At 43.2% G+C, this 60,948-nt stretch overlaps 1 long non-coding RNA gene across 1 annotated transcript; it reads left to right on the forward strand.

Annotated features, from left to right (window-relative positions):
- Positions 1 to 11,383: 11,383 nt before the first annotated feature.
- LOC125631440 (uncharacterized) lies at positions 11,384 to 52,347 on the forward strand. Its single transcript, XR_007354946.2, has 3 exons — positions 11,384 to 11,681; positions 22,160 to 22,283; positions 50,423 to 52,347. It is a non-coding gene; the product is annotated as an uncharacterized LOC125631440 (long non-coding RNA).
- The last annotated feature ends 8,601 nt before the right edge of the window (positions 52,348 to 60,948 follow it).

Below are 60,948 nucleotides of genomic sequence, written 5' to 3' on the forward strand. Positions count from 1 at the left end.
TGACTAGCCAGTACCAAAGGATTAAATTATTATTCCTCATTGTTTGGTGTATTAAATCTTTCTTATGCCTCTGTGAAGATATGAGAGAAAAGTATGTGATTACTACTTCAGACAGAGACATTAATTTGTGTGTATTAATGAGTTTTCCAAGAATTTTAGCATACCTGGAATTTGGGGGCCTGAGTCTCCTTTCACCAACATCAGTGAAAATCAGAAAGAACTCCATGGAAGTCAATGGTGTTACTCCCAATTTACACTGATGTAAGGGCATTCAGAATTAGTCCCAAGGACTCTAAGTGGAAGTATTACCTAAAAAATGGTTATTATTTAAGTTAGCACCTGTGAGCCCCATCAGCAGACCAGGACGGACCCCACAGGGCTAGAAGCAGTTCAAAAAGACAGACCCTGTCCCAAAGACCTTACAATCTAAGTGAAATGCAGGTGGACTATTGTACATTTGGTGTTTAAATCGGTGAAAAAAGCAAAACATCACTTTAGATATAAGGTGCCATATTAGTCTACTATATAAAATAGACTTTGGAAGAAACCTCACCATCTATTTTTATACCTCAACACTCTGCAGTTAGTCTCCCAATGAGGACACCCCACCAGATTTTTTTAGGCAAATTTACTGCTAGAGATCAGTCCAAGCCCCAAACCAAAACACTCTGAATTTTAGGAAACTTTGGGTTGGGATCTGGATCTGAACTTTATTGGCTGGGCCGCTCTCTACTTAACTGCCATATTAACTTTTTCCCTTTTAAAATCTTTACAGAGGAAATATACTTGATGACCAATAGTCAATAACTAAACACTTTAGTCAGAAATACCCCAAAGTATAATACCTCTACAAGACTGGATAGTTCATGTAAAGAGAGAAGAGGCCAGAACCTTCCCTCTGTGTGTTTGTGTGTTTATATAAATAAAAGGATCTGGCTCTTCTCACTTTATCTGAGCTGATTAATATTTATATAAAATGATTGAGTGAATCAAGTTCTCTGGATCTCATACTCAGTCTTTGGAATCTATTGGTGGAATACAGTACTTTTTTGCCAAGTCCCTTTTTAAACTCTCCGGGCAGCCTGTGGCTTCCCCCTTTAGCCATGTCCCAAAACATTCAAGCTGCAGAGACATTTAACTAAGGCTTGCTCCGCTCTGGGCTTTGATAGTGCAGACTGTGGGATATGTGCAGAAGCCACAAAGTGTCTGGAAGTGACGAGTGACCATACCTTGTATGCACTTGTGGGTTACTGACTGTGTACTTGACAACTTGGCAAGCTGAAAGTGTGACAATATCTGGGGGGGACAGGAGGGCTTGCAGTCTGTCCTTCATCTGTGCTGCCCACTCTGCCCCATAAAATAGCTGCAGATCAGAATATCACCTCCCTGTGGACAGTGCTAGGAATCATCAAATCTGAGTTTATGCAATACTTTGAACATATAGCTCAAAATGTATCATTTTAATTGTGATGGCAGTGGCCTTTTTCATAATTTTAGTCTTGTTCCTTTGATAAATGTGTGACTGAAAATGCATGCCATATGGAGAACATTTAAAAATTGCAAATCAGCAACCTTTCCAAAGGGTTAAAATTAGGGAGGGGGAGGGGCTAAAGAACCTCATATTTTTGCAGTTTGAGGGTGGAAAAAGCAGCCTAATATCCAGAGATTAACCAGTATAGCCGAATGCTAGCTGAGTGACCATTTTTTCCTCTTCAAGTTTGCTGAATGTTTTGAAACGTCACAAACTGTTTGGGTTGAATTTGCTTGCTTTAGCTGATTGGTTTTTATAGAGCTCGGAACTGGGATTCAGCAGACTTGGGTTCTATTCCTGACTCTGCCACTGGCCTGCTGGGTGATTTAGGCAAGTCACATCACCTCTCTATTACTCAGTTTTCCCATCTGTAAAATGGGGATAATGATGCTGACTTTCTTCATGAAGCACCTGGAGATCCACTGATAAAAACTGCTATATAAGAGTAAGTTTTTATTTATTATTATTATTCCTGACAATATGGTGAACTTTTTATACATATTTAGTAAGATCAAAATGGTACAGAAAGCATGGTGCCCCTTGGCTGTCAGGAACATTGTACCTGGTCTTTACCTAGGGCTGTAACCTTATCACAACAGAGAAGCTCAGCAAGGCTCACTTCCCCTCCCATGTTGCTTGCACGGAAACCCCACGTAAAGGCTCACCAGAGGACACAGAGTATCACAGCCAGGAAGGGGTGATCAGAGCTTGTCTGTGAGGGTGAAAGCAAAGAGGTTCCAAGCAGCCAGGAGTTGGCAAGTGGAGCCATTGGGGTGGGGTGAACATGGGTAGGGACGGATCATCAACAAAAGCTAGGGCCTTATGAAAACTCATTGCAAGTACTTGTTTTTCATGAAGCATGACTTATGATAACATAACGGGGTCGTCTTCATTCTGTTCCATTTTAGACTCCTCCCATTTCGAAGACCTTTTTATATTATATTATATTATATTATATTATATTATATTATATTACATTCCAATTAGTTTGTTTCATGATGATGATTCTGAATTCACTAAAGGGGGTGGGGAAATGTCTGATCATGCATCAGATGGCTACAGACAGAATTCAGCCTCCTGTTGAAAAGTCAGTTCCATCTGCAGTATAAAAGTAGCTGTCTACATGTGTCATCTTATTCTTCTTCTATTCTTGTGGGCCAGGTGTAATTACCAGGACCATTTCTGTGGCTCCCAGACCAGAGAAAATTCAATTACAAGTAACTAACTAAATTTCAAGCTTGGTGAGCTTTGAACTGCCCATGTTCATGAAATAAACTTGTATAAACCTCATAGGACACAGCCACACACTTGGAATGTGAAGTGAGAGAATTCAAAATTAAATCCATAAATTAGAAGTAATTTAACTTGAATTAACAAGGTCTGTTGCAAGTGATACAACTTCTAAATGAACATTGTTTGCTGCATTGCTTGGTTTAATTAGATCCACCCTAAGGCACAGTATTTACTATCATAGCTGTTGGATGGCAAGGCTGAAACAACAAATGGTGTGGAAGTGAGGTTCACTTTAGGTACAAGATGCAATTTTTAATCCTTTTAGAATTTCATTCCAGAAAAGATTCCCTTTAGAAATTCCCCTGTTCCCTTTTAACATGCAGAATAGAACTCCTGATACCCTAAGCTCAAAGGGATGTTATTTTGAGTCCACTAATGCTCAAGGGGGATTGCCATTACATTTGATTGTATCTTACTAATATAGTATCTAATTTTAAAAAATGATTACAAATGAGTGAAAATGCATGAGCAGTTTTAATTGGTGATTAGCAGCATTTCTATGCCAGTGGGGAAAAAAAAAATCCAAACACAATATGCCAAAGGAAATGAAGCTTATCTGGCCTTTCCCCTTGCCTTACTTGTGAACTATAAATTAATAACCACTGACAACTTTATGAAATAGCATCATCTGGAATTACAGTTTGTGTCATTTTCATGACTAACATAATATTGGCTGGTATTCAAAGAAAAAAGGGGAAAGTAACAGGATTTCACAGGTCATCTCCAGCAATTACTAGCTAAAAAGCAAGCACACAGAGTGGGGCAAAGCACAACTAACATACTCATGCCAGCTTTCATTTCATAATCCAAGGCCTCCTGAGTTTGGAATGGAGAGTAAAATAATCAAGCCTTTTGCAAAGCAAGCTGCTTCCTGGTAATGTGCAGAGCATGCAGAAAAGTTTTCTCACAGTGCACCATGATCCTAGGGCTAGAGTGACCATATGTTGGGGTGGGTGCATGCTAGGGACCCTGGGATATGGTTACTTTGACTCAGGTATGTGCACTGCAATGTGGATGCCAGAGTCCTAGGTTTGAGCACAGGTTAGAAAAATGTTAACAAAGTTAAAATACAATGTAAAGTTAAAATACAATGTAGACGCTCAAGCCCACTAAACAGTTCCCTACACAGGTCAAGTCCCACTAAACCTGGGCTTACATTGCAATTAGCACATACCCTCAATTACAATGATTTGTTATTCTAAGGATACCTGAGGAGAACTGTAGCAAATGCTGAATTTTTAAATGGCAACCGCCATAGGTTTTCTTATGCCTAGAGCTATGCAAATAACAGACTTTTTAAATTAATTGGGCTATGCAAAATAAATAGCAAAAAAATCATATGGGGTTGACCCAAAACCACCAATTTTCAGCAAACTGAAAAGTAAAATATGATAATTTTCTTTGAGGTTTTTAGATTTTAAAAAAAAACAAAGAAAATTTTGAAGTGAAAAGTCATTTTGAATTGAAAAACTGAAACATTTTATTATGATCACGTGACAATGAAACATTTCAAATATTTTCTGATTTCCCCCCCCCAAATTTAAATACTTCAGCAAACTCAACCCAAATTTGCCAAATGTTTTAGTTGACCCAAATCTGCATTTCAGTGAAAATAACATTTCAACCAAAAATTTCCTGCAGCTCTACTCATGCTATTTCTTAGCAGTGGCCTTTGTGCCTATCCAGCTTCCATTGTGTGTGTGAAAATGCCCATGTAAATAGTCCTTGCCCTGAAAGTACTGTTCTACTCCTAAGAGTGAGTCTATAAAACATAGTTATCTCTCAATTATTTCCATATAAAATATGCTCAATTTCTCCTACGTGTTGGCCCTACAATCTCAAGCTGGATTCTAATTCTTTCCTTTTTGTATATCACTTGTAATAAAGGAGTTGCAGGTCAACTTAGACTCTTAATTACATCACAGGAATCCACTGTTCCCCAGTTGAATTGATGCATCTCTATTGCCTTCAAAAAGTTAATCCACCTGAAAGCAACTGGAACTTACTGTACAGTTCTATTGATGTTGTACAAGATGGAAGAAGGAGTAGGACTCTGTATCTTAACTGTGCCAGCTCTGTAGGACTAACTGAAGTAAGTACTGTAGTAGTGAAGGTTTAGTTTTGCTAGTAGAGTAAGCGGATAAAACTCTGAACACCTATAATAATCAGATCTGTTGAATAAGAAGTTTCCAGATTTATATAGTCACTGAACTTGAATTCAGTCACCTGGAATAGAATGCCATTAGAAAAATCAAGATCACATATACTTTATTTTCTTCATTTGCCAGGCTAACTACCTCAACATGCTGAAGTGATCTATGAAAATTAAATAATGATTTTGATGGATTGTGTGATGTGCTTGTCTAAAGAGATAATTATTTACCTCTATCTAGGTGGGCTATTTGACCTAAAATAGATTTTCAGAGCAATCCCATTAGAGATATTTGCACTGTCAAATTCCACAAAACTAGTTAAGCAAAATATTGGGAGCACATTTGAATATGAGGTATCGCATGGGTCACAGAGAGGAAGCACCTTACTATATAGTTCTTTTCACCAAGAGGATAAGCTAATGCTTTACAGATGTATATATCTATAGAAACTCAAGGATCACTCTCGCTCAGCCAACTCTGGGGTGGAACCCGCACAGAACTCTGACTTCAATGGGCCACGGTCTGCACAGCTCTACAGAGTTGTCCCTAACATAGAATCATAGAATATCAAGGTTGGAAGGGACCTCAGGAGGTCATCTAGTCCAACCCCTGCTCAAAGCAGGGCCAATCCCCAATTTTTGCCCCAGATCCCTAAATGGCCCCCTCAAGGATTGAACTCACAACCCTGGGTTTAGCAGGCCAATGCTCAAACCACTGAGCTATCCCTCCCCCCTCTGATTTTCATTAGCACTACTTTTCTCAGGACTCTTTTCACAAAGGCATAAGGCATAGCTTAAAGGAAGACACTTCAAAATGTTTTGAAAACCTACAGAAAACTGAAAACAACGGTAGTACAGCTAAACTGCCAAGTAACCACACCCAGCTGTCCATTACAGCTCCATCCAGCAAACGCTCTCTTGCTAGGACCACAGCTGAGTTGTTGGATCTGTGGGGAGAGGACGCTGTGCAGTCCCAGCTTCGCTCCAGCCATAGGAACTTCAATATCTGCAGGCAGATTTCTTGTGGCTTTTTTGGAAAAGGGCTATGAACAGGACACAATGCAGTGTCGTGTGAAGATAAAGGCACTGAGGCAGGCATACCAGAAGGCAAGGACGGCAAACCGTTGCTCTGGTGCTGTGCCAAAGACCTGCCACTTCTTTAAGGAGCTGGATGCCATCCTTGACAGCGACCCCACCTCCACTGCCACGAACCCCATGGATACTTTGGAGAGGCTGGAGGCAGCGGACAATGGAGCTAACGCCAAGGACAAAGTTGTGGACAAGGAGTTTGAGTTGAAGGACGATGTGGAGCACACAACAGGGCCATCTGGTGGCGTGGTAAGTCAGGACCTCTTTCCACTCTGGAGGGGTCTAGCCAGTCCCAGCAGTCTGTCTCTAACGCACATGATGCAGAAGAGGAGAGCCCTGGTAAGTGATCTTTTTGAGTTGATGCTGCTTGGTTATGTGTGATACAGCTGTCCTTTGATCTGTATATTGTAGAAGTGGGTGAAGGCATAGAAATGTGCAAGACTAACTGTGTTTGAGTGTTCTCCAAATTCCTCTCTGCAGCTATGCAGTATGGTGGAACAGTGTGTTAATGCACACCAAGATTTCACGGGAATCCTCCAGAGAGATCTCTAGGAAACTTTCCTGGGGGTACTCAGCAATCCTCTGCTGGAGGTTCCTTGGCAGAGCTGCTTTGTTTCTTCCCCCAATGTAGGAAACTTTCCTTCACAACTCAGCAATCACTTGTGTGGCACACAGGTGAGCAACACAGGGTCAGGGTCTGAAGCTGCACGCTTACCCTCAAGAATGAGGTATAGGCTTTAGTGACCTTCACCTATGGAAAATGGTGGCAGAATTTACAATATTGTCCAGAATCCCCTGCAATGATCCACTTAAAAATCAACTAGACCCTTTGCCCCATCTTGAATGCCCAACTCCCACCGGGGCCGAACTCACCATGTTTAGGGTGGTCACAGAGATGTGTGCTTGCTAAGAGACAGTGAGAAAGTGATTGGTATGTTACAAGAAGTGTATTTTACTATGATTCAATGCTATGTGTGAACTAACAATATTCTATGTATTGTTTCTTGTGCTTCTGCAGATGTGGCCTTCAGGGGAACCCCCTATACATCGGCAAAGTGCCTCTGCCAGATAAGGAAGCGACCAAAGTGAAGCAAAGAAGACATGTTCCAAGATGTGTTCCAAACCTCAGAAGCCAAAAAAAGAATGCAGGGAGTGGAGAGAGATCCCCAAGGAGAAATTTTAAAATAGAAAGGCAGGACAGAAAAGAGAGTGAGGACTGCATTTTAAAGGACCAGGAGCTGATGATAAAAGTGACGGAGGAGCAGAGATGTTGAAGTCCCTAATCACGCTCCAGGCAGAACATGCTTGCCCCCCTCCTCCTGCCCCGCAGCCGATACAGAACTGCTTTCTAAGCCCTCCCCAAACTCCTCTCACACACTCCTTGCAACTTCCCGGTACATCTCAGTACCCTGTTCAATCCACCCCTTCGGACAGCTTCCAAAATGATAGCTGGACTTACACACAGCTATGAGAGCCTACACTGCCCTTCACTGTTATTTCCCTTCCCACCAACCCTTATGTGTGTGTTGTTAATTGTTATTTAATAAAAACAAACTTTCTGAAAGATAACCAATCTTTATTTGTCTCCTGCACACAGTTGTTGCTGCTGGAGTTAATATACAGTGGCAATTTGATCATTTGCTGACTACAGGAATCATCAAAATTTTCATGCAAGGTGGCAAGTTAACAAAGCATGGCATAGTGCTGTATAGAAAGACACATTACTAGTGTTCATTGTCAAAATGCTGCCTCAAAACTGCGATTCACCTCCCTGCTCCATCCCAGGAGGAACTCTTCACCCTTAGCCTCACCAATATTATGGAGTGTACAGCAGGCTACTATGACCATGGGAATGCTTTCCTCATTTTGATCTAACCTGCCATTAGGGTTACCAGATAGCAAGTGTGAAAAATCAGAATGGGAGGTGGGGGATAATAGGCACCTATATAAGACAAAGCCTTGAATATTGGGACTGTTGTTATAAAATCGGGACATCTGGTCACCATACCTGCCATAAAGACAGCACCAGCATGCTTTTAATCTGCCAAAGGCATATTCCATGGTCATTTTGCACCTGCCCAGCCTATTGTTGAAGTGATTCTTGCTGCTGTCCCGGTTTCCTGTGTAAGGCTTCATGAGCCATGGGAGTAAGGGGTATACTGGGTCTCCCAAGATCACTATGGGCATTTCAACATCCCACACTGGATCTTTTGGTCTGGAAAGAAAGTGCCTGCTTGCAGCTTTCTATACAGGCTAGTGTTCTTGAAGATGCGTGCGTCATGCACCTTCGTAGACTACCCCACATTGATGCCAGTGAAACACCCACAGTGATCCACAAGTGCCTGCAATATCACAGAGAAGTACCCCTTTCTATTGGTGTATTCCATCACAAGATGGTCCCGAGCCAAAATTGGAATATGCGTGCCATCTATCACCCCTCCATATTTAGAGAATCCCATTACTGCAAAGCCAACCACTATTTCATGCACATTGCCAAGAGTCACAGTCCTTCGCAGCAGGATGCAATTAACGTGCTGCACACTTGCGTTAATGCTGCCCCAATGGTGAACTTCCAGATTCCAAACTGATTCACGATTGACCTGTAGCAGTTCAGAATTGCCAGCTTCCACACAGCGATCACCATGAGCTTCTCCACCAAGAGGGAAGCTCTCATTTTGGTGTCCTCATGCTGCAGTGCTGGGGCAAGCTCCACAGACAGTTCCAGGAAGGTTTGAAATTTGAAATTTCTGCAGCCACTGCTTGTCATCCCAGACCTGCATAACAATGTTATCCCACCACTCAGTGCTTGTTTCCTGAACCCAAAAGCGATGGTCCATGTTCAGCTGCTCCATGAATGCCAAAAGTAATCTGGTGTTGTTTCTTTCCATGGCACATAGAATTTCAGATTGGGAGCTCATGATATACTGCATGACCATACGTGTTGTGTTCATAACAGTGACCTCAAGAGTAGAGAGCGGGATCCATCCTTTCAGACAGAGATGGCGGGTGCACAGTAAACAAGGGCTGTTGAAAAATGCCACTAAACACAGTTGGAAGCTGATGGAATGCTGGGATGGAAAGAACTGCATCATGGGAAGTTGAGCCCACAACCATGATGCACCGCGATCCACTCCGCATTTCCACAAGTCCTAGCTGCAGAAGGTGGCAAGTAGCACAGTGGGATAGCTACCCACAGTGCACTGCTCTCAAGCATGGACGCACTCTGCCGACAGAAGGAGCATCATGTGAACATGCGCACATGATTTAATTATAGTGCTTTTTGATCCTCGGCATAACTTTTTCTGACAAAACTCTGTAGTAAAGACAAGACCTCACATACTGCTGTGTGTTCTCTGTTAGTTGATAGAAACTTTTAAATTATGACTGTTGTTCATGCTGCATTTTATTTCTTCGCTTAAGTAATAGGGTAATTTTTCCACTTTAACCAAAGACCAACTCAAAAGGAGAAGTGCCATGAAAGCAACAGCAAATTTGTCCTTTTATTAAAATACTGAACTATAATTTTGATAAATACCTCATTTGTTGCCATATGCCTAGCTATTAGAGGTGAAATCCTTTTAAATAGTTCTGTCAATCAAACATTTTTCAAGGTGGCATCTAAATATACCAGCCAAGTGAGTTGTGGCAGACTGAAACCTTGAAGATGGCATCCAGCAGAGCAACAGTCAAATGTATCACTTCAGCATGCAAAGAGATGCTAATAAAAGTTTTATTTTTAATTTCCTGACTTCCAAATACATGGTAGTGTGCCACTGGGAGCAAACCAGTGCAGGAGCACTCACAGCAGCTACTTCATACATATCCCTTTCTTAGCCCAACAGAATCTCAAAGCCGTTTCATTGCTGAAGTCACCATCTTTGACTCAAGCTGCTGAACATAACTTAACTTCCAATATTTTTTATACTGTATCTCTGATTGGATGTTTTTTTTTCTAAACGATATGGTCTAGTTCCAGCATAGGTATTAGACTTGAAGCAGAAATTAATACAGGGAAGGCCTATAGAGGTGTGTTAACCAGGAGGTCAGATTCGATTATCACAATGGTCCCTTCTAGCTTTATGAGCTACGAGACAGCAAGAGAAATAGCCAAACTATCCCTAAAACATTTTGTGGCATTACATTTGCCTAGATTATTGTAGTCTCAACGGACATTACAGAACCCAGCACTCCTAGTACAAAGATCTGAAATACTCCTCTTGGACTTCACAAAAGTGTGACATAGATTCTGCAGCACTTTGGTGAAGGAATCCCAGAACCTATGAAGTTTGAAAATGAGAAGTGGACTCAGGACACAACTAACAATTCTGGACCCCCTGGCAAGGTTGTGACAGGCTTTTCTCATATGGGTGGGGAATTGCAGGGAAATGGAAAGGGCTACTTGAAGAGGACTATGTGAATTGGAAAAAGAGAGAAGAAACTCATACCTCTAAACTGGGTTCTCTTTCTTGTCCTCTCTGTTGCAGGTCATGTGCACCCATGTGTGGCACTGGGCGGAAGCAACAGAAGCTCCCTAGAAGTGGGGGTCCACACCCTCCGCTCTGCCCCAAGGCCTGCCCCTGCTTGGCCTCCTTCCCAAGGCCCCGCCCCTAAGCCTGCTCCATCCCCTCCCCCAAGGCCCCCCGCCTCTAGCACCTCTTCGCTAGAGCCCTGCACGGATACAAAATTTATCTCCATGGATATAAGTCAGTATCTTCTGAGCCGCAGGGCTCTACCGGGAACCCCAGTGGGAAAAGCAGCAGCATTTCAGGCTGCTGCTTCCAGGAGCCAGCATCCCCCGCTGGCAGCTCCTCTGGCATGGCTGTACTGCCCCCAGCCCCACCCGCTGGGAGAGCTGCCAGTGAGCCTGGTGCCCACCCTAGTGGCTGGGGCCTGGGGCAGTACAGCCACGTTGGAGGAGCTGCCGGTCCAGGGGCGGGGGCACTGACTCCTGGGAGCGGTGGCCCGACATGCTGCTGCTTTCACCACTGCGGTTCCTGGTAGAGCCCTGCAGCTCCGCGGATACCGATTTATATCCACACAGGGCTCTGCTGTTCGCCCCCTTTCCCAAAGCCCCCCCTCAACCTACCCCTCTCTGCCCCTTCTCCTCAGGGTGGCTCCCCGCCGCTCACGCCTCTTCATGCCTTCCCCTGAGGTCCCTTCTGCCCGCCGGGGATGGAGAGGTGCGAGCAGTAGGAGGGGACTTTGGGGGGAGGGGAGGAGTGGGGATGGGAAGAGGGGGTGCGAGGTTGGGACCTCGGGGGAAAAGGCAGAGGAGGGGTGGGAAGGGAAGCAGTGTGGACAGAGCCACGGCCCGAGTGCCCTTTCAGCGGCAGCATTCTAAAGGCGGCCGGCCGGCATGCCTCCAAAGGGAAGTGCACCACATCCTGTTTGGGGAGGCTCAGTCTTCCCTGGCCTATTACACCCACCGCCCATGCTTGCACCATAGATTGCACCCAGACTGCCTTCCAACTGCAAAGTCATATTTTATATGCTAACGGGGGTTCTGAGCCATTCCTTCAATCACAGATATTGCACAATATCACAGATATCCAACAGAAGTGACTGACAGATACATTTAAGGTATATCTTGTGGATTCCCAATTTTTCTCGACTTTTGTAAGTATTTTTATCAGTTAATACTTCTCTGAAGGGAAAGGGTTGATTTGTATAGGCCTTCTGGAAGAAGTGTGTTTTAAGGAGGAGGATATTAGTAAAAAAAAAAACCCTGTAAGTGTTAATTTGTATAGCAAACTTCCACTACAGTATGGTGGAGAAAAATTAGAATTACTGTGAAAGCTCTGGGAGCTTGGTTCTCATGTGAACCTCTCAGTGTCGTTAGATGGCACCAGAGAGTAATTTTGATTTCAAGGAGTTTAAGGTCAGATGGGAACAGTACGATCGTCTGATGTCCTGCATAACACAGGATATAGATTTTCAACTAGCAATTCCTATGTCAATCCCAAAAATGGAACTTGAATGAGGACATTTTGCTTTATCCTAAGGAAAAAAATGTAACTCTTGTAATACTGCATAGTTACTTTGTTTTATATGATAATTGATAACTGAAGATAGCTTGGGTTTTAGTTCTTAATCTCTCTGTTTAACAATTTGTACAATTTAAACATATCTAATCTGAAAGTTGTTTTCTGTGTCACTTGAGACTTTTAACAAAAAGATCTGGGTTCTTTACTCAATAAGAGGCCAGTCATGCATGGAATATAGGATATCAATTTCTTCTCCACTATCTGAGAACACCGCCCCACTGCAGTGTCATTTTCAGAAAGAAGGGTTTGGCTTTTGCAAATGCTGATATTCTTGTGTTCCTGAACTTTTGCTTTCATGTCACTTGCATCATTTCTGCTTTTTACTGTCCTGCCTCCCAGATCAACTGTCACATTCTCCAGCCTGTTCTTTGTCTCTAGCAGCCTAGTTTCTACTGACTGCATAGAGGATTGCAGCATATCCATTTTTTAATCTAATTCCTCCAAGTGCCACTGCATGGAATGTCCTCAATTCTGACTGGCCTTTTAATGGCATCTGCTCTGTGTTTTCCACTGAGAGACCTGAGAAGCTGCAAACTATGAGATTAAGCAGGACTTTTTGCCTGTTTTATGATATTATGCTTTGGGCATTTTTCTGCTACTATGTGCTCACCTACTATCTCTCACTACATGAGTCACACTGGAGACACAGAGCTTCACAATGATGTGTCTTCTTTTCTCAGTGTTGAATTCTTTCCCGGTTATATGTTTTATAACTGTAGAAGCTTAATGAATTTAAGCTTTCACAGTAGAGCTATTGTCCAGGTTCCTTCCCCACTCTGAACTCTAGGGTACAAATGTGGGGACCTGCATGAAAGACCCCTTAAGCTTATTCTTACCAGCTTAGGTTAAAACTTCCCCAAGGTACAAACTTTTACCTTTTGTCCTCGGACCTTATGCTGCCACCACCAAGCGTGTTAAACAAAGAACAGGGAAACAGCCCACTTGGAGACATCTTCCCCCCAAAATATCCCCCCAAGCCCTACACCCCCTTTCCTGGGGAAGGCTTGATAAAAATCCTCACCAATTTGCATCGGTGAACACAGACCCAAACCCTTGGATCTTAAGAAGAATGAAAAAGCAATCAGGTTCTTAAAAGTGAATTTTAATTAAAGAAAAAGTAAAAGAAAAGCCTCTGTAAAATCAGGAAGGGAAATACCTTACAGAGTTGTCAGATTCAAAACATAGAGAATCCCTCTAGGCAAAACCTTAAGTTACAAAAAGACACAAAAACAGGAATATACATCCCATTCAGCACAACTTATTTTATCAGCCATTTAAACAAAACAGAATCTAACACATATCTAACTAGATTGCTTACTAACTCTTTACAGGAGTTCTGACCTGCATTCCTGCTCTGGTCCCGGCAAAAGCATCACACACACAAACTGAACCTTTGTCCCCTGCCCCTCCGGCTTTGAAAGTAACTTGTCTCCTCATTGGTCATTTCGGTCTGGTGCCAGTGAGGTTACCCTAGCTTCTTAACCCTTTACAGGTGAAAGGGTTTTGCCTCTGGCCAGGAGGGATTTTATAGTTCTGTATACAGAAAGGTGGTTACCCTTCCCTTTATATTTATGACAGTTATATAAGGACAAGATTTTTCATGTCAGGAGAAGCTGAGCTAGTTCAAAATCTCTTTCATTCTAAAACTGACAAAATAAATAAATATATTAAAAATTCAAAACGCTTTATGATCTGATTTTTTTTAAAGAAATGCTTTTTGGGTTAATCAAAAAGGTCATCAAAATTGGAACAATTTTGACTTTTTTGCTTCATCTTATTTTATACCACAACATTTTAAACACTGAAACAAACCTTCCATTCTGAAAATGTTTTGTCTTTATCAAGACACTTTTCACCCCAATTTCTATTTCAAAACACATTTTCATCAATGACATGTTACTGTGAAACATTTCGCTTGTGGTGAATCACCATATTCTGATGGAACACTTTTCCTTTAGACAATTTCCACCCAGCTCTATTTAGAGTATCTCTCTGTCTCATTTTATTCTGCCCTGTAGAGTGGAGACTGGGATGTTTTAAATTCAGATCTTGTTCTGAAGTGACCCGACTGAGTGGTAAGGCAGCCACTATGACTGACTCTTTGGTAATGTAACTTATTGATTTTGTCAGAAGCCTCTGGATGGGAAATCAGAGAGCTGAGAGGAATTATTTCTCCTGGAGTGGTCCTGAGTTCAGCAAGAGAAATCAAAATGTCTTGAGTTAGCCTTTTCATTTGTTCTTGTGAAATTTCCAGAGTCATACACTATTTTTATGTGAAATCCCTATGAGCATCAATGAGCTAAACAAGCACATATTCAGAACTGACTCATTGTAATGAGGTAAAGGGCAATCTTGTTCTGACGAGTTAGTGTTTATGATTGTGAGGAGAAAAAAGCTTGGATCATTTAAGCATCCCGACTAAGGGATGGCAAATACACAGACATGTACAAGTGAGAAATGGCTTGGAGACAAAACTGATATTATCCTCAATGGACTCACGAGGTGATTTGATAATAATTACGGAGCATCGTGGCTTCTATGAGTTCAGGAAAGGACTCCAGGAGAGGTCTTTCTGGGAGGGAAATAGGTTGACAAACAGAGGATACTAAATTCTTGGTCTAATTTACTGAAAGGTCTGAACAAGAGCTGGTCAAAAAAACTTGACTGAAAAATTGTTCATCAAAAATGCAGTTTCATCAAAATCAAACTGTTTCACAGGAACATGTGAATTTCAACGTTGTTTATGGGGAAAAGGCAAAACATTTTGTTTGATCATTATCATTTTGATTAATTTTGTTTCAACTTTTATATTGTTAAAATATTTTATTGTATTATATTAGATATTATATATAGAGAATACATATTTTAATATAACATAAAAGTAAAACTGAAGAGTTCATTTCAGCTATTAAGACCAATTTGGAATGAAACAGAATTTCAGAATGTCAGAAATTTCCCGTGGAACAGAAATTGTGGTTCTTGACACAGATCTAGTTTGTACATGTTTCAAAACAGATTACATCGCAAAAGAAAAACATAGCTTGTAACTCACAGACACAGCACAAACGCTTTCAAAACTCTGGTCAACAGTTCTGTATCCAAATTTGCATTGAGCATGTGTTTCTCCCATAAGCTGATCACTGTTGTGTTCTGTTTGTATGTGTTTATCACCCTCACAACCCCTGTGCATGGTGATTTTCAAAGGGGGAAGATCAGTCATGTAGCAGGGAATTTGAGCGCTCAGTTTAGATGCTTTTAAAAATAACAAATTGGAATGTGGAATGTGCAGAATTTCCCTTTGACACCAGTGGGCTTTGATGTAAGGCTTTGGACTCTACCATTTGGCAGAAAGCTATGCATATTCTAGGTGAGGACCACAGGATAATGTGAAGAACCAATAGAGATTCAGAAAACCTATAAGGTATCTGAAATGCATATATCACTGGGCTAAGTTTGGATAATTCATTACATCTGTCATGAGGAAATATCTCAGAATAGGTGGAGGAGAAATATTGACGAATATGAATATACACTACATAAGGGAACAGTGCAGCATACTTTCACTAAAAATGATACAGTTCAATAAAAATGTAAGGAAGAGGAGTTTCAGGCATTGTGTGTCAACTCGGCAATGCAAAGTTCCCGAGGAGCATGGCACTGTAGGATACAAAATGCATTTCCCTCTACAGCTGGCCAACTCTGCCTCATTGTCCCACCTCCTGTATGCTTCTTCCTCCAAATAGGTATCCATGGGAGACTAGCCCTGAGCAGCATTTGTGCTTTGGAAATATTCAAGTGCTGCAGTTGTGGGCAGTCTCCTCACTCCTTTGTGCCTTGTCCACTATCTGATCCTAACTGTTTTGCCTCCAAATACCATTCTGTATGTTAAGGTGATCGCTTAGGGCAGAGGTTATCACAACAAAATTTTTGGTGGCCTCAGAGTGTGGCCACCAACACTTTCTGGTGGCCGCTTTGATAATATTTCCTAAAATACTTAATTAACTTTAGGAAAAACAAACACATATGCACATACACATATCCAAATCATTGTAATTTATTTATGTAGGATTTTTTTTTGCAGACTCAATAATAAAAATAATGCACAGTTGTCTCTATTCTTTACTGGACCTAAACAGAATAGAAATACAAATAAGGAGCTTTGCACATTCTTGTCTTTTTTCTTGTTGTTTCTTTTGCTTTTTTGGTTGCTTTTTTTTTTAGACTTGCTAAATAGTAAGTCTGTAAAAAGTGATATTAACAAACATACAAATATCACTTTTCACAGCAGACTTACTCGGCCCCAGCAAGCCCTGGATGTGGAGGTGGGTATAGAGGCAGCAGGGGTCAGGGGTGAAGGGACACGGGGAGGCAATGGGGGCCCGGGGTGATGGGGGCTGGTGAGCTCAGTGCCAGAGGCCAGTGAATGAAACCCAAAGCGCTGTGGCTGGAGCCCACCACCCACCACCCCAGGGCTGAAGCCCGACCCCACTGCCCTCAGGAAGATAGGGAACTCACTGGCCTCCTGTTCCTCCAGCTTTTGTGTCTCCAGAGGGAGACAGGGACCAACCACTGCTGGTGACTCTGGGGGAGGGGCTGTTGCTTTGCCCCCCCCCCCCCCCCCCAGTCACTGCCCAGAAGGGTATGGCCATGAGAAAAGCCTTTGGTGGCAGCATTTGAGAAATGCTGGCTTAGGGGCTATGTACACTACTAATTTTCACTGACCTAAATACATTTCCAACATTGAATGAATTCTCAAGGGTAGAATCAACCATCATTTAGAAAAAGTTCTACCTTGCCCATAGAAGTCAACACGGCTGTGTTTTTCTGTACATGTAACCTACACCTGCTCAGTGTGGCACTGTGTCCCCCTCTAGTTGTGGATAGGACAACTAGAGATTGATGAGCCTGCTACAGCCTTGCATAAGACAGGTGTGCTTGTTAGCTCAGACAAAATTGTGTGCCACTGTTGCAACAGTCAGCTCAGCCTGCAAATGACTAGTTTGCATGTGTACTTTAGCTAAAGGTGCAAGGACTTTGTAACCTCCCATCAGTTCTAATTCTGCCATTTTCCCTGGCAACAAATCCTTCTCCCGGATCAGGTCCTTCCTGACCACAGAAATTTCTGCCCCTGTATCTCTCAATCCAAGAAGCATTTTACAATTCAGTTTAACAGCATGCATATGCTCACTGCTTGGTTGTGTAGAAGCAAGCTTTACAAATCCAGTAGAGCTCAAGCATTTAGCTCAAGTGGTCCCTGGTTTAATCCCAGCTGCTGATAGCTGGGGTCTGTTGACATTACATGTGCAAAAAGTAACTGCATGGCCTTTGTTTTATACTGAGAACAAAAAAACAAGAAAAGAACTGTAGCGAGGTGGTGTGGCTCCCTGCCGCCCCGGAGAGGGTCGAGCTCCTCCAGACACCAGAGTGGGCGGAGCCAGGAAGCTCTGAGCCCGCCCCTCAGAGGGACAGGCGGCGACCCGGAAGTAGAAAGGCGCAACCCGGAAAGTATAAAGGCAGGCCCTCAATGCTCACTAGGGGACCAGCTGCTGGGGAGGCCAGACGTAGCTAGCCTAGCCCACGACTGGGAAAACCCTGTGGCCCCAGGTCCACGCCAAGATTGGCCAGACCTGCCCTGCGCCAGCTATCCGGAGGGGGAGGGTTGTCGGACCTGCCGCTTGTCCACTGCCCCGAGGAACCCATGGTGCTGGATCCCCCAGAGAACACCACTGTGATCAAGGTACCAGAAGGAGGGAAGTTAGGAAGTAGCCCGGGGACAGCTGACCCTAGTCTGGCTGTAACTATGCCAGAACCCATGTCAGTGTGTTGCAATCAGGATCTCCACTGACCCAACAGTGGGTCGCTTGCCGCTGCTAGGGCCCTGGGTCGGGATACAGTGGAGTGGGTGGACCTGCATCTCCCCCCCTGCCATCCAATTTGTGGGTGGCAGTCTCCCCCTCTTCCAGGTCCTTGGAGGCCTGGGCTAATTCACACATCCTATGTTGCTCAACCCCTGCCTGAGGACCTGAGCCATTGACTATTTGGTGCCGCCCTGACCCAGGGCCTGGCCTGCTAACATTGGGCTATTTGCTCAGCCCCTGCCTGAGGGCCTGAGCTACTGACTGTTTGGTGCCCTGCCCTGACTCAGGGCCCAGGACTACGGTTCTTGTTGTAGTTACCGCAAGGGCTGCTGAGGGAGACTCCGGTGGTCGGACAAATTCCCCCAAAGTCAACTGTATGTAGCGAGCCAGAGTGACTCCCTGCCACCCCGGAGAGAGTCGAGCCCCAGCCTAGCCCCTTTACAAGAACTAAAAAAATTTCCACAAGAGAGCACACGTTCTCCCTGGCACAGGCTGTACCGGAACAGAGCACAAAATGCCAGCTACGTCAAACAAACAGCAAATTCCTGGAAACATAATGCTGTAGTCCACTGAAAACAAAATCACAATATAGCTTATGACAGGTTTCAGAGTAGCAGCCGTGTTAGTCTGTATTCGCAAAAAGAAAAAGGAGTACTTGTGGCACCTTAGAGACGAACAAATTTATTTGAGCATAAGCTTTCGTGAGCTACAGCTCACTTCATCGGATGCAATCAGTGTATTTTCCACTGAATTCCTGAATTTCCTGCTTCTTACCTTCCTGCTTCTTACCTTCCTGCTATTAAGCTAAGCTTATATATTAATACAGTAAATATTCAAACGACAAGGTCAACATACAGTGTTCATTATTACAGAGCACCTCCATGTCTGCCTCAAGCAACACGTGCCATAAGCACCAGTAAGACCACCACTTTTACTCCAAAAAAACCCAAAACCCAGGAAAAAGGTTTTTAAGAACTGACCTTGCAAAATGCTTCAGGAGATAGAAAGATACATAGTGTGCCTGGGCCCTAGATTTTATTGATCTATTCATGAACTAGAAAAACAAAATTCAGATGCAAGGTCCTTAAAGACCTAGAGACAATGAGAAAAGTCAAGGATCCAAAAGAAAGACAGATGCAAAAGAAGTGCAGATAAAGAGAACACACACATAACCATCTCTCAGCATAACTGCATTTAAAAAACATCTTTAAATAGTTGAGATGGTCTTCTAACTTTTGATTTTTATTTTGTACGTCTGCAATATTGTGAACATGGAATTTTAAAAGCAGGCAAACTAGCTATAGTGAAAGAGCAAAGAAAATGTGAATAATGGAAGTTATGAATAGTTGTCAAACCTCCAATCTCACTAAATATTTAGGGACTGATCTGGATCCCAGTGAAATAAATGGGCGTCTTTCCATGATATTCAGTGGGCATTCAATCAGGCACTTTGAGATAGTTTGGAAATGAAAATCTAAAGCCCGTGTGTGTTTTTTAAAAACTATTTATTTGGGTTAATTCAATCCAGATGGCTGTTTTATTCATAATGTTCTGGTGGGGAATATGTGCTCTTTATTTGTTCTTTCTGTTACTCTGGAGAAAAATGTTTGCTTCGAGTATATGAAAACAACAATCAAAAATCCACCACAGGATTACACAGTGATATTTATAGTTAGCTCCTTTAGTTTAGTGCTTTTAATTCCTTAAGAAAAAGACAAGACCAGACAATGAAAGATCACTGACACTTCCACAGTACATTGCCCCTTGGCATTGATACCGTTTCTTTTTTCTGAGTCTGCTACTTTTCATTTCCGGAGTATTCATCCTCATAATCCCTGTACCATCTTTAAAGTCCTCTGAGAAATAGCCAACGTGCCATTTGCTGTGATTTATAATGTGATTCCATTCTGGTGGCATTGTGTGCACAACAGAGTAAATAGAATAGAAAAGGTTCTTGGTTTTTGCACAATCCATATACAAATTGTGATTCTGTTTAAATTATTTCCTGCTTCAGTTCTTGGATTTATTATTTGACAATTTTCCATTTATAAATCTATGTATTAGTCTTGTGCAGCCTCTAGTTTCCTAGATACTGCCTTCATTGTTCAGTTTTGTAGGGCAAAAAATGCCCACCATCAAGACAACTGATGAACTTAGACTGCTCATTTCTCAAATACCCTTATCTGCAATGAATTTAGTTGACAGCATCACAAACAGAGAATTCAGAATACACTGCACCACAGTAGTTCTCAGACTACGGATCATGGAGAAGAATTTAAGTCAGAGCCATTCCTCCAACCATATGCAACATCAGATTTACTTTCTGCTGATACATCTGTTATCATGAGATTACATCTCAGCCAATTAATAAACAGTTCATTATTTTGCAAACAATAGTTAATAGTTTAGTTAACAGTTAAGCTTTTGGTTAGTTTCTATGTCATTGGTGCAAAATGATTGTAAACGACATGACTTTTAGCTAACACTCTGAGTCAGATTTATATAGAAATTCCAAACAGCAGTTGTGATTGTAATAAAGATATTTGTCATTATTAAGAAGAAACACTCCTGTAAATAATAAAAATTATTTCCCTTTTTCGCATTTTAAATTGGTTTTAATATGTATAATGGTATAAACCCAAAAAGAAAAGGAGTACTTGTGGCACCTTAGAGACTAACCAATTTATTTGAGCATGAGCTTTCGTGAGCTACAGCTCACTTCATCAGTAGTAGCTCACGAAAGCTCATGCTCAAATAAATTGGTTAGTCTCTAAGGTGCCACAAGTACTCCTTTTCTTTTTGCGAATACAGACTAACACGGCTGTTCCTCTGATACCTGGTATAAACCCAGTGGTTTCTAAACTGTGGTTAATGGAGTGACCATTGTGACTGAAAGACTGAGGAATGAACCAGGGACTTCCAGAGCTAAAAAAGCATAAGCTGCTACAGTTTGAACTAATACAGCAATAAAATAAAGCTGAGGGCTGTAACAACTCAGATCATCTGTGGATCAGCACACAGTGGGAACTCACTATGAGTTGCAGGAGCTCTTGCTGGTGGCCCATGAAGAGCTGTTCACCTGGTCCTGTCTCTCTTTGTTTCCAGTTGCTTCTACTGCTGACCAGGCTCTTCACAACACTGAACAACCTGGACACCTATAAATGTAGTGAAAAGCAAAGACAAACCAACTTTGCTGCTAGTAACTAGACATCCCTCGAAGGAGAGGAAGCAGGAACTGGTCTCAGGGTCTGGAGCATCCAGCCTCCAGTAGGAGATGAATGTCCACGGCAGAGTGGAACAAAGAGGCCGGCAATATGTTCAGAAAACAGGAAGGAAGATGATTAGATGAGTGGGCAGTATGAACAGAAGGAAGGGGAACAAGCTGCAGAAATGTACATTGGGAAAGGCAAGGGAGAAGTATGTGCAGTGGGGGAAAACAAAGAAAAGGGATTGTAGGATAGATACAAGAGAGGAGCAGAACAAAGGGGCAAGAAGAACAAAAGAAGAGAATGCAATTTATTTTAAGGACAAGGCAACTTATTGCAGTAACAATAGTTAAATAACCAAATACTTTCCTGATGTTAGTTTTCCATGTGCATAAATTGCCATGGTTGTCAGAGGGATGTATGTGATAACAAACAGGAGTGCCGTGGGATGGCATGACTTGCTTAACCACAAATAGGAGGGAACATTGTCCACAAGACAATCTCTCTATCAGGATGTGGCCCATACCATGTACAAGTTTGACAATGTCCTCCAGTATAAACCCTGTTGCTTTCTTACCAGGTCAGTTTTAGCTCAGTTCTCATTCCCACAATGTATTATTATTTAGACATACAATGAGACTGACCACCTTGCAGTTTAATTGATCTAATCTGCACATTTAATTCTGAAGGAATTATTCATTGTAAATCTACTTCTCTGGGGCTTTTGGGCCAGTCCTTTTATTTTTTGAATATAAAATATGAATATAATTCCAATTTCCTCCTTCCTCAAGCTATTTAAATAGATTATGTACAGTTTTCAGTGCAAATGTGCTGTTACAAGCTGTTCTGAGTTACCAATTTGGAGAGCTAGGTGAATAATCCACAACAAATAATTTATCCTAAGAATATAATCCCTTGTTTTATTCACAAATTGTCTGGCACCAAGTTTCAATTTTCATTTATTAATTATTCCAAATTGTCCACAGAGTAATTTAGGTGAATAATTTTTCATCTAGAGTGAGCAGTTCACTGTAAATTTTCAAGAACTGAAATCTGAACTGTTGGGATTGGACATGCAGATCACATGGTATGCTTCGGTTCTCTGGTTGGGTAAGTGTCAAGTTTCTGCTATGGTCATGCTTAAAAATTCAAAGTGTGCTTTCCCTGCATATTCTCCAATAGTTACTTATTATTAGAGCGGGTTGTGAATTTTTCTGCAACATGATTTTTTTGTCAGAAAATGCTGATTCATTGTAATTGAAACTTTTCATGGAAATGTAGCAATTTTGACCAAGCACTTTCATTGGGAAGCTCTCTTAAGTCCAGGCTGGAATTCATGACCAGAGAGATGTCCCACACCTGTAAAACAGCAGGCAAATGAGGAATCAAGCATAGCAGGGACATAAACCTGGGTCCTCCCACATCCTAGCTGAGTGATCTAAGCACCTGTCACTCAAAGGTGTTTGTGGAGGGAAGGGGTGTTTCTCTCAGAGAATTTTTTCTGCATTGGAACAAAAACAAATTCTGAAATCAAAATTGTTTGTGAAATAGAATTCTTGTTTAGCCCTGCTAAATATGAGCTGTTTTTGTGAACATCCCTTCCAGCAACATTTGTTCCATACAACATTACCAGAAAGCAAACACATAAGTGATGAGAGCACAGAAGCAGCAAATTAATAACAAAAAATTGGCAGAACTGTTGCAGACATTTTTCATCCACTCCACAGCTTTGATTGATGACTCACCCAGCTCTTATGTGCTTTTAGCAGTTTGTCAAGGACATGTTCAAGTTCTGAATTCTCCTCTTATTTACACCTGTGCAAGTCCAAAGAAATTCCACTGGCTTCAGAAGAGTTACTTCATATTTACATCAGTGTAATGGAGTCCAGACTTTGTTCCGTTAGTATCTCTGATGGGTACTACCCTTACATAATAAAAGGACTCTCACAGGCACTCCAAAAACTATGAGGCTATTGGAACCATTAACGAATATGTCTGTGCTTTAAAAATAATTCTTCCCACTTTAGTGCACGTCATTTACAGAATCTGAATGTTTAGAAATCAGCTTAAAAGGTAATACTTGTAAATATGCCCATTCCATAATCAGTAAACTCGAAAAGTTTTCTTTTGCACATCCATCTACTAGGCCAGTAATCTCTTAGGGATCTATACAGATTTTGTACGGTTTGAGCCATGGAGAATTTGCAGACCTCTGAAGATGCAGGTGAATACTTTCTCTGTGATTCCCAGGCTGGGTACTGATTATGGAGCACTTTGAATTTTAGCACTTTTTTCCTTCTTTGCCTCTGTGATACAGGACCCATCTATGTTCTTTACATACATCTGTTTTGCTCTAATGATTAGGGCCCTCCCAAATTCACAGTCCATTTTGGTCAATTTCACAGTCATAGCATTTTAAAAATCGTAAATTCCATGATTTCAGCTATTTAAATTTGAAATTTCATGGTGGTGTAATTGTAGGGGTCCTGACCCAAAAAGGAGTTGTGGGCAGGTCACAAGGTTATTGAGGGGGGGGAGAGGTTGTGGTGCTGCTACCCTTACTTCTGCATTGCTACTGGCGGTGGCACGGCCTTCAGAGCTGGGCAGCTAGAGAGTGGCGGCTGCTGGCCAGGAGCCCAGCTCTGAAGGCAGAGCCGCTGCCAGCAGCAACGCAGGAGTACGAGTGGCATGGTATGCTATTGCCACCCTTACTTCTGCACTGTTGCTGGCAGGGCGCCCTGCCAACAGCCACTGCTCTCTGTCCGCCCAGCTCTGAAGGCAGCACAGAAGAAAGGGTTTCAATACCACAACCCCCCTAAAATAACTTCCTGACCCCCCGCCCCTCCAACTCCCTTTTGGGTCAGAACACCCAATTTGAGAAATACTGGTTGCTGGTTCCCCCCATTCCCCTTTTCCCCGCGTGAAATCTGTATAGTATAGGTTAAAAGCACACAAAAGACCAGATTTCACAGGGGGAGACCAGATTTCGCTGTCCATGACACGTTTTTCATGGCCGTGAATTTGGTAGGGCCCTACTAATGATGCTGACAAGTTTGTAATATGCATGTTCAGACATCTGAATGATGGGCACCTTGAACAGAGTGAAATTTAAAGGGACATGCAACTGAACAGTCTGGCCTGTTCAGAAGCTGGAATCACTAGGACTCTCATGAGGAAGACTGTTCTTATGAGGTTTACAGTCCAGTTTCCTAGAGGTCTGGATTTTTCAGACAAATTTCTGATAACTGAACTTGAACTAAAAAAAAGTTTGAGGTTCACTCATCACTAATAAACACATTTTATTTTTTAATCATTTTTCTTAGTTCTAAGCTTCTTATGTTCTCATGTCATTGTTTTAAGTGTCTGGTCAATTTCTGGTGTTTGCGTAATGAAGGCATGTTGCAAACACCATCTTATACCATTTGGACGTGTTTAAACCACTGTACACATTCTTTCCCTGAATGCTATGAAGATGGGATTCGTCTGGGCCTTTTATTTTGCTTACTTTGAAGGAAAGAAAATTTCCAGAATAGACTCCAAAGGAGCTATTTCTTTTACTGTTTTGTCACCACATAAAGGTTGTTGAATATTCAGTTATATGAAGTATAATATAAATACGATACAGATTTTATTTTCACCTATATGTCTCTCTATGATCTGATACTGATAAATGCATTCATATAACTAAACAGCCATCATTTTAATGGAAGATAGGGGCAGAGGTTTATGGGTTTTGTGATGAGTGATTCTTGCAATTTCTTATAAAGGGACCTCAGTCGTCATCATGTGTTCATAGATGTTCAGTATAAATATTAAAATACTATACAGATTTTTCAGGAGTCCTTATGGAGGCTTCCAAATTATTATTTCACTGCAGCTGGACCAAATAATATATCTGCCAGAAATGTGGCATGCTTCATGTCGGTAATGCTGAATGTTGATGAGATGGATTTTAATAATGAGTAGAAATGAATTTAAGGCAGTAAATAAACAAATTCACAGATGGTGCTGCCAGGCCCTGAGTGAGAGATTTAATCAGCAGAGATAGTAAGCGGCAATAGATTTTTGCAAGCACGAAAAGGACAAAAGTTTGTCACTCTTCATTAGCACAGTTGGAGATGGATCCTCAGATTGTCTCAAAATCCAAACCAAAGGTTTATGTAAAAGAAAGTCTAAGTTTGCAGTGTACTAACCTAAACTTTCATCAGAAGTCATGGCCCTTATTCTCCAAACACTTATGTACATGCCTAATTTTAAACATGTGCGCAGGCCCATTGAAGTCAAAGGCTTATAGTTAAGCACATGTGTGCTTGCAAGATTAGGATTTTTATCTGTTTCCAAAAAGTTTTATGGAAAATAAACTATGAAAGACCTTTGCAAGGTTAAGTGTTCTCCTAATTTGAGGATATCACAGCCAAAAAGCGGTAAATATATTCTCAGCATGAGACACCTTCTACATTTTCCTTTGGTCTCATACAGAAAAATTCTTTAGGCCAAAATTCAGATACAGCGTAACAGTGTGAGACACAGCTGAAGTGAATGAAATTGCCTCTGATTAAAGCAGCTCTGAATTTGGCCTCTAACTTCAAACTTCAGCTCTTTGGGACACCATCTGCAGGTCCCTTGAGAATTTTGGCAGATTTGTAGATTCCTCCAGATCTACAAGAGTTAAAACACATTCCAATTTGCTATCGCCTTTGTTTTTTCAGTCCCAAGCTTTCTCCCATATGTTGACTAATGAAAATAGCTCTAAACAAGATGATCTGTTGGCAATTCTCCTACTGATACAGCCCAATATGATGTTGGCCTTCTTGGCAACAAGGGCACACTGCTGACTCATATCCAGCTTTTCGTCCACTTTAATCTCCAGGTCCTTTTCTGCAGAACTGCTGCTTAGCCAGTTGGTCCACAGCCTGTACCGGTGCATGGGATTCTTCCTTCCTAAGTGCAGGACTCTGCACTTGTCCTTGTTGAACCTCATCAGATTTATTTTGGTCCAATCCCCCAATTTGTCTAGGTCACTCTGGACCCTATCTCTACCCTCCATCGAATCTACCTCTCCCCCAAGCTTAGTGTCATCCACGAACTTGCTGAGGGTGCAATCCATCCCATCATCCAGATGTTGCCGGCACCCAGTGCCAAGAGGCTGAACAACAGCTTGAGTTGGTTCGTTACCCGGTGTGCTACACCCAATAATCACAACGGGGTGGAGAAGCAGAAAAGTTTATTTGCAGCTGCAAAAAGGTACAGGGAGAATAAAATCTCAAATCCTGCACAACAGAGCAGGAAGTTACACAGGCTTTTATACATTTTTTTTTTTAGCATACTTATTTAATAGCAAGCTGCTTCAAGTATTTATATAGCCAGCCAATTTAGTTTTTAGCTAGTTTTTTGATTTTTTGTATTATTTGTTAAACTATACATAAAGCTGCTTTATTTAGCATTGTTTTTTAATATTTTTTTTGTTTGGCTTTGCTTAGTTTTAGGCAGTCTGACTCTGCAACATACTGTTGCAGATTCTTAGCATAACTGCTGTGTGTGCCTCCAGGCGGGGGGGCCAAGGACACTTGGGCCTAGCATGCAGAGCTGCTGTGAGTGCCTCCAGGCAGGAGGAGGGGGGCCAAGGACACTGGGGCCTAGTGCGAGGGGGCTTTATTGACACTCGTGGTCTTTCATCCCCTCGAGTTACCTAGTGGCCATGCCCCAGTGTTCCCAACAACTCCCCCCTTTGAGAATACTTAACAGCCTTGGCTCTGAGTTTTTTTATTTGGGCTATTTATTTTTTTACAATATGATTTTGCATAAGCACTTTGTGATAGCCTGAAGAGAAGGATTTATTAACTTTTGCAAAAGGGCCTTAACACATGATACTGCACAGCATAATACCAGTAATACAAGCAATACAGGAAAAAGAAATTTTAATAGCAGGCTAAATAAACCACCAAGCTAAGACGACAAACCCCAGCCTGAAAACAAGGTTTGCAACCAATCGTTCTCTGGGGCAGTATAGGCAACCTGTGCTCCGGCTTGGGCATGGGCCTTAGCCTGTACCACCTTTTTATAGATTTTATAACTGCTATTATTTATATATACACAACATTGGGGCCCGATGAGGGCACAAACCCCTCCTTGGGATGCCAAGAGATAATTCAAAGCCAGCCTGTTTTGGAGGGAAAACGTCCTGAGCTGCTGTACCTTTTTATTTAATGTTTTTATTGCTGACTTTAAATTACTAATTGAGTTTTTTAACTTTAAGGCCACTTTCTTAAGTACCATCTGCAGCCTTATAGTATAGCGGCCTATGCATGCCATGGCTGGCCCAGTAAACAGTGGCGCTATTTCCAGGACAGAGCACCCTACCAGCTTCTCGGTTGTGAGGGGATTCTTTATATTGCCTTTTAATGCCTTAGTCAGTCGCCGCAGGGTCTTTTTTTGTGACTTAACAGAGGTGTCTCGGGCATTTCTAATTTTTTTTTTGGGCAGTGTGGCAGTTATGGAAAGATGAGGAACTCCATGAGCTATATAACAGCTACCTGTCCAGTTGGCTGGCAGCATTTTGTAAGCCTTTCGGCCACATACAAAATAGTGACCCTGTAGGGCCCAGTAAGGACTATTTCTTAAGGGGATTCCTGGGATATTTAGGGCTGCTTTGGCTGTTTTTTTTTAAATAATTTATATGCCCCAAAGGGGGCATCCCATTTTTTTGATTGGGTACAAGTGGGGGCATTTTTAATTGTGCCGTTTAAATTACACTTGCCATAGGGACCACTACAAACCCACCATTGGCTTGCTACATTGGAGATATTAACTGGACGGCAAGTTACATTTTCAAACCCCTTTTTTGTGGTAAGATTATTTGTAAGTGTTTTTTTAAAAGGGGAGGAACCACTACACCCACACTGTTGGCCTCCCCTGTTGGTTTTTATTTAATACCCATTAGCCCACTGTGTAATAACACAGGAGCTCTTTCCCACAGGATGCCCATAGGGATCAGATTGGTTTCGGGTAAAACATAACACTCCCTCAGTGAGTACTGCAACTGAATACTCCTGGTCCTGATAGGTGGCTTGCTGTAAAGAGGTCTTGTTTCAGAACGGTGAGTTCGTTCTTTCCTGCTCTTTGGTGGTGGCTAATTCTGCTAGGGTCAAGGGCAGCATGTCAAGGGGCATTCCCGTCTTGGGGGATAGTGGAGTTGGAGCACATACCCAGCAATCAGTCTGGTTTGTTAAAGTAGCAACATGGTGCGCAAGCAAAACAAAGGAGTTATGCTCCCGATATGCACAGTTTGGAAATACCAATACAAAGAATAACAATGTTACCCAATTAATTATTACCAAAGTTTTTTTAACCCAAGGTTTTTAATACCTGGGTGGGCCCATTTTAGCATTAAGGTGCCCGCTATTTGTGTCTTTTAAACAGTAGCTTTAGCCCGAGATCGTCACTAGATGAGGAGTCAGCAGGTTGGACGGTCCACTGTTCTGCTGACGAGGGGGCAGGTACTGCCTTCAGACGAGAGTGATGGATCCAGTTCTTGTGGCCCTCGATCTTTGCCGCTGTATGGGAGGTCAGCAGGACGGTATAGGGTCCTTTCCACTTTTCCTGGAGAGGCTCGTCTTTCCAGGTGCGAACAAGCACAGAGTCACCGGGCTGTAAGGAGTGAATAGGAGAATCCAAGGGGAGAGGCTGGGAATCCTTGGTATACCTGTGAAGAGACAAGAGAACAGCAGACAGGGAACACATATACTGTGACAAAAAAATATTACCCAACTCCCATTCCCCTGACAGAACCGGGGTGCCATTCATAGGCCATGCCCTTCCAAACATAATTTCAAAGGGACTGAGCCCTAATCTACCCTTTGGGAGAACGCGGATACGGAGTAGGACGAGGGGCAAAGCATCAGGCCATCGCAGTGAGGCTTCTTGGCACACTTTTGAGAGATGCCGTTTAAGGGTCTGATTGATACGCTCCACTACCCCACTGGCTTGCGGTCTCCAGGGCGTATGGAGTTTCCAGGGGATCTGTAAGGCATGTGAGATGCTTTGAATGATTTTTGACGTGAAGTGTGTCCCATTGTCAGATTCCATTCACAGGGGGAGTCCAAAGCGAGGAATGAGCTCCTTAACAAACTTGAGGGCCACTGTCCTGGCAGTGCAGTTACGGCATGGGAAGGCTTCTGGCCATCCGCTGAACCGATCCACTATAACAAGGAGATATTTGAACCCTTGGGTCCGGGGAAACTCAGTAAAGTCTATTTGCCACACCCGTCTGGGGCCCGGAGTGGGTTCTAGGGCAGCTGGTGGCACAGGATGTCCCGGTCGGGGGTTATTTTTTTGGCAGACTAAGCAGTCCGCTTGTACCTGGGCAGCCAGGGGTCGGAGTCCGGAAGTGATAAAGTATTTTCCCATTAGCTGGATAAGTGTTTCCCTGCCAGCATGAGTGGTTTGATGTAGTTTCTGCAGCACTGGCCGGATTAGGCCCTTTGGTAGGAGGACCTTCCCTTCTGGGGAATGGAGCCATCCCTCCTTTTCCCGGAGACTAAGTTTGTCAGTTAGCTGTCTCTCCTCCCCAGAGTACTGAGGGGTTGGAAGCTCCCCTACTGATGGGATAAGGGCATGCATATGGGCGTTCTCAGCCTGAGGGGATGGCAGGGTGGCAGCATGCTTAGCCTATCTATCTGCCCGGGCGTTACCTCTGGCCACATCTTGATCCTCCCTTTGATGGGCTTTACAGTGTACCACCGCCACTTCCGAGGGGAGTTGTATGGCTTCTAGGAGCCGGAGGATTTGGGGCCCGTACTTGACTGGGGAGCCTTGGGCTGTCAGCATTCCCCTTTGCTTCCATAGGCCAGCATGAGCATGCAGCACACCAAAAGCATACTTTGAATCAGTAAAAATGTTGACCCGCTTTCCTTTTGACAGTTCAAGTGCACGGGTCAGGGCTATTAGTTCGGCAAGCTGGGCAGAGGTCCCAGCAGGCAAACCTTCAGCTTCCACAGTGTCATGGAGGGTCACAACAGCATAACCCGCCCTCCTTTGCCCATCTATTACAGTACTGCTACCATTAGTGTACCACTCATGATCTGCATTTGGGAGGGGTACATCCTTTAAATCCGGACGGCTGGAGTACTGGACATCTATGATCTCTAAACAGTCATGTTTTTGTTCCTCTGTTTCTGGCAAGAGGGTGGCTGGGTTAAGGGAGGGGCAAGGCTGTAAGGTGACTTCAGAGTTCTCTAACAGCTTAGCCTGGTACCGAGCAATCCGAGCCTGGGTGAGCCAAAGCCCTCCCTTTGCATCCAATAAGGCTCGGACCATATGGGGAGTATAGATTTGCATAACCCCTCCCAATGTTAGCTTCTTGGCTTCCTCAAGCAATAGGGCAGTAGCTGCGACCGCCCGTAAACATGCCGGCCAACCCTTTGCAACCTGATCCAATTGCTTAGAAAAATAAGCCACAGGACGCTTCCATGCTTCTAACAGCTGTGTAAGCACTCCTAGGGACACCCCCCTTTGTTCATGTACATACAACTGAAACGGCTTAGAGAGATCCGGCAGGCCCAGAGCCGGGGCTTTTATCAATTTTTTTTTTTAGGATTTTAAATGCCCTGTCAGCCTCTGGAGTCCAATAGAAGGGGTCATGATCCGCTCCTTTTACACAGTCATACAGGGGTTTAGCCTACAGTCCAAACTCTGGGATCCATATCCTGCAAAAGCCTGCCATACCCAGAAATGCCCTGAGCCGCTTACGGTTACTTGGGGTAGGAACTTGACAGATAGCTTCCTTTTTTTTGCTTGAAAGCTGACGCTCCCCTTGCCGTATGTGAAACCCGAGGTACCGTACCTCTGGGAGGGCAATTTGAGCCTTACTCCGTGCTACACGATATCCCCGGAGTCCAATAAAATTCAGGAGGCTCACGGTGGCTTTAAGGCAGGGTTTTTGGCCCACAGTGGCAATTAACAAATCATTTACATACTGCAGAAGGAGAGCCTCCTCATTATCCCACTCCTGTAGGTCCCTGGCCAGAGCCTGGCCAAAAAGGGTGGGAGAGTTTTTAAATCCCTGGGCCAACACTGTCCAGCAAAGTTGCTTTTTAACCCTTTTTCGGTCCTCCCACTCGAAGGAGAAGATCTCCTGTGATGGGGTGGCAACTGGGATGGTAAAGAAAGCATCTTTCAGATCAAGGACTGAAAAATGGGTATACTGTCCCCCTATAGAAGCCAATAAGGTGTACGGGTTAGGGACAAGAGGGTGCAGAGTCTTAACCCGTTCATTGACTGCCCTTAGGTCCTGTACCAGCCGATACGTGCCATCAGGCTTCTGTACGGGTAGAATGGGAGTGTTCCAGGCTGACTGACATTCCCGGAGAATACCATACATTAGGAATCGATCTATAGTTTTTTGTAAACCTTCTCTGGCTTCCCTCTTGATTGGATACTGTTTTACTTGCACTGGGCCTTTCCCTGGTATGAGCTGAATAGTAATAGGGGTCTGGTGGGTGGCCTTTCCTGGAATCCCTGATGCCCACACGAGGGGGTACACCTGGTCTTCCCACGGACTCCATTCCGGGGCTTGCATAGCTGAGGGCTCAACTGCAAGGGTCATGATCCAGGCATTCTCAGGGGGTAAGGTAAGGGTTATTTCGTCCTCAGTAAAATGCAGGGTGGCACCGAGGCGACAAAGTAGATCCCGTCCCAGCAGAGGTGTTGGACACTCAGGGAGGTATACCAGCTTGTGGGATATAGTCCTGTTTCCCAAAGCACATTCCGCTGAGGCATACACTGGGCACTTGGTGTCCCTGCCTGTGGCTCCCACCACAGTAAGGGAATCTGCTACTGGCAACTGAAGAGGCTGATTTACGGCAGTTCGGGCCGCTCCAGAGTCCACTAAAAAATCTATTTCTGAGCTTTCCACCCGCATCTTTACTCGGGGTTCCGGGGGTAGGGTGGTCCGTCTCCCCTGACACCTCTATTCCTGCTCCACCATCGCCATCATAGGGGCACCTCCCTGTTCTTTTTTCTTTGGGCACTTATTTTTTTAGTGTCCCTCCTGTCGACACAGGGCACACTGGTTGCGACCCAGTCGTCTCTCCTGCAGGCCCGGACGGTCGCGTCCACGGCCCCTTCCTCCCCGGCCACTTCTCTTAGTGCCGGCCTGTACCGCTGTTACCATCAATCTCACTTGCTTTCTTTCCTTCTCTGTCTTTTTTAGACTATAAGCTCGGTTTGCAGTCTTTAAAATTTGTGCCATGGTCATACCCATTAAATCCTCCTTTTTTTGTAACTTTCTCTTAATATCAGGGGCTGCTCTGCTCGTAAAAATTCCCTTAATAATTGACTCAGTTGCCTGATCATCGGGGTCTGCATTAGTGTTCTGTCGAATGGTGTCCCGAATATGCTGTAGAAAGGCCCCTGGGCTTTCTTTTAAATCCTGCATTACTTCATATGGCTTTGCCCAATTATTATGTCGGACAGCCGAGTGACGGAGTCCATGTAAAAGCAACTCCTTATAGGAGGTAAGGCGGGTCATATCCCCATGATTATTTGGATCCCACCTGGGGTCTGCTCGGGGGACTTGTGCATCCGGGTCAGGGACATTGATATGATCCCGGTCGTACCGTCTCTGCGCCTCCTCCCTTGCCTTGGACACAACCTGTTGTCTTTCAACCTCAGACAATAGGGTTCGCAGAAGGACGTTACAATCATCCCAGTCCGGCTTGTGACTACTGAGGCACCCCTCAAAGACTGATATAAACCTGCTTGGGTTGGTGGAAAACTCTCCTGCCTGTGCTTTGAAAGCAGCCAAATCCACAGGATTAAAGGGCACATGAGTATAAACCTGCATAGTTGTGGCAGGACGCCTGTCTGATCCAGACCGGGCGACTTTAGTTTCGGTGATTAAGGGGTATAGGCCAACCATGGGGGACTTACAAGGTGTGGGTGTGGGTGTAGGGGCCGAAGGGGACACCGGCTCTGCCATTACAGTGGGGGTGGGGGTCTGGGGACTAACATTAGCTGCTACCGAACCAGTCGGAGTCAGATTACAGCGCTGTAAAATATCTGGTCGAGTACATAAAGTCAGAAACAAATGCGCATACATATGTTCATTCCATTTCCTTGTTCTCTGACAGAACAGGAGTAACTGAAGGATCGTGTTGTAATTAATTGACCCTCCTGGTGGCCACCACTCCTGGTCCTCTAGTTGATATTGAGGCCAGTCAACTGTACAGAATCGTTTTAATTGGCTCTTAGTCATCGGATTCGCACCAAATACCTTCCAGTTTGCTAGAATGCACTCTAGGGGCGTACACCGTGCCCTAACCTCTGAGCTCTGTCCCTGTCCCATACCTACAGGGTAACTCTGGGCGTCCCCAGGTTCCAACAGAGCATATAATCCGGATTTTAATAGGTTCCTACCTTATTCAAGGGTCCGGTTCTTCACCGTGGCCTGCAGCTGCTCCTCCCCCACGTCTAAGGGACCGGTTCTTCACCGCCGTCCACAACAGCTTCTCCACTATATGAGTGCGTTGCACCATTGTGCCCTCTGGGGTCGATCAAATCGCGTCTCCTCCGAGGCCCCCGATGAACTCACCGGTGCGCGCTGGGCGTCGGTTCTCGCCGCAATCCTCGACCTCCAGGAGGGGTCCGGGCAAGGCTAAATTGCAGCCTCGTCGCCCACCCAGGGACGCCAAAAGCTGTTGCCGGCACCCAGTGCCAAGAGGCTGAACAACAGCTTGAGTTGGTTCGTTACCCGGTGTGCTACACCCAATAATCACAACGGGGTGGAGAAGCAGAAAAGTTTATTTGCAGCTGCAAAAAGGTACAGGGAGAATAAAATCTCAAATCCTGCACAACAGAGCAGGAAGTTACACAGGCTTTTATACATTTTTTTTTTTAGCATACTTATTTAATAGCAAGCTGCTTCAAGTATTTATATAGCCAGCCAATTTAGTTTTTAGCTAGTTTTTTAATTTTTTATATTATTTATTAAACTATACATAAAGCTGCTTTATTTAGCATTGTTTTTTAATATTTTTTTTGTTTGGCTTTGCTTAGTTTTAGGCAGTCTGACTCTGCAACATACTGTTGCAGATTCTTAGCATAACTGCTGTGTGTGCCTCCAGGCGGGGGGGCCAAGGACACTTGGGCCTAGCATGCAAAGCTGCTGTAAGTGCCTCCAGGCAGGAGGAGGGGGGCCAAGGACACTGGGGCCTAGTGCGAGGGGGTTTTATTGACACTCGTGGTCTTTCATCCCCTCGAGTTACCTAGTGGCCATGCCCCAGTGTTCCCAACACAGATCATTAATAAAGATGTTGAACAATACTGGCTCCAGGATTGACTCTGGGGCACTCCACTTGATACCGGCTGCCAACTAGACATTGAGCCGTTGATCACTACCCCTTGAGCTCGACAATCTAGCCAGCTTTCTATCCACCTTACAGTCCATTCATCCAATCCATATTTCTTTAACTTGATGGCAATAATACTGTGGGAGACCATATCAAAAGCTTTGCTAAAGTCAAGATATATCACATCCACCACTTTCCCCATATTCACAGAGCCAATTATCTCATCATAGAAGGCAATCAGGTCAGGCATGACTTGCCCTTGGTGAATCCATGTTGAGTGTTCCTAATCAGCTTCCTCTCTTCGAAGTGCTTCAAAATGGATTCCTTGAGGACCTGCTCCATGATTTTGCCAGGGACTGACGTGAGGCTGACTGGTCTGTCGTTCCCTGGGTTCTCTTTCTTGGAAGTTTTGTCACGGACTTTAGTGGGTGCAGGGTCTGGCCTGCTCTCAGTACAAATGAGCTAAAGCTTGTTCTTCAGCCTTCTTTAGCCTTCTTGAGACTCAGATAGGTTTTCATTTCAAGAGTGCTGATGATCTTTCAGATTGTCTCCTAATACATTGAGAGGTTACTTGTTTCTCCTTGGAATAAGAATGATTTTAGTCACCTTTGCATAAAATAGAGAGAGTACCAGACCCATAGCTGTCAACAGCAGATTCAAGCTTCTTGAGTACTACAGACTCAGCAGAGTTGTGTGTGGCATGGCTGTGATTACTTTTCTAGGCCCTCTCATGGGCACAGATGTTAAGTTTACATCTCCCACTTGTGTTGAATATGCTGCCTGGGTGAATATCTCTATTGCCCTTCTTGTATCTGTATGCTGCCTTGGGGGATGTCAGAATTTAAGGTTCCTTGGCATCAACTGTATTTGCATTTAACAAATCTGGCTCATGGACTTTGTCCTGCAGCCCTTATTACTCCATGACCTTATAACTGAAGATGCCTTTTGCTTCCACTCGCGGATGTGATTACTGGACTGAGCAGTGTTTGCTGCTTCTTTTGTGGAAGTACTTTCAACATCCCCGGGCCTGAGTCCCTCATTAAAGGATATCAGCCAGTCCCACTCACCTCAGTAGGAGAATATGTCCCTTGTCTTTATGGATTCTGTTCAGTCCTGGGTGTGCATAACCTGCTTCCTCTGATTCAGAGGGAGACGTTTATATGTAAGTGGCATTTAACATTTTCTGCATAGTTTTGATCACAACTCTTCTCCCTGTGCATTTTTCTATGCACAAGGGAATGCCCAAATGCAGGATTGTGTGTTCTTTTCTTGATACATTGTTTCTAGTTCCTCATCTAACACCCAAATCCAAACTGTTAGGTTAAATTACATTTGTGGGGGGAGTATATTTGGTCTAGCAATCAACGTATAGGTACCAACACCCAGCATTTATCTAGTCATTCACTTAGTCATAGCATGGAAGTACATGTGGCAGTTCTGAGCAGCAATACACCACGTTGTTCTGTAATCACATTTCCACTCTTTGTTGGAATAAGAAATGCGCTGTTTACTCTCCAGCAAGAGAAATATGTTGTGGCATGTCCAGTGAAAATTGAAGTTGCATAATCTGTTACAATGCAGAAATGAGACCAGCTAAACACTACAGGCAGCAATGAAACCTGAGTGATAAATGCAGAGAAAACATGCTGATAAGAATATCCATAGTGGTTGGATACAAAGAGTCTGAGGAGAGAGTGCAGACCTCATTTAATCCAGTTGTATTTTACAATACTCAAGCAAGACAGCCATAAATCTAACTGGGGGTTTAGGAATGTGTACCTAGAATCTCAGAGTACAGATTTATCTAATTTGGATTCCTGAATAAGGGTCAATATTCAGACCATTTGGAAATATTGCACATTGCCAATATTGGTACATAGCTATTTTGGTCAGCTGGAAAAGTAGAGAACTTTATCATTGCTATAACTAAGTATGTGTCAGAGATGGAGAGGCAGGATACTAAATAAAGAGTATTCAGAGGAACCTGGAACCCCAGAATATGCATTTGTTCAAGAAGTTTATAATATCTATCACCACTCATCATGGGCTAGGGACAATCAGGGGAGCACAGAGACTTCTCCCTGCTGGCACACTTGTAGTCACATCATCTCTGCTCACATTTGATCTCCTTGAGTTACTCCTCCCCCTTCTCAGGGCTCAGCTTTAATAACACATGCTTACCAGTATGGCATTTGTCCAGTTAGATATTTTTTCAGAATTTGTGGGCAGCGCTTCTTCTTTCCATCACTGGGCTATAGTTGAAGCAACTGGCAGCCAAAGTATGGGAGTGCTTGAGATCTGCCTCAACAAAAAGGGCTATTTATGAGGCTAAGCCATATCTGTATTTTAACTTGCCTTGGAATTCTCAGAGCTCTCAGGGAGTGTTCTGTGATAACCTGAAAATGTTCTCTGGATCGATAAGAATATATTTCATCTGAGGACCTCCTGTTGATCATGGAGAGTCCTGAAGATATTTTTTCCTTATGGCACTCTTCCTTGTCCCTGTAGGCTATTTATTTCTTTGGTATCAGGCTCCTGGTGGCAGCAGGGCTCTGGCACTGTACTCCGAGAGCAACATTTGGTAAAACTGATCTTACAATAATGCACCTTTCTACTGGCGCTGAAGCTGCGATATAGAAACATCTTTAAAATATAATTAACAAAAGTGGAAGAGATGTTTGTGAAGTGTTCTGCAATGGTCAGATGAAAGGTTCTGTAGAAAGGAAATGTATAATTATTATTAACAGCGGGCTCTTCCTTAAAGCATTATAAACCCTCTTAACTAGTTTACTGGGCTTTCCTATTATATTAGAAATTATTCATAATGCATTTTTAATTAAACCCCCCTAGTTCTCCTCTCTTATTCCCATCTCTACACACATACACACGTGCACTTGATTTTTTCATCTTTATAATTCCTCAGTTATCTGGATTTTCTGTCACAGAATGAATAATAAATAGCTGCTTATTAAAATTAGGTTATGGCTCATCTCTTTGGGAACAGATACAAAATTAATGATGTTTATATGATAGAGCTACTGTATTGTCAGAATACTGTGTTTAGTCTCCTCCTTGAGAGGATTCCTAGGTTTTGGTGTGATCTGTTCAGATAATGACTGTGTTTGATACATATTTACGATCATTTTCCTTTCACGACTGATAAAACTGTAGAAAAGCTAATTGAAAGAAATCTAGCAGCTAGATGTGTGACAGTGCCTTTTCTGGAAAAGGACAGATAACCCAACCTTAGTGGCATGGAGAAATAAAGTATGGGAAATCCTTCCAATGGAAAAAGGGACCAGACAACTTTATATCAGGATCTAGAAATTTTATGATGTATAGATAACCGTTTGAATAAAATAAATATACAGATAATGAGAAGAGGTTGACCAAAACACAAATGAGTTTTTTAAAGGTAAGAAAAACAGGTTATAAATAAGATTTGTTGACACTCGTATAGAAAATTAATATATGTTATTAATGGTAAAATAGAAAGTTAAAATTAAATCTTCTGTGTATTGTATGGTTAATATTAGAGCTGGGTTGGAAACTATATTCCCACACAATGATTCTCAAGATTTCAAAAATATTTCTTGTCTAGAATCAGGATGAACAGTCAAATTTTCACTAACCAAATATTTGGAAAAAAAAATCAATTCAGGTCAATCAAAATGAGATATGGCATTCCTATAATTTTGTCGAATTCAAAACAAAATATTTCAATTGTTTGATTTTTTTTACCCTAAATAGTTTAATTTTCTAAACAAAAATCTATTTCATACCAGAAAACTCGAATTTTTCATTTTGAAAAAGTCAAAAGATGACATTGACAATTTTGAATTTTTTTAAAAGAATTTTCAAGTCAAAAAATGTGTCAGAACAGACTGTCATGGCTACAGGGCAAATTGTGTTATAGATCCCTTTAGTCCCTCTCATGAGCACTCCTCACATGATAGGCCTTTCTTTCTGCACCTCTTGAGGCATGAAACCACATAGTCCAGCCACTTTCACACTGGATCTCTGGGGTGCAGCCCCCAGTTCTCAAATATAGTTAACAATGTGAGGCTAACTTGGCTTTGGTCAGAAAGCATCCAGATTTTATACTCAAAGGCCACAAACTGCAATTTTTTCAAGACCTCTCTGCCCTAACTTTAAAAAAAGAGAAGAAAATAACTCTCAGGAGGGCAGAAATCCATTACAGATGGGAATTCCCATTTAAGTGCTCATTCAGCTTCCAAAATCAGTATTATACAGTAAGAGACTTTAAATATGGGGAAATATATACACTCCAGGCAGCTGTGATAGAAATGCAAGTCTCAGACACATAAGAAAATACTTCAGAGATAGAAACAAATAATAAACTGCTGAAAAAAGTCTTGCCAGACAGCAAAACTCAAGAAAAGGAGGGTAGGAAAAGACAAAACCATTCTATAGAACATCGTGGAAATGCCAGAAGTGAAGCTGAACTAGACGATTTAGACAGCTGAAGAGTAATCTGAAGATGAACCAAAAGAGACTTCTTGTGAGACATCAAGAATGAATAGCTGAACAGTAACTTTATTAATGTCATAAAGAAAACAGCATGAAGATTGATTTAATTGGGGTGATCATAACTCTGTGATAGCTGTGTTCTGGAAAAAATAAAGGATAATAAGGGGGGAGAGGGAGAGTAAAAGTTTGTGTGTAGGAGATGGGAAGGGAACCTTGGGGGTTCTGTGCAAATCCTTGCCATATAACTCAAATGATCAGATGGTAATCTGTCCCTAAGGGCCAGAGTTAAAGTTCCATAAATGGAGAAGGTACTGTCTTTGGATTACAAGAGAAGTAGTCCAAATGTTCATGGGGAGGTTACAGAGGCTTAGGGTTCAGCAAGGCACAGTCACTTGAGGACTGATTTATATGCTACGTTGGTATTTTATTTGTGGATTTAAACTAAGAGGAATGCAGGAGAAAGGCGGGAACTAGGGAGGCCAGGGGTGGGGTGGGAATTAAACAGGAAATGGCTATGGGGGTTTACAAACAAGTCAAATTCAGGCATACCATTATGAATACATCATAATGAGAAATGAAAGACAAGTGCCTCACTAGGGTTCAAGCCATCGAAATAGCCAAAGAACAACTTTCAAGATTTTTGATAAGCTAAATCAGTGATACTCAGACATCAGTGGTGCAGGAGCCAAATGAGGCATCAATATTACCCCAAAGAGCCACAGTAGTATGAATTCATTGTTTGATTTACTATAATACTATATATTCATATTTAAACAGTATGACAGAAGAAATATTTATATTTTAATATAAATTTAATAACTTAATTGGTTAATAACATAGAAAAAGAATCCAGATTGGTTAATAATTAAATCACACAGTGTTTTAATATGTGCTGCAAAGAGCTGCAGGAGACACATTAAAGAGCCACTTGCGGCTTCAGAGTTGCAATCTGAGTATCATTGAGCTAAATAGTTATTATCAGTGTCTCTTCCATTTAAAATAACATCTCTGAATGTCAGAGGCATGATTTTGACAGATTTTTTTTTTGGTTCAGCCAAAGAAAAGAGAAGTGAGTATAATCTTTACTAAATGTGTACCTTTTCAGATTAAAGATCAATTTAAGGATAAGGAGGGATGGTTTATCTTATTAAAAGGCACAATAGTAGAGTTAATAATTACAGTGGGCTCAATGTATGCTCCCAATCAAAAGCAAAACTTTAAAAACAGGATTTCTTTAAAACATTGCAACACTTTGGGGAAGAAGAAATTATACTTGGAGGAGACTTCAATTGTGTTCTGATACCTTACTGCGACAGATTGGATACAGACAAAACAGATAAGGAAACAAGTACAGCATTAATCTTTCTGTACCAACAATTCAATCTCAGATTTCTGGAGAAAACTGCACCCAAGGAAATGAGATTTTATATTTAATTCATACCCTTATCATCTGTATACTAGAAAAGATTTAATGTTTATTTCTAAATCCTTTTTGAAGCAGGCAATATCTGAAGAAATTGGACCATTAAAAGTAAAACAAATATTACTTATTGGAAGTAGTATCTGATAGTTGGGAGGGCCCCCAAGATGACTTTTTAAATGAATTATTTGATTCTCCAAGAATTAGAGAGGATATTATCATATTTCTGAAAGTACTGAACAAAGACACTATAGAGAGATCTTCTATGGGAGGCAGGTGAAGCAGTGCTTAGGTGTCAGATGATTAACAGAGCCTCTCATTTGCAAAAAGAAAGAGCCAAGAAAAATTAAAACTAGAGCAGAAAATAGGTTACAAGCAATTCATAAAAACACAGGATCAAAAAAGTATATCAACAATTAGTTAATAGGGGGAAATTAAATATGTTGATGACAGGCGCCACTGAAACAGCCCTTAGCTATACAAAGCAGATGTTTTATGAAAAAGGAAATAAGAATAAGTTATTAGCTTGCAAACTTAAAGGGATTTAAGAGCAACACATTATTGCACTAATTAAAAACAATCAGTAAAAAATAGTTAGACACTTTAATCAAATATATGCTACTTTTGCTGCTTTTTATAAAAACCTCTATACTTCAGATACTCCGAGCTCTGAACTTATTCAAGGATATCTGGAAGTAGCTGGCTTGCCAAGGATATGTGAAAGTGATAAAGAATGCAGCCCAAATGCAGCAGTGTGAGGTTAATCACCCATCTGAATTACACAGAGGGACTATGCAGTGTTGTAGCTGTGCTGGTCCCAGGATATTAGAGACAAGGTGGGTGAGGTAATATCTTTTGTTGGACCTACTTCTGTTGGTGAGAGAGACAAGCTTTTGATCTTACACAGAGCTCTTCTTCAGGTTTGGGAAACTTACTCAGGGTGCCACAGCTAAATGCAAGGTGGAACAGATTGTTTAGCATAAGTAGTTAACACATACATTCAAGGTGAAGGGGCCCATTAATACCACTCCAGTAATAGGGAGGAGCAGGGGGAGAAGTGTGGGTTATTGATTGTTGTAATAAGCCATAATTCCAGTATCAGGCCATGATTTTTAATGTCTAGCGAACTTCTGAACATAAGCTCCGAGGCTCGTCTTTTGAAAGTGTCATGCAGATTTCCTTTGAGGATGAGGACTGAGAGGTCAGATATAGAGCGATCACTTTGTGAAAAGTGTTCACTCACAGCCTGGTGATGTGGTGTTTTTGTCTTTTGTCGTTTTCCTGTGTGAGTTCATTAGAGAGCATAGTGATTGTCTGGTTTCACCCACATGGTGGTTGTTGGGGCATTTAGTGCACTGGATAAGGTGCACCACATGTTATGATAGGCATGTATAGGACCCATGGATCTTGAAAGGTGCATTGTTGGGGGTGTTGCTCATTGTTCCAGTGGAGATATGTCTGCAGGTTTTGCATACGTTGCTCTGGCAGGATCTGGTACCTCTTTGAGTTGGTGCGTCCTGGGGCATGGGGAACTTTTCTTCTGATGATGAGCTTGGAGAGGTTGCGGGTTGTTTGAAGGCCAGAAGATGGGGTTCAGGAAAGGTTTCTTTCAGGATATAGTCCTGTCATAAATATAAAGGGAAGGGTAATAACCTTTATGTATGCAGTAATATAAAATCCCTCTTGGCCAGAGGTACAGAATCCCCTTACCTGTAGGGGTTAATCAGTTCAATTAACCTAGTTGGCACTTGACCAGAAGGACCAATGGGGAAAGAAGGTACTTTCAAATCTGGGGGGGGGCGGCTTTGTTTTGTACTCTGTGTGTGTTCTCTCGGAGACGAAGAGAGAGACCAAGCAAGTAATCCAGTCCCTACTGAAATGATACATCTAATATTACAGAAATAGTAAGTAATAGCAAGGAATGGGTTAGATTATCTTTTGTTTTAGCTTGTGAATTTTCCATGTACTAAGAGGGAGGTTTATCCCTGTTTTTTTGTAACTGAAGTTTTGCCTAGGGAGGAATCCTCTGTGTTTTAAGTCTTACTACTCTGTAAAATTACTTTCCATCCTGATTTTACAAAGGTGCTTCTCTTACTTTTTTTTCTTTGTTATAAAGTTCTGCTTTTTAAGAATCTGATTGGTTTTTAGTGTCCTAAAAACCCAAGGGTCTGGTCTGTGCTCACCTTGTTTATCTATCTGGTTGGCAGATTATTCTCAAGCCTCCGCAGGAAAGGGAGTGAAGGGGCTTGGGGGAATATTTTGGGGAAACAGGAACTCCAAGTGTTCCTTTTCCTGAATCTTTGTTGAACTCACTTTTTGGTGGTAGCAGCAGTACTCGTCCAAGGAAAGGAAGATTTGTGCCTTGGGGAAGTTTTTAATCTAAGCTGGTAGAAATAAGCTTAGGGGGTCTTTCATGCAGGTCCCCACATCTGTACCCTAGAGTTCAGACGGGGGAGGGAACCCTGACAAGTCCCCATCAAGTATGGGTTGTAGTTGTATGATGATACCCCATATAGGTTCCAGTGTGGGGTGGTAGGTGACGACTAAACAGAGATGTGCATTGTGTCCTTTACTTTTTGACCTGGTCATGGAACCTTCTGCACAGAGGATAAGGAACAATGAATCTATCAATAAAACTTGAAGGAACACATCAGAAAATGGCTTTTAGTAGGTTGGTGTAATATTTTTATCTAACCTGAACATTTTTTGTTTCGTCAAATTTTGCCACCCCTTTTTCCAGATCATGAATATGTTGAACAGGACTGGTCCCAGTATAGACCCCTGGAGGACACCACTGTTTACCTCTCTCCATTCTGAAAACTGACCATTTATTCCTACCTTTTATTTCCTATCTTTTAACCAGTTACTGATCCAAAAAAGATATTAAGTTACTTTGACAGGATCTATTTGGCATAAGCCCACAGTGATTTACATTAATTACAATATCCTCCTTTAATTCTTTATTATTAAAGTCCTGGATCAGCTGCTCCATTATCTTGCCCAAGATTGGTATCTGACTGAGAGGCATATAATTACCCAGATCAACCTATTTATTCTTTTTAAAAATTGGTACAACATAAGATTTCTTTCAGTCTCCAAGACTTATTGAAAATCAGCTTTAAATGTACAGCAAGCTCCTCAGCTAGCTCTTTGTAAACTCTTGGATGCAAATTATCTGGATCTGCTGATTTAAAAATGTCTAACTTCAGTAGCTTCTCTTTAACATCCTCCAGAGATACAAAGGGAATGGAAAGAGTATTATCACATGATGAGACTATATCACCTGTTTTCCCCCAAAATACAGAACCAAAATATTTATTTAACACTTTTCCCTTTTCTGCATTGTTATAGATAATTCTTCCATTTCCATCTAGTAATGGACCAATACCATTGTCAGGATTCTTTTTGTTCCTAGTATATTTTAAAAATGCCCTTTTATTGACTAATTAGACATGAATTCATAAAATGTTTGTCAACCCAAATCTGCCTTTTTTTTTTTTTGCCAAAAAAAAAGTTTTGTCTGAAACATTTCATCCAGTTCTACACTGAAGCCTCATAACCATCAACTCTGCTTCGTGGGAGTGGGGTTCCCTTTCACATAAAAATGACTCCACGAGAACCCCAGTGTGGAACCTTTGATCCCATTGTCTCTGAAACAAAGATTGACGTACTATCAGATACAAAAGAAATTAAGTACAGGAATAAGGCAAGGGTGTGCTTTCAACACAACACTGAAGGCATCACATTACTATTTTGTAAGTTAGTCAAAGATGGGTAAGCATTAAAATTCTGCAATCTGATAAAGACACATTTTTCAACCATCTGAACTGATTATACTGCTATTCAAAGAGATTCGGTCCCTAACACATGGCAATGAATAAACTGCAATTTATCTTATTATATTGTATAAGTGTGTCGATGCACAAGGCTTCCATTTGATGACTGGGAGTGTCGTTCTGGCAATTACTGCTCATTTCGCCCATGCATCTTGCCCTTTAATAGCCAATCATGTATTTAAAAAAATACATCCAGCCTTTAAATCATCAGTCTAATGCTAATATATTCCTGCAGGAATGTTCAACAGTCATTACCACAAAATATATTTTAATAAGGAAACCTGTTCACTATACAGTCATTGTGCAAGGTAATTGGATCAGTAGACACGTCAGTGCATGTTCATATATTCCTCCATATGGTGTTTTTAAAATGATTTTTCTTTTATTCTCAACTATTTGTGTTTGTAGCAGCTTGTTCAAAGGTTCAGGGGCCTGCTGGAAAAGTGAAACCGATACATATAGCAATCCCCAAATGATATTGATGGGTGATGTGTAGTTTCTGAATGTGTTCCACTGGGTACACATTACAACAGTCCCAACTGAGAGCTGAACGTCTATCTGCATTTTCATTTAAGTTGCTTGTTTTCAGAGGCAGAACTACTAAGCTGCAATAATTTGCCCTGGGTCCGAGTATGAAGGGTGAGTATGACAGGCAGGGCCACCCTAGGGGGGGTGCAGGGCCCGGGACATAGGCACTGAGTTTCTAATCTGCTGGGCGGTACTCCCACCACAGCTCCGACCCGGCCCCACCCCCGCCCTGCTTCTTCCCACCCCTCCTCTTCCCCGCCCAGTTCCGTCCTCTTTCCTGAGCGCACTGCGCCCTTGCTCTTCTCCCCTTCTGCACAGCGCCTCCTGATGCCACAAAACATCTGATCCGTGGCAGGCAGTAAGCGCTGAGAGGGAGGGGGAAGTGCTGATCAACAGGGCCTGTCGGCGGGCAGGAAGCACTGGGAGGGGGAGGTTCTGGTAGGAGGGGTCCTCGCCGCCCCTCCCTTCCATCTGCCTGCCTCACCTCCCTGCCTGCGGGACCCCCCAAAGCGCGGGGCTTAGGGTAGTCGTCCCAATTCACTGTATCCAAGGGACAGCTCTGATGACAGGATGTTGGGAATCAGGAGTCCTGGGTTTTATCCCCAGCTATGCCACTGCCTCATTTGGCCCTGATCCAATTAATGTGACACTTAAAGTCAAGGCATGTACTTCAGTTGTTTTGCTGGACTGGAACCTATGGGACTTCAGCCATTGTCTTAAGTTCAGATCAAAAGGCATTCAGTACCTAAAGGCCAAAATGTAGGTGCCCTTGAGATCCTCAGAATCTCTGCTTGGCTGCCAACTAAACCTGTAGGTGCCCAAAATTCCGTGGCACTTTAATGTTTGCCATAAAAGTTCAGGAGGTGCCTAAATTTCTGCCTCTGGGCATGTGCACACCACCTCACTCTAGATGGCTGGATGTGTATTTCATGCTTAACCTCCAGTGTGACCCTCAAACCAGGTGAAGATACATTGCCCCACCTATGTCAGCCGGGGGCCTGATCCAGTAAGTGTGCTCTGAGCACACCTACCCAATCAAGCCCTGCACAAAAATCCAGCAAGATGAAGAAGTGCCATCTCCCTTACACATTTAGCCTGGTATTTGTAGGACTCACTTGGAATGTGGGAGACCCTGGTTCAATTCTTCCTTCTGCCTGAGTAGGAGAAATAACTTGAAGAGGAGAGTACCCTAACCACTTGGCTATGGGATAGTCTGATGTGAGGCTCCCTCAGTCTCTCCTGCTGAAGCTTTGATAAATAAGAAAGCAGTCATTGGAGAGGGGGACTGGACCTGGGTCTCGCATTTACCCAGGGAGTGTCCTAAACAGCAGGCTATAAGGTCATTCTCTTGCTGTCCTAATGACTTTTATTTATCTAAGTGGAAGAGCTTCAAGAGGAGAGATTGAGAGCTCCACAGCAGAACCTCCCATAGCCCTGTAGTGAGGGCACTCTCCAGGGAGGCGGGAGACCTGTGTTAAAGTCCTTTCTCCACATTTGGAGAAAGGGGAACCTGCCCGTGGAAGCCTCACATACAAGGTGACTGCTCTAAACACTGGGTTAAACGTTAGCAGGGTGGTGGCTGCCACCATCTCACTGCTGCCACCATCTCCTCCTCTGTTTTTTGCAAAAAACGGCTTAGGCACCTAATCCACCTGACTCCAGGAGTAGGTTCCCAGCTGTGGATCCCAAGCAGAGTCTGAGACTTAGGATGCACTTCTCTCCTCAGTATCTTCTAATGGCTAGCCAAGACAGGGAGCTATCTGGCATGCTGGATTTTGTGGATGCCACTCTTAGGCACCTCTCTCTCCCCTGGGGGTGCCAATGTTCTGATTGCAGAAAACTGAACATCCTTACACCACCCCTTGCCCCATTCCTGCCCTGCCCCTTCTCCGAGGCCCTGTCCCCCACTCACTCCATCCCCCCTGCCTTCTGTCACTTGCTCTCCCCCACCCTCACTCAATTTCATGGGCGTGGGGCAGGGGATTGGAGTGTGGGAGGAGGTGCGGGCTCCAGCTGGGGGTGTGGGCTCTGGGGTGGGGCCAGGCTGAGGGGTTTGGAGTGTGGGAGTGGGGCTCAGGACTGGGGCATAGCGGTTGGGTGCAGGAGGAGGCTCAGGACTGGGGAAGGAGGTCAGGGGGTGGGCTCTGGGCAGTGCTTACCTCAGGCAGCTCCTGGAAGTGGCCTACATGTCTGGCCCCTAGGCGCAGGGGCAGCCAGGCCGTTCTGCCCCAGCCGCAGGTGCCACCCCCACAGCTCCCATTGGCCGCGTTTCCCGGCCAATGGGAGCTGTGGAGCCCTGGCCGCAGGGACATACCAGCCCACTTCTGGGAGCTGTGCAGAGCCAGGGCAGGCAGGGAGCCTGCCTTAGCCCTGCTGTGCCACCAACTAGATTTTTAACCACCCGGTCAGCAGTGCTGACCAGAGCCGCCAGGGTCCCTTTCAACCGGGTGTTCGCGTCAAAAACCTGGCAATGCTACCCTCCCCATTCATTGTAAAGGGAGCCTTACTCGGGCTTCTGTTTTCCAGTGATTCTCTAGGCATCTTAAACATAGGTGTTTTTTGTTAAAACAATGATAATTTGCGGGCCCTGAATTTTAGCCCTTCTGGTAAAAATCTGTTAAGAAGTCTGGTCATCATTTTGGCAGCAGATGTTTTTCAAGGATGGTGTTAGAAGAAGTCACCTGCAAATTCAGAATTCTGCCTTCTTTTGTATTTATTTTGAAACTATTTATATAAAAAGCCTTGTTGCCCTGGCTCTTTAAAATTGCTGGAGCTGTTCCTTAGACATCTGAAAATGGTTTACTACAACTTTGTCTGGTTTGAGGCTTTAGATTAAAGGATGATTAGTATCTTTCATATACACAATCTGGGTGTTTAAAAAGACAAATCTAACCCATAATTACAGCATATTGATGTAGGGAGCCCTTCAGATACATTATTTATACTAAAGGAAAGAAACATTAAGCAAACATATGGGTGGCAATGAGTATTAACACAGCTATAACAGAATATTGCTCAAGATAGTCTCTGGGCCCCAAACTGAAAAATGCTGAGAGCCCACGCAAGGTGCGGAGTGCTATCCACTCCCACTATCGCCAATGAAAATTGGAGGTTCTCAGCATGACTCAGCAGCAGGACTTTTATACCTAAATGTGTCACGCCTCAATACACTAAAAGATTTATGAGTTTTAAAGAAATGTTGTCATATGAGTCACATATTATTGAATCAGAAGCCTCCACCCCCAGAATGAAATCCAGTGAAAAAAGGTTTCTTTGATCCAAATACAAATCAGATCAGGGAGTGTTTTTTATTAATCCAGTCCATCTCAGTGGAGCTTATCTAAATATTCCATAGAGAGGCTATTGCTTTGATTTTAGGCTGCTGCCTTCTAAAAAAAAGGAGTGTATAGGAACCAGGAGAACATATTTTGATATTCTGGCTAAATCATAAGACTGTGATGTGGGTTTTTATTGCTGCCTGTGCCCTGGATTTCCTGTGTGACTTTGGGAAAGTCAATTAATTGCTTAGTGCCTCAGATTCTTCATATGCAAAATGGAGATAACGGTACTTCCCTCCTGAACATCACAGAGGTTTTGTGAGAGTAAATGTATTAATGTTCCTAAAGGCCTTTGGGATCATTGGATGGAAGGTGCTCATGAAGCATAAAGTGTTATATTATAAAACCCAAAGGAAATTCTAAGATGCTGAGTTGTTTTTTTTTCCAGACTGGGCACAAGGCATCAGTACTGTCACATGCACATCCAGCTGATCATTTAAATGACAAGAGCGAGAAATGAAGGAAGAGTGAGCTTAACCAGAGCTCTTGTCTTAGGCTAGGTCTACCCTACCTCTTACTCTGGTATAACTTATGTAACTTAGGAGTGTTAATAAGCCACCCCCCCCAGAAAGGCATAATTTACATCAACTTAAGTGCTGGTGTGGACAATGCTATATTGGTAGGAGAGCGTCTCCTGCCTCCATAGCTACTGCCTCTCATGGAGGTGGAGAGAGCATCTTCGCTAAATGCACTATAGTGGCCCTGCTGCATCAGTGCCCCTGCGCCGATGTAGCGGTTCTAGTGTAGACGAGCTCTTATTATTTGCAAGCTCCTGTGGCTGACACAAAGAGCCCAATATCCGGTATGCTGTCTGTAAGAACTTCAGAGGAAAGTGACAGGGCTAGATACCAGAGGTCAAGAGAGGACATACCCGTATTAGTGTGGAAGGGCTATCAGAATTTGCCCCACTGAGAGGCACCTGCCGTGGAGAAGGGTAAGCAGTAGTAATGTGGATCTGAGAGACCTCATATCACAGCTTAGAGAGCTCCGCTCTAGCTCATCACTGGAGTCCCTCACCCACAATAACAGGCCCCACCAGCTATAAGCCGGCTAACACTGAAGGCATGTTTTTATAACATGCACCTTTCTAGCATACACCTTGGGAGTTGGGGATTTATGTTTTTAGTCTTGTTGTGGGAGAGTTCATTAACCAGCCTGTTAGATTTTTCTGTCTTCAGGGTGGCCCAGCCTACTGCCATGCCATACTGTCCACTTCTGTGTCCTATAATCAGCACATTGGATTGTAAGCATTACTCCTTACCCTAGATGAGAGCATCTCTAGTTTCCCAATAAAGTTTCCGGGGGGGGGGGAGGAGGTCCCCAATGCCTGCACTCAGGGTATGAAACTCCCCTTGATGGGAGTACTGCACATTCTTTAAACTGGACAAAATGGTTACTCACCCTGTGCAATGACTATGCTTCTTTGAGATGTGTGTCCCTATGGGTGCTCCACCCTAGGGCGCTTGCGCCCCCTGCACCTTTGATCAGAGATTTCTCATAGCAGTGTCTGTTCAGGCAGCACATGTGTATTGCTCAGTTTCATGCTCTGCTCTGTTATACAGCACTGCACTGGTGAACTGCCCTCAGCTCCTTCTCTACCATGAAACTCCACAGCAGAGAATTCCAAAACAGAGGGGAAGGACGGCAGATATTGGACCACCAATATGGACACGCATCTTGAAGAACCACAGTTACTTTCTCTGTGCAGTAACACTTTCTTCTTCTTTGAGCAGTGTCTCTGAGTGTTCAACTCGAGGTGACTACCAAGCAGTCCCCCTTAAGGAGGAGGGGGCTTTGAAATTGAGTCCAATATTGAAGAAAGTATAATCGAGCCAATTACAGCATTGGATGCGGAATAGTGAGTTATTGCATAGTGCACAGCAAACATATGTATAGCAGTCAGAGTCATGGTTCTACATATTTCAATTATGGGAACATTTTTTAGAAAGTCTATAGAAATGGAAATAAACCTTGTAGAGTGAGTTCAGATGTGTAAGATTGGTAGCAACAACTAAGAAACCTCATTGTTGGGTGAGCAAATATGGAATAACCATCTGTTTGGGAATGGAAATCCATGGTAGATGCCAGGTGAACTCTAATGGAGCTCAGTGACAGCCCTGAATTTTCAATTCTAGGATGTAGTCCAGTATATCTGACAGCAATGAGATTGTTGGTGGAATGCGTTTGAGGTCACACCAGCAGCCAAATCTTGTCCATTTTTTATAAGTAAGTGTAGTGTGTAGACTGTTTTCTGCTGTGTAATAGCACTCTTTTTATTTCCTCTGGACAGGTTGTTTCTAATCCCATGAACCATCCACCAGCCATGCATTGAGGAGTAGGACTTCAAGATTGGGGTGAAGGATCTTCCTGGGAAGGAAATTGAAGGGCAGTTGAGAAGGAGCGGAGGGCTGTTTCCCCATGCAGCACAACAGAGCATAAGACAAGTAACACTCATGCACAGGCTGAACAGACACTACTGTGTGAAATCTCTGATCGAAGGCACACGGGGTGCAAGGGCACCTAGAGTGGAGCACCCACAGGGACACTACTCAAAGAAGAACCTGACTTATCCTCCTGGAGAACCTCAAGGTTCCAGAGGACCCATTTTTCCTGCTTAATGCCTGAACATTGTTCTGTGAAAAATGGCAGCCTAGTCCAGAAGCAAGTGCATGAATTTGCACATTATTGTAACTTTCCACTTATATGTAATAATATTGCAACCCCTGGCTACCATAAACTTATTGTACTAAATTGACTATTCCCAGTTAAACATCTTGTTAGGAGACCAACCATGCTGCACATTAGTTTGATGTGGAAAAAAATGTGAATTGGACTCCTATATTGAAAGAAGATGTGAGTGGTACCATAAGTGTTTCCAGCTAAGTTTCTGAATAATAATTGAAGGCATGAGTGCTAGAGTGAGGACTAGTTTGAGTAACATTGGAAAAATGCAGGGTAGGGGAGAGACTGAGAGCACATGGGAGAGGCAACAAAGCTGGGTTATTGGGCTGGCTTCCTAGTCTAATGTCAGTGCAGAGAGGATGTAAATTTAGATAGGTGAGGTGCCCTGCTGCTCAGACCAGCAGGAGCTGGTGTGCTGTGGAGGTAAGCTGCTTAACCTCTACCAGGTAGAAAGTAGCAGTGTGCTCACAGCACTAAATATAAAAGGTCCCACCTGTGCTCCTGTTTCTCTCTAAAGAGCTAGTGATGGGGGATGGGGAGAAGATGTAGCATTCAAGCTGTGGTGCTGAGAGGCATTCTCCCTAAGCAGAGCAGATGCAGGCAGAATAGAATCGCAGTGATGAGAGGAGCATGTTGTACGGCTCTTGCTACAACTGCGTTTGGAAGAAGCAGTTGAATCTAGACCTGCAGGAGGTGGTGGGACCCTGCCCAAGCTGACTGGCCATGCTCCCGTGGGCTGTGGATGCCATTTAGCACACTACATGGTCTCACAACCTAGCATTCAAGCGATTCAGAAAGCTGAGTTGTTTTAACTCCCAGTGTTTTGCTGATGCTGCTGTATATTCAACCGTTTCAAGGAGGTGTTTGCATACTTTGCTGATCAAGACGTAAATTGTGCTGAATCAGTTGCATACTGTAATCCTTGAATTCATTCTGTGTAGGCTTTTCTCCTCAGGGTTTAAAGTCTTGTGTATTTTGCTGAGATGGCTGTTTGGGCCAGCAGGCATATTTTAGTTAACTTGTCATAGTGCACACTCTTTTGTAATCAGGTCTCATTCACTGCTGAGCCAGTTGCTGAGTTTACACTCAATGCAATTTCAGGTGTCTATTATTCATTTATAAAATACATTTTTTAAGAAAAAAAGCAAATGGACTTGGAATACTTACTGCCTGCTAGGGATGAGCAAGACTGGAAGTAGGTTTAGATTTTTTAAAACCAAAACTCAGGTCTTATCCATCTCAGCTTCGAGTCTCATTTTATTGGAAACCGTATTGTTTGGGGTCAGGAAGACAGCAATATAAAAGACTCCAGTTTTGGCTAGAGATTGGGTTGAACTAGCACTATTGTCTTAACATTTGAGGATCTCTGAAATCCAAGCCCAAATCTGGATCAGGATTTTCAAATGGCTTTATTTTTATAATAGACCCCCACCAAATCCCTGGATTCAAACTTCCCCAAGCTTTGAGAGATTTACAATTCAGATCTGAACTTTGTAGCTTGACCTTGTGTCTAGTTTTGGCCTCTTTCTTTATTTGTAATCATGTAACCTATGACATGCTAAATAAATCTGAAGTTTACTCTTAGGAAAACAGGACTATTGTTCAGAAGCTATGGTGATGGGCAGCAAAATAAGAACCTGAATAGACAGACAGTGAAGACAAAGCAGCAAATGATAAAGTAAAGGGAATGAATGAGCACACCATCATCCCCACGCCTTTCCTCTATTACAGTGCATTTTTTGTTTACGTCTCTAAAATTTGTTACATAGCAGTATTTGTTATATATTCTGTGGGTGCGGAGTGGTGGCTACATTTTGATTATGGTGTAGAAGTACCTTCATGAGGGAAAAATACAAGGTACTAAAGCGGTCTTTAATCTAGTGGAGTAAAGCATAACAAAAACTAGTGGCTGGAAGTTAAAGTCAGACAAATTAGAATTAGAAACAAGGCACTAATTGTAAAGCAGTGAGCATAATTAACCTCTGGACCAAACTACCCCTGGATCGAAGTACATTCTCCATCTTTTAATGTTCTCCAATTAAGACTGACTGCCTTGAAGGAAGATATGCTTTAGTCAAACACAAATTACTGGGCTCAGTACAGGGGTAACTGGGTGACACTAGATAATCAAATGATCCCCACTTGCATTAATCTATGAATCTTCCCCCTCACCCCCTGAGGTGGTGGATGAATGAATCCTTTACTTAGAGCTCATAAAAGGTTTTGGAGTTCTTCTGGACAAAAGATGCTTTATCCCTATAAAGGTGTTATGTGTACTTGAGCATAGGCGTCGGGTATATGTCTTCCCTCGTGCAGCCACTGCCAACCCACTGCCTGGGCCTTGATGGCCCCACCTGCACTCTGCCTCTTCCCATCCCTGCTCTGCTCCTTCATCGAGGCTCCCACTACTGCCTGGTGAGTCCTTCCTCTCCCCTCTTCCACTCCACCCCCCTTCTCTGGAGGTCCCCACTGCTTGCCGTGTCCCTCCTCTCCTCCAACCCCCCTCCTCCATGAGGCCCACACCACCCTGTGTCCATTCTCTCTTCCACCCTCTGTCCCCCGCAAGGCTCCCACTGCCCGTCGCTCCCTCCTCTCTTTGACCCTCCATCCCCCACAAGGCCCCCCGCTGCTCGCCACATCCCTCCTGTCCTCCACCCCCACTCCCCCATAAGCCCCCCACTGTCCGTCGTTCCTGCCTCTCCTTCACCCTCCATCCCCCAAGAGGCCCCCCGCTGCTGCTCGCCACATCTCTGTGTGTGGTGGGGCCTCATGGGGAAGGGGGCGTGTAGAGAACAGGAGGGACGCAGGGAGTGACAGGCAATGGGGGGCCTTGTGGGACAGGGGAGAAGGAATGTGGGAAGAGGGGAGGGAGGAGGAGAGGAGGAACGCAGTGAGCTGCAGCTGGGGTGCTAAGCGGGCTCAGGGCCTGGAGTGGAGCAGGATTGGAGTGCAGGTGGGGCCACAGGCAAAAGAGGCGGGACAGGGAGCTAGCCTCCCCTGGGGAAATTACAACCTCCCCCCATGTACTTGAGTAAACTGTGTGCATTCTGTATTCAATGCTTCTTTACACTGATAAATTGTGTGTTCCTGTGACTATTGAGTTTAACTAGGACAAACAGGCAACTGACTGACAGACACATTGAATGGGTTTCAATGACAGGCCATGACCAACTTTATTACTTATAGCCTGGGGAGGGACACCATATTGCCCACCCCCAGACCTCATGTACTAAGTATTTAATTGGTTCCAGTGAGTGTAACTGGGCTTTTACCACAAATCAAACAATTACTTGGGGTAGACCCTCCCTAGCTTACCCCTTGGACTCAGTTCAGTTGTGAAACCTTCCTTCCCCCCCCCCATCCCCTTCTCTTCCCCCTGCATAAGGGCATGGAGTGACAGAGGCCATAAGAGTAAGAGGCTTTTGAAAAACCTGGGCTTAATTTAAATGAGCACTGGGTGGGGTCACACAGCAACCAATAAGCTGGCCCCATCCCCCTTTGCCCAGTCAATAGCCAAACAGAAAACTCAAGGAGGCCATGGGTTGGGCGGGGGCAGCCCCCTCTTCCTGACATACATGTGCTTTGGACTGTCTCATTCCCTACTGTGTAGTTTAAAGTACCCCCCCTGCAGCAGGCAATAAGAAAGTATTGGAACATACTAAACATAATCTGTGACAGAATCAATCAGATGGGTACCATACAAATCAAAGTAGCAATGCCATAGATCTTGGCTTAAATGTGGGAAAATTATAATAAATAATGCAATCAACAAGAAACACGTGTCTGAAAGCAGTAAGAGACAATCACTGCCTCGGAGCCAGTCAGCTTGAAGCCTTTTGCAATACTACAAGAGGCAGTGAGCTGGTTTGCAGTGAATACTGTTGCCCTTTGCCTTTTGACAGCTTCATGCATAAAAATCGCAGAACTACAAGACTGTGGAGCCAGCTATTAAACCACAGCATCTCTCTGGAAATGGTCAGCTGAATACAGATGGCTGACATGAACTGTATTTCTAGGTCTCATGTACCAGTGAGAAATAGGGAATTTACTTCCTAAAGCATGTGCTAAGAACTATCCCAGCAGTTAATCACATCTGAAAACGACAACGGCTATCTTTTTCTACCTAAAATTCTGAACACGCTTATCACACTTTATAGCATTTGGATACTTATTGACTCATAGCTTCACTTTGTAGTCAGTCCCAAAGAATCAGAATATTGTTTACTGTGCGAAAGTAACGGCATGTAAGAGATAGTGAATAAACACTTACCCTCCTCTTCTACCTCCTTGTTGATTTCATATTCTGTTCCTTTATAATTACAATGATTTGCGTGTTCCACAGTCACACGCCTTCCTCTGTTACATGACATTAAGACACACTGATGTGCAGCATGCAGCTCAAGTCACAGCTATAAACATGACAGAAGAGTGAAATTAGTGTGACTACAATTCTTCTACCTCAGAGAATATGATAAAGGGCCTGCTATTGTCACTTACTGAAAACCTTTGAAAAGAACTGCCAGGAGCAACTGCACACTCAGTGCTCAAGCCAGGCAAGACTAAAAGCCTTATCCTGCTTTCTACAATGGGGCCCTGACCTAGTGGGCCCCTCTAAGGGAATGCCTACCCAGCAAGCGACAGCAGGACTCAGAGCCTGGGTCTAAGACTCAGGCTCATGGGGCTTGCACTGCAGTGCTAATATTAGCTGTGTAGATGTGCAGGCTCCGGATGGAGCTCAGACTCTGATTCCAACCCCCATCCCTAGACTTCAGAGGTCAAACTCTAGCCCAAATCCAAATAGCTATTTTTAGCACCAAAGTGTGAACTCCATGAGCCCAAATCTGTAGATCTAGCCTCTGAGACCTGCAGACACAGGCTGCTGATTGCTGTGTAGATGTACCCTTAGTGTTAAAGTATAATTATTAAACACCAACTATTGCAGCAGCTCTTCTCCATTTCCAGCAGAAAAAGTGGTTGTGGCCTTGATCCAACAAAACCCTTAATCATATTTCTCAGCCACTGGAAACGAGAAGTATCTTGCAACATCAGGTGTGTCTACACTGCACTCCAAGCCCAGACTCTGACTCTGGTTTGAGCCCAAGCCCCTCTTCCATCCACACACAAATGAGCCTGACTCAGGTCAGCAAGCACTCAAGACTTGGATCCCAGGTCCCTGCTAAGGGCGTGGGTCATAGCCCAAGTCCTACCATGACTTGGGTCCAAGCCCCGTCATTCTGCAGTGTGGATGTAGGTCAAGCAGCAGATCCATCAGAAGGTCCACATAGTATAATATGGATGTGTTAGCATGGCTGTGAGACCCAGGTCCAGCAACAGGAAAGCCAGGTTTACACTGCAGTGTAGATGCTCAAGCATAGACTTGGAAACACTGAGTCCACAAGCCTGGGATCCAGACTTCAGGTCTTAGTGCGCAGTGTAAACGTACCATAGAAACCAGAGTAACACTGACAGTACAGGTTTCAGAGTAGCCGTGTTAGTCTGTATTCGCAAAAAGAAAAGGAGGACTTGTGGCACCTTAGCGACTAACCAATTTATTTGAGCGTAAGCTTTCGTGAGCTACGGCTCACTTTATCGGATGCAACCGATGAAGCGAGCTGTAGCTCACGAAAGCTTACGCTCAAATAAATTGGTTAGTCGCTAAGGTGCCACAAGTCCTCCTTTTCTTTTTACTGATAGTACATGCACAAATACATTTGTTTCATTTGTTTTAGCCTTTATTCAGACAAGATGAGGCTTAACGGTAAGCCACTGTTACTAAGAGCTGTTGTTATTGGGAAATTGTTGGCCAAGTTCTGAAATTAGCATTTTGCTAATAGTCAAGCTCTAGGAGGATATAAATAACCTAGTGACATTTCCAACTGAATTAAATATACAGTCTTCTATCTGGGCCTTCATTTAAGGTTCTGGGAGGCAGGTGCTGGGAATCAGCCAACCCAGCTGGACAGCATCTACTGATTGAGTCTCATTCCCATCTGGAGGATATAAATGAGGACTCCTACTCCATGCAGAAGCCTGGAACCAGGAAAGGACTAAGACTACAATCAAACAAATTGCTAACTCCAAAGATGGTCACTTTAGCAGTATTTAGAGAAAACGTGGTACATTGGTATCAAAAGTCAGGCTTATTCCTTCTTCCTTTTCTCCCCATTCTGGCTCCTCTGTGCTGTTCAGGCAGCATAAAGTTGCTGGAATCTGGAGCTAACTTCCCACAATTCTTCTGGCATTGCAGAGCCCTCACCTGGTTTAAAGTCAGCACAGACAGCTCCTAAGTCAACTGCTATCTTCCCATACCTCAGCACAGATGGCATGTCAGGCAGAAGGTACAGTGCAGGTGTGCTCTATCAATTCTCAGCTGGTTTAGGCCCTTGGGGTCATTGCCACAGGTGGTGTAAGTTCCCGAGAGGCTGCTCTAACTTACTCTTGGGCCACTACCATAGCAGATACTACCAGAGCCATACCCAGCACCCTCTCAGCCATCCCCTCCTCTTCTGCAATGAGTTAATCTTGGTGCAGGTGGGAGTCTGACCTTATGTCTTAATCACAGAAATGTAGGGAGGAAAGAACCTCAAGAGGTTATCTAGTCCAGTCTCCTGTGCTGAGGTAGGCCCAGGTAAACCTAGACCATCCCTGATAGGTATTTGTTCAACCTGTTCTTAAATGCTGCTAACTATGGGGATTCCACAACCTCCCTTGGAAGCTCTTTCCAGTACTTAACTATCCTTCTAGCTAGCAAGTTTTTCCTAGTATTTAACCTAAATCTCCCTTGCTGCAGATTAAGTTGATTACTTCTTGTCCAATCTTCAGTAGATGTGGAGAACAATTGATCACTGTCTTCTTTATATCATCCCTTAACATAGTTGAATACTGTTATTAGGTCCCCTCCTCAGTCTTCTTTTCTCAAGACAACATGCCCAGTTTTTTTTAACCTTTTCTCATAGATCAGGTTTTCTAAACCTTTTATCATTATCCTTGGTCTCCTCTGGATTCTTCTCAATTTCTCCATATCTTTCTTAAAGTGTGGCACTCAGAACTGGACACAGAACTCCAGCTGAGGCTTCACTAATGTTGAGTTGAGTGGAACAATTACTTCCCATGTCTTATATACGACAAGCCTGCTAATATATCAGAACGACATTAGTCTTTTTTGGAACTACATCACATTGCTGGCTCATGCTCAATTTGTGTTCCACTATAACCCTCCTTTTCTGCAGTACTACTGCCTAGCTAGTTAGTCCCCATTTTGTATTTGTGCATTTGCTTTTTCCTTCCTAAATGCAGTACTTTGCACTTGTTTTTACTGAATTTCAGACAAATTCTGCAATTTATCAAGGTCATTTTGAATTCTAATCCTTTCTTCCAAACTACTTGCATCTTGGTATCATCAACCAATTTTATAAGTATAATTTCCAAAAGATATTTAAATGTAAGTGCAGTGGTTTGATTTCAAAGAGCTAGGTCTGAAGACAGACTTTTCCAATTTTTCTAAGGTTTGGATGTTTCATGATCTCTTAAGACACTCTGCTTACAATAAAACTCTTATTGGTCTGGTTGTCTGTTGAAAAACCTCTTTCACTGGACTCATGTGGATGTGTCATTCACAAGCCAGAAACTCAAGACCTGTAGACATGAAGAGTGACAGTTTTTTATGAGATTAACTGGTGACCACCCACATGACTGACAGATCATGTGTTCTTCATACAGAAAGGGCCCTTCATTTTGTGCAATGTGCCAGAACAAAAGTTTTCTTAACAAAGACATTGATGATGTGCAAGTGACATTTGGCAGGTGGAGTTCTCTGTCAAATCCCTCATTCCACTTCCTCCTTATATTAGAAACAGGCACCATTTGATTTTTTTGCAATCCGTTTGAACACACAAGATAGAAACTTACAGTAACAAAAACAAAAAAGCCTCTGAAATTTTCTAAACACTGAAACATAAAAACCATAACTTGATACACAGAACAACCAAACTGACACCAGGAATGGGGTGTTCAGAAGCAGCTAAGTGACTTAGGAGCACAAGTCCCATTGACTTTCAATTAGGCTTGTGTTCATAAGTGACTTAGGTGCTCTTGAAAATCCCACCCATGATTTATTGACTACAACTATCATTTGATGAGCCCTAAACTATTATCCAATATTTATGGTAACAAAATATTGTAGAAGGAGCAACTGGACCAAGTCAATGACTGGTTGACTCCCTTTCTGCTCAGAAAGGCAACAGAAACATCATTTAGGTCCTCTGCTGGGGATATCCCAACATGAGGCAGTCCATACTAAATATAAAGTCAGCTAAATGGACTTTGTGTCCCTTCCCCAGCAAAGAGGATGGGGGAAGAACATTTCAGGGGGAAAGGAGAAGGAGAAGAAGCTCTGGTGCATGGTATTTAGGACCGAAACTTGACAGGGGCCAGTGATCAGAGTTCTATTCCCAGGCCCAATCTCTCATAACCAACACATTGTATTGATCAGTGTAGATAGCATCTCCACCTGTAGATGGTGTTGTATCTTAGTGTTAAGACCTTAGTGACCTGGAGGATTAGCAGGAAATTCAGTCTTGCCTGTGTGTGCTGGAGTTTTGGTTCTTGCAATGTCCCAGTAAATCTCTGTGATTCTGTAAATGAGGGTTCCAGCTGGTGGCAGTGCCTTCAAGATGGCAAAAGCCCTTTTGCTGGAGAAGAAATGTACTGGTCATGCAGGTAAGACTGGAATCTGTGAGTACCTGACAGACTTCGAGCTCTTGCTCCCTGTGAATGAATGTACTGATGAGAAAGCAGCACAGTGCCTAGCATTGTTTTTGGATGGTGATGCCAAAGCATTTTTCCAGCAGTTTCCCACTGTGGATTGTGGTTATTATAGACAGTTATGCAAACACTTATACAACCATTGTGACTGGCCCTTTTGAAATACCAGAAGGAATGGCAAGCCAGGAAGAGGCAGGATGGGGAACCCCTGCATTAAGGAGACAGTTCAATAGGGCTTTCCCTGCCCAGGAGCTGGGTCAGGTGAAACAGAACATGCTGTACTGTATTTGTAATTGGCAATGCAGAGTGGGGCATGTGCCCAGTAACAAGCCACGAGAGAATCCTATGTGAAAATTCAGTTTACAAATGGGTAAACAGGGGAACTTCATAATCTACTAATGAAGGAGGATAAAATACCGGATAAATCTATGGACCAGATTACATGCAGAGTTCAAAATGTGAAAGAAGAAATTGGTGTTTCTTTATAGGTATCAGTATTTAACTCCGACCCTCAGGGTCACATCTTTGTATCAGATGCAGCACTCCAATAAGTGATTGCTAGTGAAGTGACTAAAAAATTGGCAGGAGGCCCAAGCACAAGCTAGTCACACGCATCCTGTGGATCAGAAGAGAGACCGTCTCCTGAGTGGGTTCCAGGCCAGAGGACAGGTTTTCAGGCAATGAGGAGGCAAAGGCCACAGGAAATGGAATTGCCCAAGCAGAAGAAGGCCACACCAAGGGACACTAGAAGTTGCTGATGCAGCTGAGCCACCACAAGCCACTATTAGAATGGGCACATGAAGAGCTGCCCAGATATCTGTTACTGCATGTCTGGAGACATCAATGACTGGAAAACCACAATGCTGTTGGACTCAGGATCTGAAATAAGTCTGATCCATGGTGCTAACAGAGAAGGAAATGTGTATTGAAGACGTTAAATCCATGACTATTCATCAGCCACTGCAAACAGCAGGAGACATCCAGGTCCCATTGAACTTGCGGTCTCTGCATAGTAAGTGGACTTTTGTTGTGACCAATATTTGTAATTCTTTTGTATTGGGAGTGGATTTCATCTGAGAATATCACAAGAACTCCTGGGGTGTTAATAAAACACCCTTGTCCCTGGACAACAGTCAGATACTCTGTAAGGTGTAGGTAAGAGGAGATGTGGACCTTGGAGAGCAACTCTTGGGATCTTAGAGGGCCTCTACCTTGCCTACAGTGTGTCAGAGAACTCCCCTGTGGTGGCTCAGAATAAGTTGTGGTGAAGCCAGATCATGATGCAATAATGCTCCTAAGGATAAAAGCCTGGTGCAGTGAACCCGTAGGAGTGTTCGAAACTACAAATATCCATTAGGTTGTTGTTTAGCA

The sequence above is a fragment of the Caretta caretta genome, chromosome 2 (assembly GCF_965140235.1).
Source record: "Caretta caretta isolate rCarCar2 chromosome 2, rCarCar1.hap1, whole genome shotgun sequence".
NCBI classification, from domain to species: Eukaryota; Metazoa; Chordata; order Testudines; family Cheloniidae; genus Caretta; species Caretta caretta.